General features: G+C 40.6%; 7 protein-coding genes across 9 annotated transcripts in view; 4 read left to right on the top strand and 3 right to left on the bottom strand.

The window, feature by feature from the left end:
• tox (thymocyte selection-associated high mobility group box) overlaps positions 1 to 2,757 on the top strand; it is a 54,883-nt gene extending 52,126 nt beyond the window's left edge. The window contains exons 10-11 of one of the 2 annotated variants that reach the window (XM_046052101.1): positions 526 to 686; positions 1,249 to 2,757. In XM_046052101.1, coding sequence (XP_045908057.1) covers positions 526 to 686; positions 1,249 to 1,285 — 198 coding nt within the window. In that variant the 3' untranslated portion in view covers positions 1,286 to 2,757. Of the gene's footprint in view, positions 1 to 525; positions 687 to 1,247 lie in introns of both variants that reach the window. The other variant, XM_046052102.1, reaches the window with a different exon arrangement.
• Positions 2,758 to 13,277: 10,520 nt separating this feature from the next.
• On the bottom strand, positions 13,278 to 22,613 carry cryz (crystallin, zeta (quinone reductase)). 2 transcript variants are annotated; one of them, XM_046052706.1, is made up of 8 exons: positions 22,254 to 22,607; positions 21,048 to 21,200; positions 20,129 to 20,292; positions 16,804 to 16,855; positions 16,396 to 16,545; positions 16,156 to 16,257; positions 15,500 to 15,595; positions 13,278 to 13,999 (listed from the first exon to the last, which is right to left on the bottom strand). In XM_046052706.1, the coding sequence occupies exons 1-8, from the start codon at positions 22,359 to 22,361 to the stop codon at positions 13,838 to 13,840; spliced, it is 987 nt and encodes a 328-aa protein (XP_045908662.1). In that variant the 5' UTR covers positions 22,362 to 22,607; the 3' UTR covers positions 13,278 to 13,837. The 2 variants fall into 2 exon arrangements, with proteins under 2 accessions (XP_045908662.1, XP_045908663.1); XM_046052707.1 differs by lacking the exon at positions 21,048 to 21,200 and having other exon boundaries at positions 22,254 to 22,613.
• A 764-nt stretch (positions 22,614 to 23,377) lies between these two features.
• On the top strand, positions 23,378 to 36,906 carry dars2 (aspartyl-tRNA synthetase 2, mitochondrial). Its single transcript, XM_046052842.1, has 17 exons — positions 23,378 to 23,817; positions 25,421 to 25,520; positions 26,033 to 26,099; positions 27,272 to 27,373; positions 28,461 to 28,556; positions 28,653 to 28,776; positions 30,152 to 30,198; positions 30,503 to 30,609; positions 31,428 to 31,497; positions 31,892 to 32,071; positions 33,214 to 33,321; positions 33,549 to 33,611; positions 34,592 to 34,744; positions 34,880 to 35,098; positions 35,191 to 35,301; positions 35,380 to 35,455; positions 35,617 to 36,906. Exons 1-17 carry the CDS (start codon positions 23,643 to 23,645, stop codon positions 35,805 to 35,807), a joined length of 1,989 nt encoding a protein of 662 aa, XP_045908798.1. The 5' UTR covers positions 23,378 to 23,642; the 3' UTR covers positions 35,808 to 36,906.
• Positions 36,907 to 38,455: 1,549 nt separating this feature from the next.
• On the top strand, positions 38,456 to 48,861 carry bpnt2 (3'(2'), 5'-bisphosphate nucleotidase 2). Its single transcript, XM_046052494.1, has 8 exons — positions 38,456 to 39,079; positions 39,883 to 39,955; positions 40,430 to 40,576; positions 42,417 to 42,576; positions 44,082 to 44,177; positions 44,479 to 44,640; positions 45,167 to 45,307; positions 46,400 to 48,861. Exons 1-8 carry the CDS (start codon positions 38,961 to 38,963, stop codon positions 46,540 to 46,542), a joined length of 1,041 nt encoding a protein of 346 aa, XP_045908450.1. The 5' UTR covers positions 38,456 to 38,960; the 3' UTR covers positions 46,543 to 48,861.
• A 2,247-nt stretch (positions 48,862 to 51,108) lies between these two features.
• Positions 51,109 to 53,681, bottom strand: ankrd45 (ankyrin repeat domain 45). The gene is made up of 5 exons (XM_046052397.1): positions 53,403 to 53,681; positions 51,942 to 52,109; positions 51,767 to 51,852; positions 51,521 to 51,659; positions 51,109 to 51,198 (listed from the first exon to the last, which is right to left on the bottom strand). Exons 1-5 carry the CDS (start codon positions 53,635 to 53,637, stop codon positions 51,161 to 51,163), a joined length of 666 nt encoding a protein of 221 aa, XP_045908353.1. The 5' UTR covers positions 53,638 to 53,681; the 3' UTR covers positions 51,109 to 51,160.
• Positions 53,682 to 56,263: 2,582 nt separating this feature from the next.
• LOC123972770 (methyltransferase-like protein 7A) lies at positions 56,264 to 58,212 on the top strand. Its single transcript, XM_046052424.1, has 2 exons — positions 56,264 to 56,837; positions 57,603 to 58,212. The coding sequence occupies exons 1-2, from the start codon at positions 56,340 to 56,342 to the stop codon at positions 57,834 to 57,836; spliced, it is 732 nt and encodes a 243-aa protein (XP_045908380.1). The 5' UTR covers positions 56,264 to 56,339; the 3' UTR covers positions 57,837 to 58,212.
• A 2,929-nt stretch (positions 58,213 to 61,141) lies between these two features.
• Positions 61,142 to 64,525, bottom strand: part of LOC123972736 (neuropilin and tolloid-like protein 1) — a 15,439-nt gene continuing 12,055 nt past the window's right edge. The window contains exon 10 of the mRNA XM_046052373.1: positions 61,142 to 61,673. Within this exon, the coding sequence (XP_045908329.1) occupies positions 61,142 to 61,673 (532 nt within the window). The remainder of the gene's footprint in view (positions 61,674 to 64,525) is intronic.

Below are 64,525 nucleotides of genomic sequence, written 5' to 3'. Positions count from 1 at the left end.
CACAGGTCTAAACCAAAGAGTTTAACAGACGTCTAGGTTTCCTTTACCTGCAAATCAGCTGCTCCAAAATATTCCAACCTCAACTTTGGAAAAAAAAACACTGAAAGGAAGCCACAGGTCTAAACCAAAGAGTTTAACAGACGTCTAGGTTTCCTTTACCTGCAAATCAGCTGCTCCAAAATATTCCAACCTCAACTTTGGAAAAAAAAAAACACTGAAAGGAAAAATGACGAACTTTGCTTCCAGCATCACAGATATTGAAAGGAAAAACGCATCTTTCTACTGCAGTAGCATTACTCATCTGTTTTGATCTCAATAAACTGTGTCACAGCAACTACAATATTATCAGTTTGGATTTCCACAGCTCATGTTAGCAGAGTAGACATCTGTATTACTGACCAGTCATCCTCTTTGTTTAATGTTTTCCTTTTCAGCGTGTGATCAGCTGCATACACAATAAATTAAAATAAAGAATTTTTTAACAAGACTTTAAATAAGACACTAACTTTTACATTTAAATTCCAGGGCTATCACTCCCCACTCCAGTCTGACTACCAGCCAATGGGAGGAGGCATGCTTAATGGTGGAGCAGTGATCTCATCATCAGTGGACTACCACCAGCTGGGTCGACACACACCGAACCACCACCCCTCTCTGGACTGGAGCACTGATTATCATGGCAACGGGTAGGTGTTGGGGTTCAACTCTTTCTTGTACAGGTGTACGGCAGGAAAACTGTGACATCACTGTTCGGTGTGGTTACAGGTTCAACCACATCCATCAGTGATGCTGGGTGAAACTGTCAACCAGAGAGGGTAGAAAAACACTTTTCAGCCTGCTCTTAAGTGACTCTTAAAAATAACATTTTGTCCATGTAGAACAGCCTCTGAAGCCCACGATATTTCTAATGATAAACAAACAAACATAAAAGTTACTAGGGTCTTGTTTAAATTGGCTCATCAGCATTTTATCTGATGTCTTTTTCCCTTAACAAAGCAATAAAGTCTTACGGGGTAAAATGGCTGTTGCCTAAAAACAAATTTTCACCCAGATTGCCCTTTCTGGCTCAAAATGTGTTATTAGAATTAGTAAAATAATATTCTGAGGCAGTCTACAGTACTCTGTAAGCTGCATCCATCTGTGGGAAACCTGAGTCCAAAGGGACTGATGTCATGCACAGTAAATACCGTTGTACCGGTTACTGCTCCCTCTTTATCCTCACTTTTTCTTTCTCCTCTCCTCCTGCAGAGGTCTTCAGAGAGACAAACATCTCTATCTGAGCTAATCTCAGGACAAAGTGACACCAAACGTCAACCAAGCCCTTCTACTGCCACACCATGAAACCTCCAGCCTCGTCTCCACATGAACCCAGGCCAGTCTAGTCCAACCTCAACCCACAGAGGACCACCTACACTTGAACCAAACTTGAGTTCAGCGCTTCAAACTAAAGCCCAAGCAGTAGAATAATGAGGCATTTCTGTGTATTATTACTACGGGGGCAGTGTTAAGACCAGGAAGAAGAAATACTTCCTTCCAGCTCCTGCATGTCCCTTGGCTGGTCTGACATATGTTGTTGGCTGTATTTTTTCTACTGCATATGTGACATGCTATGATTTGAATTGGAAACGTGTATACCAGTGAGGAGAGGTAGGGCAGGTCCTGTGCTGTGAACCATTAATGATACTGTAGGTGTATATACTCCAGACTCCCTCAGAATGGGACATTCTCTCTAAAAAGATCATATCTGATTCCTCATTTTGTATAATGATGGTGTTTACTGTCAGTTCCAAAAGGCTCTGAAGAGCAAGTGTAAATTGCTGTAACATAATTGTTTGAGCTGTTGATTTAAAAAGCCAAATTATTATTATTATTTTTGACCTTGTAGTTGCTGTATCTTTCTACTGCCAAAGTGAAGAGAACTCGGCAGACAAACGAAGGGTTTAAAACCAAATACTACACAAAATTTCCCTGCTGGTTCTTTAATTAAATGAATATAAGCCTTTGATTTGATGCAGTGTGGACCCAAGTCCCGATTGCTGTCTGTAGAGATCGTGGTTCTGAACAGAGTGACAGCTTTATTCAGCTAAAAACAAATACGAGAAAAAGGCGGAAAAAGCACCTGAGGCTGTTTGTTGCCTTCTTAACCAGGCGTTGACTAAATAATTGTGTACGATTAAAGAACTTTCATTGTTCTCTGTCAGGAAAGCTCAGATCTGCAGGGTAGAAATTCAATGTATTTTAGTCCTTGAAATAATGAAATGTCAAACAATTCTTTGTTGGAAAAAAAAAAAAAAAAGGAAACAGAAATAGTCCTTTGTAAGATGACAGCTCCTCCTCTTGGCATATGTCTGTTGATAATATTGATTTGGATCCAAACTGTGTGTGTGTGTGTGTGTGTGAAAGAGTGTGTGAAGTGTTAATGAGAAGGCAGAGTGGCTGGTCGGGCTGCATGGTCTCTTTTGTCATCTCGATTTCTCTGTGCTCAGAGGCTATTTAAGAAACTATAACTGTTGCTGGGTTGGCTGTGTTTTAATGTTGTTTTTTTGTAAATCAAATCAAGTTTTGTTTTAGTGTTAATGATGATGATGATGAGAGACACATCTCTCTCGCCCTGTATCTCTTTGTATTAATGTGTTTTTTGGCAGATGAAAGGACTCTGGGCAACAACAACCATGAAGGTTTTCTTATTTTTAGATTCTAATAATGTGTTTGAGAATAAAGTCAGCGCTGCATTGATGTGCAGTCATTACTCCAAAACCTGCCTCTTTTATGCTGTTTATTTCCGAACTGTTTGTGACAGTTGCTTTAATTAACTGTACATAATAACGTACACCTTTACCACCACAGAGACACAGTACACTTTGTGTTTGCATCCTGGCCTTTGCATTTATGCAAAGTAGCTACGCTGTAATCACAAAACAAAATATCTTTGAAGTCTCAGGAAATATGTATTTTTAACCTTTGTTAGCTTCGATTGGATCTTGTGAAAATGATTTAAACAGAAATTGTATTAGGTTCTAAACACTTTTTTTTTAGCCACACGAGCCATGTGGCTGTGCTAGAGATGGAAATGTCAGTTTGTTTGTCCACCAAATAAACTGACATTAATCTCCTCTGCAGGATGAACTGTATTAACTCTGGTGATCCTTTTGACTTTCGATCTTTTGCCCAAATCGTCCAATTCTTCTGTTTTTGCCCAGATATCTGTAACACTCAGCTGTACTTTACGTTTTGATGCTAAATAGCAAATATTAGCAAGATGGTGAACATGGTTAACGTTATAACTTTGAAACATATCAGTGTTGTCATTGTGAGCATGTTAACGTGCGGACATTAGCATTTCACCGAAAGCATTGCTGCTCCTGAGTGCAGCCTCACAGAGCCACGAGGATGCAGCGGACTCATAGTCTTGTTTTGATTACGACTCCTCATAAAGATGGCTAAATGTGGTCAAGCCCCAATTTGTGCCTCATGTATTAGCATTACATTCAAGTCATGCAATTAAGCATTTGTTAGCATTTGTTTGCTGAAAGATAATCAGTAAAAACACTTGCCGCTTCAAAGGTATTTCAAGATTCCTCAAAGATTCCTTCTGCTGTGCAGTAAAATATATTTTCCATATGTTTTCCAAGTTGTGACTCCAGTAAAAAAAATATAGGGCGGTGATGGACTGAATTATGTCCTTGTAATTTGTAAAAAAAAAAATATATATATATAAACGTGGTATTGTGTCTGAAAATATAAAATAATTGAAAGCATTATAGCTGCACTTGTCAATACATTTTATAATGCATACATTCTAATGCAATAGGGCCTGTTCAGATCCACAGAGTATAATCATGAGACTCTGCAGTCCCCTCCAGCTTTTTGAAAGCCCCTTAGCTTCTTTCAGCTCATTGTTTTGGTTTTACAGTCAACACATTTACTGTTTTAGTTCAGTCTCACCGCTCTCATCGTCCTCAGACGCAGCATCCAGCTGTTTTCTGTGAAAAGAACCGATAAACCCACTGTCCACTGGTGAAAATTGTGGAGCACAGCAGCTAAAAAGCCAGAAAAGGACAGTTGGTGGAGACCGAAACAAAGCCAAAAGGAGAGTAAATATTGGACTTACTGTACATTCACCAGATGACAAAAACATGACTCCAAATGCTGATGTTCTTCATGTCAGCTGGATGTGGAAATAGACAACTGTTGATAACATTTGATAACATGTTTAAAAAAGTCACAAGGTGGTTACATGTCAAACTTGATGTTGAGCTTGTTGTGGAAGCCTGCTTCCAAGTGGTCCAAAAGGTTGATTAATAATGGGCAATATAACCAACACAGCTTCTACATTTTGTTCCATGTCAAACACGCAGACATTGGAATGGAGTGATAATACACGAGAGGGACAAACTGAGGCTGCATTTGGATTTACTTTTGTGTAACAGTCCTCCCTCTTGATTGCTCTTGAAAATTAAGAGCCATTCTGACGCACTGATGTTGTGTTCATGGTTTAAACAACCTTGATGGTAACTGGTCTGATTGACACAAGCAGACATAATGATTAATAACTGATTCAGCTAATCTGGTGCACTAATATAGAGGCGTGACTTTGCCAGAGTTGAGAGGATACTAAGTATGTAGCCTATGCGGGGGTGAGTCGAAGCCCAGGGCCCACTAGGCATTTTTCTTTTGCATTTCACACACAGATGCCTGGGGACACAGCTACATTATTGCCAAAAGTACAACAATAAAAAAGGGTATTAGTAGTGTAGTCCAGGTGTCACTGCAGGCTGGTATCTATCAATCAGTCATATTGCCTAAGTCTTTATTTGTCTATGTGTTTTCTTAACAGCCTTGTGCTGATTATCACCACTGTCAGTACTGGAAACCTTAATCCTGAAGCACCGTTCAAGAAAACGTCACAAAAATGGGACATTTTCCTATTTTTCCTAGTTGACAGCTGTATTCATTTGACATTTTGATATTTAAAAAAAATGATACCAAATGTCAAAAACTGTTTTGATTCTGTTCTGTCAGCCTTTCTTGGTATAAGTCTTTTAGTAAAAGAATGTGTTTGTCCTGTACACACAGTCTCTATCAGACAGATTAGGTATTTGCTTTAATTACATTTTGTCTCTAGAAAGTGCCATTTCGATTCATCCATCAAAGCTTCCACTTCCAGTGAAGAACAGTCAGCCTTTGTGTCCGAAGGAACACACTGCCCTCCAATGGCAACAAGAGAACTGCACCTACTTCCTTTTTCACTTTAAAAGGTAGGTTGGTGAACCTGAACACAGCTTAAAGTTGTGTTTTAAGACAACCTTAAGTTGGAATATGGTGCGTTTTGCTGAAAAAATATTATAGGTCTATTATTTGAGAAAGCAATAGCTGTAATGAATAAATAAATCCTCATTACAGTGGAAATCAGTGACAAAAGCATAATAGAGGTCCTATAAAGTTGCGCTGATCAATATTTTTACATAAACAAATTGTCTCTATGTTACTTGGTCCAGTATTGAGTGAATGATCAGAGTACGTCCACTGAGGTGCTTGTTTTTGCCACTGACAGGCTCAGATTGTTATTACAGGTGACAACATGATGGAAAGGATCTATGCAGAGATAAACCCTTTTTTAAAAGATGCTTTTTGTTTAACTAGAAACAGTCGCTATGTCACCTTTGTCAAAACCACCAGACTCCCTTGATAAAATCAGTAGGTTTTTCTTGCAGAACACAGGAGTTGCTGGTCTGCCGCTGCCTCAGTCGGTTATTGTGAGACTTTGTTGATTCAGTTTGTTTGTGTTATTTTGGTGTTTCAAAGGGTAAAAAAAAACCAAAGACAAACAATAACACACACATACCAATCGAGACAGCGGTACCCCAGAGAGGTAAAATTGCAGTTTTTGTCAAGGGAGTCTGGTGGCTTTGTCGAGAGCAATACGGTAACTGTTTCTGGTTAAACAAAAGGTCAAGTGAACAGAAAAATTACTCCAAATGATTAATGATAATGTTGCTCCATGTCTGTTGGATAAGAAAAAATACTTTGTGTTCCATGACAAGGATAAACCGACCTTTAAAATACTACATACAGCACCTTAAAATAATAATGGGTTGGTCAGGGTAACAGCTCACACTGACTCAGGGTTCTGCACAGCAGAAGGGTTGAGGAAACACGTTAACACGCCCAGGTTTGTGTGTTAACCGAACTGTAGGCAGCATTTAGAGGTCAGCGGTGTGACCAGGGAAACCTAACACACTGCAAACAGTCGCCCTGGTGCCAAAACAGAAACCCAATACAGCAGTGACACATAGGAGCTTCTTCAACCTGCTACAAGCAGCACAGAGGTTACTGCTGTTTCAGCTTGTTTCCTGTTCAGGTTGATGTGCTGCCTTTCTCACTGAACTGTTTTGGTGATAAGTACTCATAGGTGTTGCAGCACTATATTGAATATATTGTTCTTTGTACTTTATATTGTGCCGTTAGTGTCCAAGAGCAGTCAAAATTTGAAATGAATGTACAAAGAATAATATTCCACTTTAGTCCAGTCTCTCCATGTACATCTTAAACCTAGGTGTTCTGGAGCTGGAAGGTCATAAAATTAATATATTTGCTTTACTGAGCAAACACCAGCTGCTGGTAAAGATCATGTGGCATTACTGAAAGCCCTAGCACAGCTACTAATGGACCTCAAGGTGAGATTTCTTTTGTCAGCTGTTCTTATAATGGTCACCAATTAGCTTTGAAACTCAGAAATAACAGCATTTCTTTTTTACTCAGGGTTTAATTACAAAAATAAAATTACATCATGTGTAAAATTATATTTTTTAGCAGTTCGTCACATCACATTAAGAATGTGTGAGGGCATCAATCTCAGCTACAGTACTTTCTGCATCTGATTTTTAAAAAATAATTACATTTTAAATGACAAATATGGTATGAGCAGCTAGCGTATTTTCCTCTCCAGTGCGGTGGGCGGTCGGCTGGACACCTTCTCGGGCAGTACCAGCCTCAGCTTCCTCCTTGGGGAGGATCCTCCTTCCTCTGACAGATACTCCTGCTGCAGCAGTGCAGCGGCTGCTTCACCTGTAGAGGAGACACTCTGTGTAGACATACTGGGCGCAGAGACACCTGATACAGTCACATCTGCTGCCTGCATGCTGCCTCCTGCTGCGAGCAATTCAGTTAGAGCCACACCGCCAGCTGACACATTGACTGTTGTCCCAGCAGGTACATGCCCCATCTCTGTTTGACTGTTATTGTTTGGAAGGTTATCCGCAGTGGTCATTGGTCCAGGAGCTTGAGGGGTCACCCCAAACAAACCATCCCCACTTGAAGGTCCTTGAGTTGGGAGAGTTAGGCTCTCGTTGGTCTGGGGTGCTTGAGATTCAGAGAGCAGCTGGAGTACGTCCCCAGTCTGCAGACCTGTTTCCTGGGCTGGATCAAACTTTGTTACAAGAGAAGAACTGCCAGGAGGCGGCTGACTCTGCAAGAGGGACTGCACAGGTGGGACAGTTGGGTTTGCTGCTAACATCGAGGCTAATCCTGCAAGCTGGGAAGTGTGAAGAGGAGAGGTATGTGTTGCACTTGCTTGTAAAGGGTTAGCATGTACAGCGTTAGCTAGAAGTGAGGTGGCTGGAGACGCGAGGCCTACCCCAGCTTGCCTGCTGAAGCTGTCTGGGGCACCACTTGGAGCCATGTTGGGCCCACTGATTGCAATTCTGGGAGCAACAGAATTAGCTGGATAGCCGGCGAACAGGGGATTAGATCCTTGGGCTGCAGCGCTGAGCAATAAATTCCCCCCCTGAAGAGAGAGGCTGCTGCCAGTCAGTTGTGAGCCCACTGAACCAAGCAGGGAGCGGTTGGTAGTGTGATTCCTGTCTGTGGTATAGAGGGATAAGGGATGCTGTGAGGAAAGATGAGCACTCCCCAGAACCAATCCAGCTCCCTGATACTGAATACTACCACCCTGCAAGATTTGTCCCTGTTCAGCGGCAATAGCAGAGGCAGATTGGTCAGCAGTATTGGTGGTATTGCCAGTTTGGGAGTTCTCTGAGTTTGTATTCTGGCCCTGGTCACCTTCTGTACTTCCCTGGCTGAGTTGCCCACTTTTGGAAGTTGTTTTTTTCTGCTTAGGGGACATTTTGCTTTTCTGTCCTCCTCCTCGGTCTTCTTCTTCCTTCTCATCCTCACCATCCTCGGTCAATCTTTTAGCGGTGGATTTCTTCATTTTCTCGCTGCTACCTTTTGTTTTCTTACCAGACTTCTCTTTCCCTTCCTTCTCTTCTCTTTCTTTTCCATCCTGCCTTTTATCTTTACCCTTCTTTGAGTTGCTTTTCTCTGAGTGGCCCTGCTCGGTTTTCTTCTTGGGATGGATTTTGCGTTTTCCTAGCGGGTTCAAGTTTAGTTTAACCTTCAGTAAGCGGCTTGACTGTGCTTTGTGTCTTCTTACTCTTCCTCTCTCCTTGTCTCTGTCGGTTCCCTCTTCCTCCTTGTGCTTCCCTCTTCCTCCCTCCTCACCTTGACTTTTGACTTGCTCTAGTGTCCTCGGGCTCGCCAGATCAAACGTTACGTTCCTTGTTTCTCTTCTCCGCTCTGCGTTCGTGAGTATGTCTAACTGATTGCGGTTAACATTCCTACCCCGGTCAATCTGTCTGTACTGAGAAGGGAAGCCATCGAACCGAGCAGAGTCTCCCATGTTGGTGTGAATCCTCACTTGTGTCATGTTCTGCTCTGGTGGTCTGTATGTCCTGTGGCAGCTCTCGCAGTGGAAAGTTTCATGTCCTCTGCTCTTACCTTCCATGTCTGTCCTCTCTCCCATCTTTCTGTTTGTCTCTGGTCTCTGCCTGAAGGTTTCTTTCCATGGATGAGAAGAAGCGTCGGTGTTGCTACGAGAAAGAAGCTCGTTGGGAATGTCTCTGCTCAACTTTCTCTGCTGAGTGCCAAGCCTCCACCTTTCTTCCTCTGCCATCATCCTCATTCTCTTCTTCTCTATTTCCTGCTCTGCTTCCATCCCTCCATTTATCCTCATGTTCCCTCTTATCGAGTTCAGCCCCATCCCTTTTTGTCTTTCCGTGCCACAGTCTGGGCACCTGAAATGGCTAAGGTTTTCAACAGCTCTGGAACTAAACGGGCCGCCATGACTATATGTCCTTGCATCCAACGCCACGGCTTCCCTGTCCCCAGACTGGCTGCTATTTGCCTGCAAGAAGAAGTCTCTCGTTTTTTCCCTAGCATCTAGGTGATTCGCAATTGTGCTGCTTCCCTCTTCCTCCTCCTTTTGTCTTTTACTTTCTCTCAGTTTCTTCCTCCGACACACTTGATAGTAGATAAACACTACCAGCAGGGTCAAGCCTACACCACCTGCAGCACAGCAGGACAGGTAAGATTTAAGACAGTGACGACTTTGCTGGTTATTCACAATCATCTTCACAAGTTTACATAAGGGTGTTTTGTGTAGTGTTTTTACAAAACAAATAAATTGATTAATTTATTTGTTTCAATGCCCTTATTTCAACCTGCTGGCTCACCATGGAATTGTTTTTTATTGGTTCAATGTGAAACAAGCAGTAACAACAAGACAAAACAGAAACTGTGATACAGTAACAGAGGTTACGAGCTGGATTTGTTTAGCTGTGTAGTTGCGTATATTACTGTAAGATATTACTATAATTAGATCATTAACAGTACATATGTATATATCAATGTTGTCAATGTAGTTAATGTCACAATGAAACACATAGATACTAATTAAGAGGTAAGACACGAGAGTCACAATCAGCTTTGTGTATTATTTTAAGTATCATTGGTATCAGTTTATCCTCAATGTGCAGTTGAAATTGTATTTCAAGGTATTTTAGCCTAGTGGTTCTCAAAAAGGGGTCTGGGGACCCCCAGGGGTCCTTGAGGGGGTTCCAGGGGGTCCCCAGGAAAAAGGAGAATAATTTCTTTTTATTATAATTCCATCTGTAAGTAACACAATGACAGAATTTATGACGAGTTGTTCATTAAGATTCATACATTTTCTGTAATTAAACATCCAAAAGCAAAAATCCTATGAGATGGGGGACTCTGGGATAAAATCGTATCAAATGGGGGTCTAATTCGTGTCAGTTTAGGGGTCCTTGATGTGAAAAAGTTTGAGAACCACTGTTTTAGCCAACTCAGGACTGCAACAGTGTGTTTTGTATGTAAGAGACTGCAGAGCTGTGCAGTTATAAAAAAATGTCTTCAGAAAAAAACATGCTTAAAATGCTATATATTCTCTTTTTCCTTTTTTCTGAATAATTATTAATAATAATGACATCATGGCACAGATAAACTCAACAGATCAAATCAAACTTCTGTCATTGTGTTGTGCATCATTCTCACCAATAAAGCAGATGACTGCAGTGATGGCCACATCTCGAACATACAGTTGAGGAGTCATGCTGCTTCTCGTCTCTGTCTGCACTGTGATGTTCTGATTGGACGGGACACAGTTGACGCACACCATCCTATGGCCATTATAGAGAGTCTGAGACGGAAGGGGGGTCAACAACAAAAAGTATGTCAGCGTCTGTGTTCCTGTGTTGGTTTTGGAGTTTTACGACTGCTAGTGGAGGTAAATTTGTGTTGCAGCCTGAAGTTTAACACCATGGCTGGTTGATTTGCTCAGGCCCGTGCAATGTTTTTTGTAATTAATCAAACTACCACAAAGTAATTCCCACACAAACACCGTTGTGCCTTTCAGGCCCCTGAGGTGTCTGGTGCCCCAGGTCCACGTTGCCTGGTTGAGTCCAGTCTTGGTTTACATTTCATGTCTGACCTGAGAAACCCTTGTCAGTTGTGTCAGTTAAGGAACTACTGCTGTTTCAGACACGTCACATTTTTCTATTAGGTAGAAGATTTAAACATTTTTGTTTTTTCCTCCCATATTTTTAGTCTTGCGCAAAATCAAAAATTATTCCCTCAATTCAAGTTGTATGATCCCCAGCATCACCTAAATATCTTCTCCCTCCGACCTGCGAGCTTGTGACGAGACTGATATGATATTTGTACATAAAGACGAGTCGAAGAGGATGACGTGGAAATTTTATGTTTTCTCCGCTGTTTACTTTCCAAGCAAGAGACGTCATTACTTTGGGTCGTAAATCTATTCCATTACAGATGAATAAGGTCATTAAGGTGGGACGATACCTTAACAGTCAGGGAAATCTTATCAAGAAGCAATTTGTTTTGGCAAATATTTACTCCCCAAACATTTTTTCCAAAACCTATTTCTCACTATGAGCACTCTTCCTGATTGCAGGTGACTTTAGTTGTACTTTGGATCCGGTGAGGGAGAACAGCTCGGGAGTTCAGTCTCCTCCTCAAAGTAGGGGAATAATACTCCACCTCATGAAAGAAATGATCCAGATAGATACTAATAAAGCTTTTATGCACACAACTCAATGACAATGATTTAATCAACATGCAAGCTATGTGTTTTCAGCAATAGCAGAGTCCATAGCATTGCAACAATTTCCTGGACCGGACCTAACAAAATCTTTGTAAAAACCCAACAAACTAACAAACAAATGATGAATTCGCTGAGCTAAGATGAAAATAAAATGCACATTTCACACTGGAATCTAAAAATATATGCAGTTTATTCTGAGAAAAAAAGAAAAGTCCGCCATTTTTTAACAGAAAGAAACTTGACAGTCATGTGATGTGGAAGCAGGCCAATAGAAAACAATAATCCAAAAACGTGGGCATCTCACAATTTTAGATCGTTTTAGAGCCTTTATTGTGAGACTAATATTTTTTGTGGCTGTGGACCAAAGTAGCTATTCCACATGTTGATGTAAGTCTGGGTTGACCAGTCACTATAGCTGTCCCCCCTTATCAAAAATATAAATGGTAACGGTAACGGACTATTTGAGGAGGACATATTCTCCAAGATATATGACCTTCTGGTAGGTGAGTCATCCGTAATGAGGCCAGAGGCATGGCAACATCTAAAATGACTGCAGTATAAATGGCTCATGCTAATGTATAAAAGCTCAGTAAATACAATAGTGCTATACCTGATATGTTTAAAGTGTTAAAAGGAAACAAGTACACCTTTCCAGTCTTTGACAGTGTAATCAAATATCAAATAAAGGTCTGGGAAGCAGTATGAATGATCCATTCACATCTCTCTGGACCCAAAGATTTTCTTATATCCAGCTAATCATAACATTAGGAGACAAAAAACAAGTATGGTTAAATAGATTCTTAAATTATCTACAACTCTGCTCTTTAAAAAAAATACCTTTTTTTTGAGGTGGGGTTGAATTTGTTTACGGGAGGAGGATGTCGAGGTTAAATCTTTGGTTGTTGTACCGGAGATTTTGTCCAGGGAGTCCTGTCATCTTGTGCGTACGTGTACATATATGTGTGTTAAGTTGATTTTTAAATCAATAGACCAAAAGATAGACCAATAGAGAAGCAAATATACCCACAGGTGATTAACATTCGCCACAATAAACCCAATAAACCTAAAGAAAGCACTAAACTTGTGGAACCATTTATTCTTCGATGTCACAGATTTGCTTTGTGCTTTCTGTCTGGCTTTAGTTTCTGAACATCCATCCACGTCTTCCTAAACAAATAAATACATGATTATGGTGCAAGATCATTTAAAAACGCCATTACATAGTGCTTACCTGCTGGACAGAACTCAAAGGTCCACCCCAGCTGATGACATGGTACACTCCACTCATATATGAATCCATAAGAATGATATGTAGCTCTGTGGTTGGAGCTTCGAGTTTAAGTCCACCATCGTTCTCTGGTTGCTCCAGGTACTGTAGATGTGTGTGTCTAGCTTAAGTTACCTGGCCCTCTCTGGAGCATGCTCAGTAGAGCCGGCTGTCACCTGAGAGGCACAGATGTCATGTCCGACAGAAATGAGCCTTTAACTTCAGGCTTTCACCTTAATTCCTTTTTCCTAAATGTCAATATTATTTAACAAAACATAACTCCCCCCTCCCAAAAAAAATTATGAATCTGTTTTATTTTCATTCAGAGTTTACAGTTGATGCATTCTTTTTGTCATTTATTTTGCTTTCTTTAGATTCCTGAGCACAGATCACAATTGAGGATTTTGGTCTGACCTCTATGATCTCTAGTGAGTAAATGAGGATAATATTAGAATTACTTGCTCAAAGGCATGATCGTATTTGTAATTGCTAATCATCTGCAACATTAACAGTGAGTGTAAAACATGCAATATTACAATTTAATTCAGGAATATCATTTCATTTAATTAATGACCAAACTCTCACTCCTCAACTCGTGTGCTTTTATTTGTCACTTTCACACAGCCTGAAAAGTATTTTGGCACCTTTGTGATTAATTAGACGCGCCGTACAGCAGGAAATCATGCAGGGTCTATTATTTAATCATTACAGTGCATTACATATTCACAGCCCGCTCAACCTACTTTAAGCACCAACCCACAGCTTAACTTAGGGAGACTCAAGGAGCTGCTATGACAAACATTGCAAAGGTCATGTAACCGACAAAGGCATCAAAAATACTTTGCTGTTGTAGCCTAGCCTAGCATGTAAAAAGCCAAGTAATCAGGCCAAGCGTAATCAGTGAGAACACAACAGTTTCTGTTATTTACACATTATTCCTTGTTAGTAAGATTTAGTAAAAACAAAATACAGTTGTAGTCAAAGTCAATGCCTCTTGTGTAATCTTCATTAATTATTAACAATATGGTTTAAGTTTACCAAGTTTTCATAAACTTGTTTGCTTTCTGTAGCTGCTCCTCAAAAGTCTCCCCTTTATGAATATCCCCAACCCTACTTGGCAACCTTTGGCCTGTGATATGACCAAGTCATCACATGGTCAGGACCATCTTCCCAGCAGCCCCGGGAGACTCAATGATGTCATGGTGCGCCTGGGCCACCTTGTCGAGAGGATGCTGGGTACCAACGGCTGGATGCAGCCAACCAGCTTCCATCCCTGCATAGAGCAACGCTGCACACTCCTTCTTCTCCTCCTGAAAGAGGAGGAGGGAGGGAAGAGATGTACACATTTATTACATACAACATTAATTTGAACAAACTATAAAAATGTATTTTGGATTTGCTTTATTGTTGTTTATGCTATTCTGTGATCATTGTAAGTATTAGCACGGTCTAACTTTAGCCAACTGAGAGTCACGTGAGGTGATCTAATTTTTTTCAATAATATAAAAAATGTTCAATAAATGATCAATGAATGTTTGATTTTTTTCACTCAAATCATACACGAATTAGGATAAAAAAATTTTATTGAGATGTTTATATTGTTGAGGAAAAAAGACTGCAAAAAGCTTTCACTTAATTTACTAATGCATATTTGTTAACAAAGATTTCATCATAATTGTTTTGAAGGTTCTACCTCATATTTGTGAAGTGATCCACTGTTTGGCCTCAAGATTTGACCATAAAGAAGTGTTTAAACCACAATTAACCACCGGGTTTCTACAACTTTCTCTCAGGAGCAGAAATCAGCCTTTAAATTCGAAAGAAATAACGATTTGATACTTATCGTGATAATTATCGATATCGAAAGATATGAAACTTTTTATCGTGATAACATTCTTGCCATATCGTCCAGCCCTATCTCAGCTGCATACAGATATATCGTTCACACATGTGCTGCATCATCATCCAAAGTGTGTGTAGGCTTTGAAACCCAGAAAAAAGTGTATGTGTTAGGGCTAAACAATTACTTGTTTGTGAATCGGAATTGCAATTTGAAACGCAATTAGTTGATCGTGAAGACGGCGATTAAAAATTTAGGTTAATTATACATCTGACCGGTTTTAAACAGTCATGCAGTTACATATTAATACCGTTGTCATACTTGTTTGACAGGCTCGCCAATCACAATCAGCCCCTGTTATGGTCCTACTCACCAATCCGAGCGAGCACAGGGCGTGTACAGTTTACAACCAACGACAAAGTGTTTCAGCAGCAGAGCGTTAGCCTACGACACACTGTTGACATGTTGTTCATTTGTCCTTTCTTGGGCTTCTACACCGATAACAGCTCTCTCTGAGACAGTTTTGTTCCGCTCTCTGCACGATTTCATATCTCACATGGAGCATTTCAGAATAAGAGCATTTTGCCTGCCTGATTTTGCTAACTTGTTTACATTTTGTTGATTTGTTCAGTTGTCCAAAATTTTTGTGCTTCTACCACAGTTAACAAGGCTACGTAGTTAAAGTGTTTCTGTTTTGTCTGTTTTAACTGCGTTTATTGTTGATATACGATTGGGAGTCTGCACAGGTTGTTTTATTTTGAAAATCGTGTCACATCACAGTTTTGAAGGTGTCTCATGTTGTAATGCTCCATGACTGTTTTATCTAATACACAGTAAATACTGAACTTTAGCTAAACTTAAAAAAAATAAAATAAAAGCGAATCGCAATATCTGGCAGAAAAATCGTAATTAGATGTTTTTCCCAAATTGTTCTGCAGCCCTAGTATGTGAACATGTCACTGTTTTGTACCGGCGTAGCAAAGAAAAGAGCCACTCCCATGATGCTGCTCTCTTTAGCCATGGTGTCTCTGGGGTTGATCTCTATGGGGCCTCTGGAGCCGACAATCTAAAAAGAAAGAGAAAGAAGGATGTATGAGGAGTATATAGAAATGGACTACTGTAACTACTAACTAACTACTGTATAAAACTATGAGCTAACAATGCAAGAGACAAAGTGCTCTACTATTACTCCAGAAGGTACTACAGCCCATCTGTGATGCTGGGATGTGCTATAGAGCTTTAGCAAACTTCACAAAACAAAGGCTAAGTCAATATTTTACTTTGTGTCGTGTATGAAATCTGTGATGCAGTTTATATTGTACCTATCTAAATGGAATTGAACATGTTCCTTACACTCCTGTGTATTATTTTAATTCTCATTCACTGTTACCTGTCAACCAATCACGGCAGACCTGAAGAGTAATTCATTAAACATGATGTCATTAATAGCAACGGGGTCAATCCTGCCCTCGCGTAGAGTGCTCTCAGTTCCTTAGGAAAGGTGTCACTCAGCAGCTTTGTGAATAACTCTCAGGAGGAAACTAGTAATTGGAAACTTTTAGGAGTCTGTTAGGGGTAAAATAAGATCCTTTGTGAGTACGCCCCCTGGACTGTACTCCTACTGACCGCAACACGTCCTCCATAGGCTAACATCTGGAGGTCTTTACTGAGGTTGACATTTGACAGCATCTCCACTATCACATCTATGCCTCTGCCCTCTGTGGCTTCCTGGAACAGACAAACATACAGTATACACACACATTAACAGTCCATATCCTGAGACAACTTAAACATAAACCTTTTCTATAGAAATACAAAACAAGGAATAAAGGTTATTTAATGTGTGGGGTGTGTGTGTGTGCATACCATGATTTTGTCTGTGTAGCTCTCTTCTCTGTGGTTGAAGGCCAGGTGAGCTCCGTTATTGAGAGCCAGCTTCATTCCCTCTGGTGTCCCTGCTGTCCCCAGCACCTTGAGGCCCAGAGCGCGAGACAGCTGGCACGCTGCAACACCAACCTAAGCACACACGGTGCAAAATTAACTTTTCTGTCCACCAGCCAAATGAGTAGTGAATGTTCAAAGTGTACCACCCACTCAATAGATTACCATTTGGTTTTTTTTGGCTGGGGAGTTAAGTAACTCTAACAGTCATTTGCATATTTTTCCAGCATTTGGCTGGTGCTAATTTTTTGCCCTGCATACACACACACACACACACACACACACACACGCAATATAATTAGAAAAAAAGAAATAAAGACAAAAAATGCGCACCCCTCCACTGGCTCCATGGATGAGGACCGTCTCTCCTGCCTTGGCATGAGCTCTGCAACCCACATCAGTTAAAGCACACGTTAGTCACAGTCGTCTATGATTAAATGGCTTGCTTAAGGGTCCAGTGTGTAATATTTAGGAGGATCTATTGACAGAAATACAATATAAGATCCATAACTATGTTTTCAGTGGTGTATAAAGACCTTACATAATGAACTGTTATGTTTTTATGACCTTAGAATGAGACATTTCGATCTACATACGTGGAAGTCGCAATGTTGCCGCCATGTTTCTACAGTAGCCAAAATGGACAAACTGCTCTACAGAGCGCATTCTGTCACTACGTTGAATACGTACGAAGAAGAAGGACAAAGACGAAGTAGTAGTCATCTGGTTTGTTAGATTTGGACAAATTGAGGACCACACAAATTATTTAGCACAAAAGCCGACAGAGCGTGTTGGCCACCGTAGCATCTCCTATGCGCTTCAAAAGGGAGAGGTGAGCGGTGAGTGAGTCGTTGGTTGCAATTTGAAATCCTCACCACTAGATGCCACTAAAACTTACACACTGAACCTTTAAAGGGCAAGTATGGTGTTGTTCTATATTTTCCTTACTGTAAACAAATCCCATGAAAAGGTTAAAACCACGCACTGTATATAAAGATGGACCCTGCGTCTCCACTACCTCCCACTGTATTTTTATTTTTTCAACCTTAATTTAAGACCCATTGAGATACAATCTCTTTTTCTGGCCAAGAAAGGCAGCAGGACAGCAAGTCTGACAGTACAAACATAAAACGGGACCATAATTTACTAAATGAACATCATGTTGTGTTGAAGAAGACTTGAAACTAGCATCTGAGACCATAAACTCATTAGAAAAGTGTTTACTGAGGTAATTATTCAGCTGAGAAGTAGCCTCATTTCACCATTATTTTATTTGCAACCAGAAGAGTGGACCCATGCTCGCCGTTCGATAGGTATGCAGGTTTAAGAGACTTCCACGTTCGCATCAGTTTGCTGACCGGAAATTTCCCGCTTGGTCCGTTCCAAGAAGTTCCAGGTAGCTGTAGGAGGTTTTAAGAGCAGCAGCCTGCTGGACCAGGTATGATGACTACTGACCACAAAGCTGAGGAGGCTATTAATGTCATATATACTGCCAATATATCCCAGATATGGGTGCTGCCATCTTGCACAGGGGATGTCATTGAGAGTCAGAGTCCATGCAACAGGGATCGGGGTTGGAGCTGTGGTATCGAGATCCGACTGACTTCATTGCGAGCAGGGCTCAGTTGTCAGTCAAGATGTCACCAGAGCAATAAGAACTACGTAAAATGACAGAGACCATTTTTGGGAAAAATTTATTTGACATGTACTTTGATTCTTTTGTTTGGCCCATGTCTTCTCTGCTAAGACAAGGATTATACTTTCCCTGTCCGCGAGTATGCGAGGGTCCGCATGACGAAAATATCGTCATCAGAGGGGGTACGCGTAGGGTCTGCGCTGCGACTAGCAATACCAGTGCGACAACCGATCTACTGCGCATGTGTGGAACGTGTCCGCCAGCTGACTGCAGAAGGTAGTATAAACAGAATTAATTCTGCATATGTCCGTGTTTGCGTGCGCTCCCCAGTATAATCGAGGCCAATCGAACTATACTGCAGTCAACCACCAGGGGGCGACTGAGATGATTTTGGCTTTATACACCGTCCATGATTGAAACCAACAATACCTTAGTGTGTCTCTAAATGCCTTTCTGACTTCCTCACTCAGCCTCAAGACCTTAGAACAGAAGTCTTTAAAAAGGGTCCATAAATATATAATGTCATTTCATTCTTTTAAAAGGCTCAGTCATTTCAACAGCTGAAATGGTGCATTTGTTGGGGACTGTTTTCAGTAGTGATTTATACACCTTTGATGTTCTGAAGTGGACAGCAGGAGCAATTACAGCAACCAATAACACTTTCAAGTAGGGCTGGACGATATGGCCAGAAATGTTATCACGATAAAAAGTTTCACATCTTTCTATAGCGATAATTATGACGATGAGTATCAAATTGTTATTTCTTTAAGATTTTCACTCCTGAGTGAAAGTTGAAGAAACCTGATGGTTAATTAGGGTTTAAACTCTTCTTTATGATCAACACTTGAGACCAAACGGTGGATCGCTTCACAAATCTGAGACAGAACATTCAAAACAATTGTGATAAAATCTTAACAAATATGCACGAGTAAAAGCTTTTTTCAGTCCTTTTTCCTCAACAAAAGAAACATCTTAATAAAAAAATTAAGTCCTAATTCATGTATGATTCAATTGAATAAAATCAAACATTTATTGAATATTTACTGAACATTTGTTATATTGTTAGTGAAAAAAATTATATTGCGATAATTATTGTTATTGTTTTATTGTCCAGTCCTACTTTCAACATACATATTGGCATCTTCGTACTGGTTTTAAAACTGAACCTATACTTTAATGTACAGTAGCTTAACACTGACAGTGATGAAGGAACACACAGTGTGAAGGTACATTAACGCTTCTGTGAAAACTTTGATTTGTGCTAAATTTTTCATCTGAGCTTTTGAAAAGTTGTTTTTCAGAGCCGGCAGTTCTTAGTTGCCTTTTGTGATCCTGTAAACAGAATTTTGAATGTTAAAGATATAAAGAAAAAATTTGTGCAAACAGAAAAACATGTAGTTGAAGACTCACTCTGAGAATTAGCGAATAAAACATGCGCACACACATTACAGCGAAAGTAAAGGTACACAGTAAGTCTGAAAAGGTGATCTGAAAGAACAGATTCAGACCTGTGACACCTTATCCGCCAGCATGATGGTTCTTAAATAAAGTTAATTAGACCAAAACCTTCTCGCTCCGTTGTCACATAAGGGCACATTGTCAGGACCTGTTGGCGTCAGTTTGTAACGCACAGGGAAGCCTCTTAGCATCATAGTTCAACTCACTGGGGGAAGCCCTGTTGAGTCATTTATGAACGCTAAAAGCAGGTCTTGGAATATAACAGAAACGTCGGAGCAAGGAGGTGGTTGGGGTGGACGGGTGGGCCAGAAACAGGACCAGGAGAATGGTGTGAAACAAAAAGTCAACATTGATTATTTTTAGTGGCATGACATAGGTTATACAAGCTATGTAGGTTAGGTAACTTATGTAACCACTTGTTTTATTTTGAAAGTCTGACCAGATCTCCAAAAACAATGCTAAAGGGAACCCAAGGCATTAAAAAGCGACGCTAAGTGTACATATGTGACGAGTTGGGAGTAGGGGGAATGTGTTGACCAAACAGCTGCAGTGGCGTGGTCTTACTTGTGAAGCAGAGCTCTGTAGGCAGTGAAGTAAGGGATCCCTATGGCTGCACCCTGGGCGAAGTCTAAAGCATCGGGCAGTTTGTGTACACAGTCGTCAGCTGCTACAGTGTACTCTGCATAACCTCCAGACTCTGTGGCTGTGGTGAACACACGATCCCCTGCCTAGAAAGCACACACACATAATTATTTACACATGGAAAGGATTTACTGCACTAGCATGACAGCAGCCTCGCAGAGATGCAGATTGTCCTCTCATTAAACAAGTTAACACTGTTGGCCAGTATAGCAGCACAAACCGCAGGACAACCAGTTCTACATGTTCTCCTAGGCTTATTTCTTATAGTTCAGAGGTTTTTCAAGCTACGCGACATGCCTGTATCACGAGATACATTTGTTTAGCATCAGTGGGACTTTGATTTGTCAGAAGTGACGTCATTCAGCTGCATCACCCTCTACAGTATAACAATATATATTTAACGCTAGATTAGATCTGCTGTCATTTAGGAGAAATGATGCTGACTGAGGAAATTTAGGTCTCCAAACTAACTTTTTCACCACCTTCCCAAAACTCACAAGGGGGAGCGCTAACATCGTTCCACAGCAGCTCACTGACGAGGCTACATTTTTTGTTTATCGGCCGCGTAAGTTTGGACAAATGCCGATTAGTCGGTCTATCACTAGTCGGCTCTAGAACATACAATAACAATGTATTTCTATAACATTAGGAGTTAAAGAGTTACATTTACAATTAACACAGGCAGAGGGAAACGTCAATCCAAAATCCAAAATGAATTTTTGCTGTGCTTTAGAAGAAACTGTCCAGGATGCCATTTGGTCGTATAAGCAGAACTAAATGAATCCACAATGTATTCATTTTGTATTACTGTGCATGCCATGCCAGAGTTTTTCACTCCGACCTTTACTGCAGTGACTCCCTCTCCAACAGTTTCCACCACTCCAGCTACGTCTGTGCCTGGTGTGTATGGCAGGGTGGGCTTACGGGCGTACGTTCCAGCCCTGATGTAAGTTTCCACAGGGTTCACTCCACAGGCATGCACACGAATTAACACCTACAGCAGAGACATCATGGAAGTCAGAGCAAACAGTTGGAAAACCATAATGTAATACATTTTAGACAGATACGCATATATGCAAGGTTTGATTTTATTACTGCTCAGGGAAAGAAGTTGTCTCCTGTTATAAATATCACCTTTCTTTTAAACCCCAGGCTGATAATCTTCTGAAGAAGCTGAGACCGAAGCTTTTATTCCACAAACAAGTCCTCTGGTTCTTTATTTTGGGGATCTGTTGTACATCAATGCATCTGTACACTGTTTGTACATGTTAGATACTGCATATCACAGTTGACTGAGATGTGTTTCAAACTGTTAAAACCTCACTCATCATTGTACGCTTTAATCCAGGCTGGTTGGCCATCTCTGACCTTTCATAGACTCAGTCATGTCACGTCATTTAAAAAGTCATTCTTCTGGGTGAACTCACAAGATGTGGTCTTGTTGTCCGTTTTTGGTGTACGGACAGACCTGGAAAGAGAATTTGTCTCTCTGCCAGATTTTAAAGCTCTTAAAAGTTCAACTGTCAGTGAATTGTTTGGTCCTTCATGACAAGTTACTGTACATAGGTATTTTAATTTTGTTTAATTATCAACACGTAAATGTATGCCTTATAGGTTTTCTTGTGGCTGTTGTCCTCTGCAGCCTTGAATGTGCTGCAGTCATGGTCAGGTCTCCCTTGTAAAAGAGATAGCTGATCTCAATGGGTCTTTTCTTTATCTCAAAAAATATATATAAATATAAAAGATTGCAAACTACAACATACTATATGTTCACCCAGTTTAACTGCAATTACTCAATGGCAGCCTATGTATATATATAAATGATAATATCTTACTCTACATATATTACTTTTTCATGGCTTTAATGTCAATTTATTGGGCTGTGCGCCCTAAGAAACTTTAACATTACTAACTGTAACAACAGAGGTGAATCAGCACTGTCTAAATGTGACCCGGCAGTTCTGCACAAACCAAGCTTAGCTGTAACGTTAGGCCTGTGTGTGCACACATAAAGACCTGTGACAGATGTCGGTGCAGTCTGTCTCACCTGTCTGAGTCCAGGCTGCGGGACAGTCACATCTGAGCAGAGTCTGAGGACTGACGGAGCCCCGAACTCACTCACTCTGACGGCTCTCATCAGCCTGCAGGCCGACATTGCTGCACACTGCTGTGGTTTGTGGGGACGACGGGTTCAGGGACTCAACAGACAGGCCTCCCACTCTTTAGAACTTCTGAACCAGAGAGCCACGAAAGTGCAGTGCTGCTGCTGCTGCTGCTGCTATAGACCGGTTATAAGTGCATTAGCGCCATCATCTGGACCGGAGTGTAGGATATATCTAATCCAGTTTAAAGTTATCCAAACAACAGCAGTGTGGTTTATCCAGCCAGGTTTCTCTTCTCGTGCTGCAGAAAACCACGTGGCTCTGTGCAGAAGTGTCAGGATGTGTGAATCGCTGCAGGATCCTTTTAAGAAACTCTCAAAAGACAAATTATTTCAGAAACTCAGAGGGTCAAACTCAAAGCAGGAGGCAATTGTAGTCCCTAGAATGGGATGAGCTCCTACTATAATTTCCTAAAATGCAAGCAGTTCCTTCTTTTGTAAAACGCCGGTGACCCTCAGTTTGCAACAAGTTTTCTTTTATGATACCAGAAGGAAAAAGACGTATTTTTTTTTGTACAGTTGGTATTATTATTGGGAAAAAACTCCAAACCACACTTTGGACACTTTCTCCAAGAACTGCATCAATATAGCACCACAATTAAAAACATGAAGAACAAGAAGCCAATCAAGACTAACTGTGTGTTGGACAAATTTCTTTTGGACAGATGATATATTAATTTTAATCCACGTTACCCTTTTTATTTATTTTACTATGTCCTTCCTTTGATATTATTTAAGTGATATATCTTCTTGTACAGCAACCCCTGATTGTTTTGTGTTTTAATGTCAATAAATGTCTCCGAGCTCAAGCTATAAAGCTTTAATGCATTCAACTACTATTTCTTGTCTGATGTTTTTGTTTTTCACATATTCGAAATAAACACTTTAGAAATAAATTACACAGTAAATGTGCGCCTCAACAGCTGACTGACTGACTCCGATCGATTATGTTGCGGATGGATTACATTGGTCTAAAGATAACATGACGACACATCCGCTTACGGATCGCCGTCTCCTACACGTGTGTTGCGGATGAGCGTTGTTCCGATAAGGCAACATCCACAGCAGCAAAGAGGACCAGAGGAGGTCTGAGCCGGTCTGTAAAGTCCGGGTCTCGGTGCCAGCACCCTGGTGCACCCTGGTGATGGTGTCAGGACATCAGGAAACTCTCTCTCATCCAAACAGGAAGACATAACGTTACTGTCTCCGTTTCTGACTTTGACTGCCTTAAATAAGCTGAAAGCTGCTCCCTGTCTCACTGGGTGTTGACAGAAAATGGCAACAAGGAGCAGATACCTGCTGCAGAGAGTGTGCAGTGGACTCAGAGCTCACACTGTCCGCTATCAGAGCTCCACTTTGACCTCAAGTCAAGGACGCCTGCTGTGGAAACCTCCACATAGACATCTGAGCTGCTCATCCAGACTCTACAAGTCGGATTCTCCCACCACAGGTACTCTGACAGTGGTACACTGATCATGTGACTGATTGATTAGGTTGTGGTATTGCATTTGCACAGTGACTCCCAGTACATCCCAGGATGTGCACAAGCAAAATGAAGAGGCGATTTTCTTGTTAGTTAGCCCAGAAACTCATATAGAGAATGGATTATTCATTTGTTTTTGCTTTTTCAAACGCCCTCAAATGTCTTGTTTTGTCCTCCAACCCAAAGATATTCAGTTTACTGTCATATAGGAGAAAAGAAACTATTTACATTTAAGCAGTTGAAATCAGAGATATTTTACTGTTTTTTGTCTTAAAAAATACTCAAATTATTTATTATTAATAAATATGCCGATTAATTTAATAGTTTACAATTAATTGATTAATTGTTGCAGCTCTAGTGCATTGCATGAACAGTAAATATACATGAGGTATCAGCTGACAGGAGGGAAACGGCTCACTAGGGCTGCAACTAGTAATTACTTTCACTGTCGATTTTTTTCTTGATTGATCGATTAGTTGTTTGGTCTATAAAATGTCAGAAAATGGGGAAAAAGTTGAAGCCAAAGATGAAAGGTCCCCCCCACACACACACAACCTAAATATATTTAATTTACTGTAATAGAGGAGTAAAGAAACCAGAAAATAATTACATTTAACAAGCTGGAATTAGAGAATTTTTCAGTTTTGTCGTTAAATAATTACTCAAACGGATTAATCAAGTACCAAAACAGTTGCCAAAACAGCCATCCATCCAGCGTCAACCGCTTATCCTGCATACAGGGTCGCGGGGGGCTGGAGCCAATCCCAGCTGACATTGGGCGAAAGGCGGGGGACACCCTGGACAGGTCGCCAGTCCATCGCAGGGCCCCAAAACAGTTGCCGATTGGTTTAATAGTTCAAAACTAATGGATTAATTGATTAATCGTTGCAGCTCTAATTACAACTGTATTAATCTGCCGGAAAATTGATTATTACACTTATAAGCTCTTTATGTCTTGATTAAAATCAGTAAAAGCTTGTTAACACTCACGATGGGTCACTATTCCACTAAAATTAATAACAGACCTTTTTCACAGCATTTTGTCATTCCATGGCAGGAAAAGCACATGTTTTAAGTGGAGAGCAGCCGTCATTTATTTTAATAAATACCTCTGTGCAATGCCAAAAGTCTACCGTGGAACTAAACTATGACCAAAATTTTTGTGTATGATGGAGGTTAACTAGGGATGTCTGATATAGTTGAAACCATTATGACAGGTTCAAGTCAAGGTTCATGTTTTTTTCATTTGTAATTCTACTACACAGGGCAGCTCAATGAAATGTAAATGCTTATATACATTTATTTTACAAAGGTAGTGGTAGCGTGCTGGGCGATATGGCCAAAAACGTGATCATGATAAAATAAATAACTATATATAATAATTATATTTTGATATATATTGAGATATAACAAATGCAAATTGTGCTCCATTGAAAACTCAAATGTGTTACACAAAACTAACTTACTGGTAATTTACAGCTCACTCATTTGCATAATGGACATTTGTAGAAGATAACATCACATGATCGGTTATCTTCCAGCCAGAATCTTAACTCTGTTCCTTCTCCAGGTCCCAGCAGTCTGTCATTCCGGAGCCACACCTGTGGAGAACTGAGATCGGATCATGTGGGAGAGAAAGTCACTCTGTGTGGCTGGGTCCAATACCTCAGGTATTATTCTGTTACACTTAACAAATGAGTATTAAATTTGAAATTAAATGTTGCCCTGCCCCCGGTGGGAAGTCGGAGGACCACCAAAGGGATTACAATGAATCCTGGGAGGCAACATGAATGTCTGCGCAAAATCTCATCGAGATCCTTCCAATAGTTTTTGAGATATTTCAGTTTGGATCCAAAGTGGTGGCCCAGCTGACAGACTTTTTCTTCTTTGCTATCCCTTGAGCTGCACCTAGCATCAACTCAGTCAGTAAAGCCTCATATGAAAATGATCAGGATTCTGATGTTTCCTTTGACGGAGCGCTCACTCACCACTGTCACTGTTAAATTTTAATTCTTGATATTTCTTTTATTTCCTTCTCCATACCTAACTCCACAATTTGATATTTGACTTGATATTTGTTTTTGAGTAGTTGGTAGTTTTGCTTTAAAGGTGAAGATTAAATTGTATTTTAACCATAGACTGTATATAAAAAGATTTTAACCATGTTTTCTGCCTCCAACAGGCAAGACCTGTTCGTCATCCTGCGAGATTTCAGCGGCTTGACACAAGTTCTAATTCCTCAGGAAGAAGTAAGGATGAAAATAACACAAATATAATTTCTGTTATTACTATGACACAAAATAATAAAGTTATTAATAATAATGTAAAACGATTTCCAGCACAGAGAACAGGAGTTGACCAAAGTCAATAAACAGGAAAATAAGAATGTTAACGTCTGTATTTTTCAACCTGGACCTTATTGTCCCACGTTTTTGTTTCTATGTGACTAACTTGGATGACATTTTACTCTAACAGTCACTATTTCTCTTTCATCAAAGCCACCAGACTCCATCGATAAAAACAGTAATTTTACTTCACAGACCACAGGATTTGGTGGTCAACCGCTGCCTCAGTCGGATAGTTTGTGTTATTGCAGAGGTTGGCAAATAAGTCTGGCTCCCTTGTTAAACAAATTGAACAAAAGGACACTTTTGCACATGCTTACAATAAAGCATGTGCTGCAGTGATCCACATTCATAAACCTATGGACTTTCATTTCCCTGAGAAAATTCAGGGGAATCCGATCACACATTAACCGACGGCTTTTTCTGAGGTGTGTCAGTCAGGCTAGAGACTCTTTTGAAAGTCCTTCAGAACTCTTCAAAGTAAAAGCTCTTAATAAACTCAACATGAAGCATTGCTGCAAAAGACGTCCTCACCCTTTTATTTTGTAGGCAAAATCACTTAAGAGGAAGTGATTATCTGAGTAACTGTCATGACTGAGATCTATTCTGGCCCGCGGGCCACCTATTGCGGACCACTGTGTTATTGTTACAGTTACAATAACACAAACTAGCCCCCCAGGCAGCGGTAGACCAGAGAGGTAAAATTACTGTGAAGAAGAGCGATATAGTGACAGTTTCAGGTTAAACAAAAAGGATCTTACTCTTTTAAAAAAAGCTTAATCTGTCGGGATCCTTTCGATAATGTTGTCAGATACTTGTGATGATGCCTGCAGCACTTCACAGGGCGCAATTTCCCTCAAGGATTATGTTGCAGCCCTGTTTCACCGCTGCTGACTTCAGCGCACTCGCTCAGTACTGGACCAACTTAACAAACGGTTGTCCCAGTTAGATAGACACAATAACATGGGGAAAAAAGGTTGAAAAACACAGACGTTACCCTTCAAGGCTTCGCCCCAGTCCTATTTGTTCAGAGTTGGGTTTTACTTGACTTTAACCAATACTTTTTCTATTTTAAGTCTGCGAGTAATTTGAAAGCAGTCCTGTGTGACCTCACAGCAGAGTCTGTCATCAAGGTTGCAGGAACAGTCAGACGACGCCCGGCGGGACAAGAGAACAAGGTTTGTGTTTGCCTGTGTGTAACTCAGATCATGACGATCAAAGTCACTGATGAAGTCCAGACATGTTTTCACTCTTCAGCTCTTATTGGAGAAGAAGGTCAGGATGATGTCTTACACAGCATTGTTTATTGAAGCCAGCCAGGGAGAATGGCAGCAGCAGTACAGAGTGATTGATTGCCCCTCTGCAGAGAGAAGACTTTCAAGCTAAGATGTGTTAAAAAGGCCTGATTGGACTGAGTTAGTGGGGTTTTTTTGTGAGCAGAGCCAACCAGGACCAAGCCTAGTGTGATATGATTCCCACTTTTGAACCTGCCTATAAATAAGAGGCAATTCTGAAGATGCTTTTTGATAACACTTGATTGATCCCTAGGAGGAAATAGTACACATCTGTAATCATATCAAGGATCTAATTAGGGCTCCACGATTTGGAGAAAAAGTCATATTGCGATTATTGTGGACAATATTGCATTGTATTGGAACAAATAGTACTATAGGTCTACTTGCTTGATTATCAAGGAAAATGCACAAAATACAGACATTTTGAAATGTGTTTTTGAACAAAGTTAAACGATAAACAATATTTATATCAATAACTAGTAAAACAGAACCAAGGGAGCGTTTTGCTCTACTGAGGAGGCAGCTAGAAGGAGCAAATATTGGCACACTGGCATCCTGGCTCTGGATGGATAAATCTACCTCTGTCCACTGCAGAGACTCTATCCACAACCTGGAGGAGGAACTAGTGTACATGACTATTAATATAATATTATGTGGCGCTGGCTCATCCTGCCTGGGGTCAGAATATCTGAAGTTTCTTCTTATTTAATAATATTTAAAAAGGAAGGCTGTCGGGTTAGAGTTAGTCGTTCAATCCCAGGCTCCTCCTGCCCACGTGTTGAAGTGTGCTTGGGCAAGACACTGAACCCTAAATTACTCCTGATGGTCAGGCCAGCACTCTGCATGGTAGCTCGTTGCCGTGTGTGTGTGAATGGGTGATTCAGAGGCAAAATTATAAAGCGCTTTGGTTATAAGTGGCTTTATAAGTGGAACCATTTATTTAGAGTGCTCCATCTTTTCGTTCTAACAGGAGATGCCGACAGGAGAAATAGAGATCCTGGCTGAGAGTGTGGAGGTTTTCAATGAGTGCCGGAAGTTGCCTTTTGAAATCAAAGACTTTGTCAAAGTAAGTAGTATATAAGTATTTTACAAATCCTCAAGCAGGTAAAATAATTGTTAATAATCATGAATGATTGTGCTTTATTTTTTTTTGATTGTACAGAAATCTGAGTCTTTGCGGATGCAGTATCGCTACCTGGACCTGAGGTCCTCTCAGATGCAGAAAAACCTCCGGCTGAGATCACAGCTGGTGATGAAGATGAGAGAGTACCTCTGTAATGTGCACGGTATGAAGATCAAGATTAATTTTCTCCATTAAGTTAATCTTTTCCAGAACAGTGGTTGCCCATCCATCACACACAGACACAGTGGCTCTTCTGAGCATACTTCCTTTGAGTCTCCACTTAGTTAAGTAGAATAATAGTACTCAGAGGAAACCCATGCACACTACAGAAAAACTTCAACTTCAGCTTTACTTGTAGGGCAATTGATTTTGCAGTAAGACATGGATGACAGACAAATACAAGACAAGATAAAATACATAAAATACTGAATGTTGCGTACTCCTGGGGAACAACAGTGTATTTAAAGAAACAAAGTGCTAAAGTGCTCGCAAGTATAAAATGCTAAATTTCAGCACATCAACTACACATTCATGACAACAATCTTAAACACAACGTCCATATGTAAGTAGGCCTAAAATTTAACAGCCGTATGTAAAAACATAGCCAACAATGTTAATCATAAATAAAAAATCGACATTGTTTGACAAGGTCAGCAGCATCGTGAAACATACACACCATCACAAACAACATCGTCGTCGTCGTCGTCGTCTCCATCAGTAACTACAGTATCACTAGAAAATGAGTTACCTTTACATTACATTTATTAATTTAGCTGACGCTTTTCTAATATAATGATGATCTTTATTTATAGAGCGCTTTTAATAAAACAAGCTACAAAGTCGCTTAACAAGTGCAAAGGTAATAAAACACAGAAAAACAAATGCATGATGAAAGCAAGAAATCACTTAAGAGACTAAAACACACGTTTAAAGTAAATATAAAGAATATATAAAATAAAATAAGATCGGGAAAGGCTCTCCTATAAAAATATGTTTTAAGAAGGGACTTAAAAGAGTTCACTGACTCAGCTCGGACAGGCTGTTCCAGAGCCTCGGGGCCCCGACTGTAAATGCTGTATCCCCTTTAGTTTTCAGTCGAGACAGCAGACCTCTGCCCGAGGATCTCAAGGTACGTGTCGGTGCCTATGGGACTAAAAGGTCAGAGATATAACAGGGCGAGAGGCCGTGAAGAGCTTTAAAAGTGATCAATAAAATTTTAAAGTCATTTTAAAGCTGGTAAAAGCATGATTGCACAATCTCTGTGGTGTGCTACTCAAAACTTAAATTTCTTGTTGTACCAGACACCTTTTATCCAAAGCGACTTACAATTGCTATACATGTCAGAGGTCGCACGCTTCTGGAGCAACGATGGGCTAAGTGTCTTGCTCAGGGACACAATGGTGGGAATCAAACCTGGGTCACTCACACAAAAGGCATGTGTCTTCTCCATTGCACCTACCTTAAAAAGTACAGAAACCATTTGTAGAATCCAAGTTCTCTTTGCTGAAGCATGACTAAACAGTTTTTCTCATTTGTAGGTTTTGTTGATGTGGAAACTCCTACCTTGTTTAAAAGAACGCCAGGGGTAAGAAGGTCCTGGATTTTCTAAGGAATACAGCTACGTAGAATAAAATGTCGCTTTAACGGTTCTTCACCAAACAAAGAATTTGTCTCCAGTTTGCTGTATTATTATAAACTTGAGAAAAAGATAATGTCTCTAAATTTTATGGTCTGGACCAAATTTAGTTTCTCTTTTAATGTGTTACTCACTTTGTAAGAATGGGTCTCAATTTGGAACAAAAACTCCCAAATGCTGACACAACTGTATAATAGTTAACACAGATAAACACACATGACGCCCAGACATTGTTCATTCTTTCGTGTTTCAGGGAGCCAAAGAGTTTGTGGTTCCATCCAGAGAGCCGGGCCGGTTTTACTCTCTCCCTCAGAGTCCACAGCAGTTTAAACAGCTCCTAATGGTGGCTGGGATAGACAGGTGGGTACGGGCTTGAGCAGTAGTTTGACGTTTGCACTGTTATAGTTATATGTTTGCTTTTCTTTTTTGTTTTGTTGTTTCTCTTGACCTCAAGTGAGACTGTGTAACATTTGCTGATAAGGTTATATCATAAAGTCAAGTGCTATAATACATATACTGTTTCTATTTAAAATCTGCTAATCTCAGCTACCTTAGGCTACTGGTCCTACCAGACCAAGAAAGGCTGTAGAGGAAAAACCTGTACTGACTTTATATTTGTAAGAGGAACGATGTAATATTTATTCTTTTATAAGTCGCATAGTGTCAACAAATACGTAATACTAAAGTGTAGAAATACATGCGAGTCTTGCATTCAGGACATTACCAAAGTACTATCAGTGTAATTTACTTACTTTATCAAAAGTAAAAGTATTCGTATCACCCCGAATCGTCCCTTTCTGAGTGTTGTCTATGTTTATATTAGATTATAGGGCTGCAACTAACAATTATTTTATTTATCGATTTAATCTGTCCTTTTGCATTTAATCATTCAACTATTAAAATGTCACAAAACTGTGAAAAACGGCAATCATAATGTGAGATTACGTCTTCAAATGACTTGCTTTATCTTACCAACAGTACAAAACACAAAGATATGTAGTTTCACAGTGAAATAAAACAGAGTAGTTGGAGCCACAAGTTTGTCTAGAAGACTTAAATGATTTTTTGATTATCAAAAGTGTTGACAGTTTTCTGTTGGAGCTGGTCGAGGTTTTGAACGACTTCAGCATTTAATGGCCAGCAGTTTTAGTCTTTGTCCTTTGTCGCCACTGAGGCAGGTACTTCCAGATGGCCCGGTGCTACCGAGATGAAGGCTCCAAACCAGATCGACAGCCTGAGTTCACCCAGGTAAGAAGGGTGGACGGGAAAACTTTTACTTTTCTTACCACGCAGGTTTTATGTTGCCACGGCACTCTGCTCTCAAAGACCAGTGTCCAGTATGATCAGCTGAAATATTCAAATCTTTCTGACAGGAGAGTTAGGTACACATTTGTAGTACTTAGATAATTCTATCTGTCCTCCACTTTGCAGGATTTCACCCTCCACCTCACTCATCACATTTCAATTCATTAGTTAGCATGTGATGGGGTGAAAAGTACAGAAATGTAGCTCACTCATAGTTTCTTGTTGCTTTGGTCTATGTGCCGAATTTCATATAATTTCCCTTCATTCTTGGTCCCGGTGTTGACTTGGAGCTCACTATGTGTTCTCTGATTGGTTATTCTCTCGTTATCTCTCCCAGGTAGACATAGAAATGTCTTTTGTGGACCAGGCAGGGATCATGTCCCTGGTGGAGGGTTTGTTACAGTACTCCTGGCCAGCAGAGAAAGGACCCATTAAGGTTCCTCTCCCAGCCATGACATATGAAGAGGCCATGAGGGAGTACGGCGTAGACAAGCCTGATACCAGGTTCACTATGAAGGTGGGTGATTGTGGGTTGTTTGAGTTGGGTTTTTTTTCCAGGGGCCTGTCTCGCAAAGCAAGTTCAACTTTGAGTCTGGCTCTCTTTGGGTTACCTGGCTTCACTGAGTAACGGTGGTGATCCTGGATAACCAGTATCATGACGCTGGATATCAACTGGCTCTGTTAACTCTGGGTTTTCCAATTTTCACTAGCAGTTATTTCAGCTGTATCTGTTTGTCTTCTGACCTATAAATATATCTATTGCTCTTTATTACTGGTCACTTTATTATAAAGTCTAGTACTCTAAAGTACTTTTGTCCCTGTCAAGATCCTGTTGGAACTAGAGCTCAATTTTTCCAGTGAGCGGACTGGTCAGTGGTTGGACTGTTGGCAGGTTTTGATCTGATCCTTTGAAGTTAAAGTTGACCTGTGGCATTTTCTTCTAAACAAAAAAGTAATTTTACCTTCAGTTTTTTTAACCGAAATGCATTGTGTCTGTCCTTGAGGTCCAACACGTGTTAAGTCAGTTTTGGTCGCCTTTAAACATTTTCAAAGCCGATTTTATCATTTTAAATCCGGCATAGTATACAGGCATGTTTCCTCTTCCATAGGTTAGGGTTAATTGCATTGCATTGCATCTTGTCTCGGCATGTTACAGCCACTTGTAGGTCAGTGGAATAGTGTGCTTCACAGCAGATTTCACCGATCTACCCTGGTTAAAAGTGAGCCAGCTTCGTGATACTGAAACCTGAGTCAAACCCAAAGATAGCTGGCTAACCCACTGATGTCACTTTATGATACAGGCCCCTGGTTTAGTGGTTTGATATAGACACGATTTTTTTCTCTTCTGAAAACCTTATAAACCAAACGTTTATGATGCAAGTGTAATTGTGCACCTGCCCCTTTGCTGCCTTTATCCATTCATGTCTCAGAAAAGGAGACCACTTGTCAGTCATCTATTGCACAGCCCACTTGAAACTACGCCGGTCCTGAACATGGCGGTTGATCCTTGCCAGACCATAATGAGCGTGGGCTGTGTTTGGCTGTTGACTAAAAACTAAAAATCAGGAAATGCTCTTCTGGGTATTATGTTCAGGAAGGTGTGAATATTGTGTTTTTAGCTGAATCCCTGTCTTTGGTCTTATCTGTCTGTCTGTCCAGCTGATCGACCTCAGTCAGGTTTTCCTATCCACGGAAATTGAATTCCTCAGATCAGCTCTCAGCCAACCAGGAGGCTCTGTTCAGGCCATCTGCGTCCCCAGTGGAGCGGTAAGAAACAAACCATTTCCTGTTGAAAGAAGAACACTGTACACACATTGTGAAGTACAACTCAATAATAACAAAAACAAAACAAAAACAAAAAACTGTTACATTTCAAACAAAACCACGTGTGATAAGAAACAGGTTTGCTGATATCAGTGTTTTGTGGTCCGTGCCTTTTCTCACCCTCAGCTGTCTGTCTCAAATTACGTGTTGTGTCTTGTGTTTGACTATAGAAAATTTTTACTGGGAAAGATTTGGAAGAACTGAAGCAAACAGCTAAGGCTCAGTTTTGCCAGGTAGGTTTGCGTGTCCTCCTTTTTCTCTTTCCTTACTTTCACAACTCGTACTGTCTTGTGATTTTGTTGTGAAATATTTGTGAAGTCACCATTTCATGTTGGACAAATGAGGATAAAATTAAAAGAGAATCACATGGCTCATTACTATGTGTAAAGTTTGTGTTTCTGAGTAAAAAAATGCAATCCACTGTAGTAGCCTGTAAAGCCTTAAAGTGTGGATTCAAATATTACTGAATACTGAATAAGCCATCAAAGTTACAAAACATCTTAAGGTATTATTTATTTATAGTTTAACACCAAAAAAACTCATGTTCATCTGCTTCCTAAGGAATGTGTGGATGTGGTTTTATTACATTAAACCCCAAAATGATCACATTTCATGGGAAACTATTGTGCTTTTAATTTCCTGACTGCAGAGCACATAAAATTTAGTTTTTAGGTTTCTGTAAAGCGTTGTGAAGCTCAATGTGTGCGGCTCCGGGAGCCACCATCTTGGAAGTTCCTGACTGTGTAGTTCCTCAGTGTAGCTAAAGGGGGGCCAAATGAAGCCTGGTGGCTGCGGCTAGCCACCTGAGAGACGACCCACCCGTAATTTAAAATAACTTTGTTTTTATTTTAATTAGCTATAGAGACCAGGCTTAAGTTGGGCATCTTAACATGGGGGACTTTGGGGATTCACTCGCTTTTTTAACCAGCTTCAAGTGTCCATTTGCTGAACTCCAGTGTTTGGCACTTCTGCATTGGCTTTATTTTTTTTAGCCCCGGAGGTTGACGCTTGCATAATTAGCAATTCAGTTCAATTCATAACAGAAGTTATCTCATTGCACTTTCCGTAGAGCAGTTCTAGACCGTACTCTTTGTAATATTACACAACATTTGCCACCATGAGCATAATTATTGAACACCTGGAAACGCTGTAACCCACCAGTCATCAGATTCTGGTTCAAATTTAAAAGTCTTTTTCTTTGTTTTGTCCCAAGGAGCTCAGCGTGGTGCTGGTCAAAGCAGACGGGACGTTGAAGTCTCCCCTGAAGAAGCTGCTGTCTGTCTCGGCCACAGATGAGCTACTGCAGAGGACTGGAGCCAAACCTGGAGACCAGCTGCTGGTGGCAGCCGGTTCCCTCCACACCGTGGTAAGAGACTCACTGACATCAAACTGATAAAGGGAAAAGTTATACAATACGGCGAGGAAAGAGAAAACTGAACATGACGTGGATTTATGTTGATTCCTCTTCTCTCTCTCAATACTACCCTCGCTCTGCTCTCAGCGCCCTTTGCTGGGTTATCTTCGCCTGCGGTGCGCAGAGCTCCTAGAGACTCGTGGCGTTTCAGTCCGTGACCCTTCAGCCTTCCACTTCCTGTGGGTTGTGGACTTCCCTCTCTTCTTGCCCAAAGAAGAGGAACCAGAGCAGCTGGAGTCAGCCCATCATCCGTTTACTGCTCCACTGCCAGAGGACACACAGCTACTCTACACAGAGCCACGCAAGGTACCTTAGTGTCTTTTTTATTCCTGTTTGTAAATAATCATACGTCGAGTGGGACGCATCGAGCCTTATGGGTTGTATTCTGTCATTCCCAGGTACGTGGTCAGCACTATGACCTGGTGTTGAATGGCTGTGAAATTGGTGGAGGCTCCATCCGCATCCACAAAGCCTCGGAACAGCTTCATGTCCTGAAGAATATCCTCAAGGTCAGTTATAATATATTTTGCCAGTGTTCAGCCTACCTTTTGGAATTGGGTTTAATCAATTGTTTTGGACTGCGGCAGGAGGATCCCAGTCTACTGTCTCACCTGCTGGAGGCGCTGGACTCAGGAGCACCACCGCATGGAGGGATTGCTCTGGGTAAGGTTAACATTCTTAAGGTTAACAACCGCCGTCACTACGATTGAATATGTGACTGCTAATATGTTATAATATTTTATAAAACTACAAAAATGCAATATTTATGAGCTAAAATGTGAAAATGGTTTTATATTAAGCTGCCTTCTTCCATGCTTTTTTAGGTTTGGACCGGTTGGTCTCCATCATGGTCGGGGCTCCTAGCATCCGCGATGTCATTGCCTTCCCCAAGTCATTCCGGGGTCACGACCTCATGAGCTGTGCCCCTGACTTGGTATCTGAGGAGGAGCTGAAGTCTTACCACATCTCTGTCAAATGGCCAACACAGCGAGGAGGAGGAGAAGAGGTGAAGTAAGGAGATAAAGAAGGAAGAGACATCCGAGGAGGTGGTGCTGCCTTCCCAGAGCTCTGTAACCCACGCAACAGAGGAAGGAAGCGCGAGGACGGGGAGACAGCGGTGTAACAGGTGTAAAGACAGAGGTCTGTGACGATGTCTGCCAGCTGGCTGGCAGATATGAGGAGGAGGTGATGTTGTGGCTGCATCTCAATATTTTGAAATGGAAGAGAAAAGGCAACGTGCCAACAGCCACAGCGTTTGCAGAAGGAAATCTGAAACAAAGAAGAAATGCTTACTACTGAAAGCGAACGACACTTGAGGCTTGACTGATATGTTGGTTTGTGGAAAGTGAACCTCTGTTAAGATAGGGTTTTCTTCCAGACCAATGCCTCATATAATCATTCTTTAAATATTATTTCAGAGTGTGTTCCACCTCCAGAAGAAAAAAACTCTGGAGAAATCTGTAATTTGTTGGGATGCAAGGCAAGTTTAAGCACACTGCAGGTTACTGTCACAAATACAACCAACAGGAGATTTATTATTCTCAGGAATTTGTAGATGGCAAAAACTGAGCTGCAAGAGAGCAAATATTGGACTTTGTTTGCCAGATGGCGAAAACATGACTCCGAATGAATGATAATGTTGCTCAGTAATTACTGGATGTATAAATATGGGCCTAACAAGTTTGCCTTATAAACCTAAAACGTGATGATGCATCAATTTTGTGTTCATAACTTGTTTCCGCTGCCCCAAGAGGCCACAAAGTTATTGCAGGTTTAAGACATTAAAGTGTGTGTTTGACTTAACATCCATGTTATCACCGTGTTCATCCCCGTCTGTTCCACTCTGCTGGACTCGCTCCATCCTCCTCTCTCTGCCCCCACTGTGGGTACCTCCGCTGGCAGAGTGCATCTGGAGGTTCAGTACCAGGATCCGTTCAGAAGCTAACTGCGCAGTCAGCTGCTGCCTTAATAAATCAGGTGCAATACTTGCAGATTGTGATTAAAACTCAATGAAAACTGCAATGCACATTTGCACAATGCGATTTTTCTTAGGGAATATGTCCCTCCGTTTCAACAGCACAACATGTCACACAATAAATAGTAATCGCAATATTCCTCGGTGAACTGCTTGTATTATTTTGCAAGACGCTGGAATTAGAAATTAAGAGTCCTTATTGCAGCAGGGAAGAAGCTGATGGCTGCTGCTGCATCAGCAGATGTTTTTTTAGGTATTTAATTAAAGGAAACTTTAAAAAAAATAATAATTAAAGGAAACTAACTCACTATTGGAAAGCAAAAAAATGTTTTTTGAAAGTATTGATAACAAAACTGATGATGCTGTAACTGCCTTGAAGGGCGAGGGAAATGACTTGGCGTACAGGAAACATGTCATTTTGAAATAACGGCTATCACATGAACTCATCTCTTATAGATATCTGATATATGAACTAGCCAACATTGTGCTCTAGAAAACAAGCTTTCAACAATATATGATTCAATATGGACAGTTACATGAAAGAATGCTAACAAAGATTAAATTTATGCAATCTGGAGTTAACTGACTTTGTATAAAATAGACAGATACAATGTTTAGAAATTTTTTTATTTTATGAAATATGGTAATAAAAGCAAAATAATGTGAAATTGATGGCAGATTGAAGCAAAATCCTCATTTTGGACTGTGGTGTCTTGTCTAAACACATCTGAGGAAAACAATTGGAAGGATTTTTTCAACAAATATGCATGAGTAAAATAAAGTAAAATCTTTTTTTAGTCCCTTTTCCTCAACAAAATGATTGAATATAAAAAGGAAGTGCAAATCATTCGTGATTCAAATGAATTAATTCAAACATTTATTGAACATTTGTTATGTTGTTATTGAGGGAAACTTATATCGCAAAAAATTATCATAATTGTTGCATGGAACAAAATTAGGAGTCAGTGGCATAAGGATAATAAAGGAAGACATTTATACCAGATTACCAGCAGAAAGTGGGGGAGGAAAAGTCAGGAGAGAACAGTGTCTGATTAGCAGAATTACACTGGGTCGCTCACTTTGTGTTGACAAGTGGGCTCAGATTAGGAGCATGATTTGACACTTTTGTCACGAGACCTGACGATGCTCAAAAACAAGATGAGAAGATTTTTAACACTCTTTTCTATAAATATGAAATGCTGAAACATATGAGTAGTGGGTCTGGGGGTCCTCCCCCAGAAGATTTTGAGCATTAAACACTTAATTTCCTGCATTCTGGAGACATTTTCTGCTCCAATTGACAGTGGAAATGCCTTCATTTATGAAAAAGAATTGAAGAATTCAGCTGGCAGGTGACAATGCATTATGTAAAAATATAAATCTAAAATGCAGTAATCAGCCGCTTGTTACTTCTTTGGACAATGAACATTTGTTTCTTACATTTTTTTTTAATTGCCATGCATGTATTCTTATTGTGCAAATTAACTTTTTCATTTTTTAGTTGACTTGTCTTGGTGCAAGATATTTTTCAATACACTTTTAACAAATGCTTTCACACAAATAAACACATCTTAACTTGTTTTTTTTTTTGTTTTTTTTAACAACAAGCCGGACTGAGCACAAGATTTTAAGGGGTATTTAACCGGGATGCAGTAGGTGGCGGTAACGCTCCGTCTGGCTGCGAGTTACAGAAGAAGAAGAAGATAACCCGGAAGAGAAGTGAGCATCCTGTGACCTCCGCGCTGGGCACGTAACACCAGGGAGGAGAAAAATGACTGAACAGAGATGTGATTGTTCCGTGTTGCCTTCGACACCAGTGAACTCTTCTTGGCTCGCTTCAGAGAGTTAACAGCGAGAATAAGGAGCGGGGCCGAGCTGTCCAGCCAGCGGAATGTCGTCACAAACAGAACCGACGGTCGGTTAACGTTAACGTTACCCGGTGAATTCCTGCGCACAGACGTCGGACGGTGCTCATCGGATGCCTAACCAGCCCTAGTGTGTCTGATCTTTTCGACGGCTACATGACAGTGTTTATCTATAAAAAGTGAACTCCAGGTGTGAAGCGGAAGGTTTCTGCGGCGCTGACAGCCACGTCAACTCACGTTATATATCTCTTTAGTGCGTTATAGTGTGCGCACGTGTGTTTTCAATATAAAACAACAACAACAACTTGTAGGGTATTTTTGCTCGACAATGGCTCCGATGGGGATCCGGCTGTCCCCGCTCGGTGTGGCGGTGTTCTGCCTTCTTGGACTGGGAGTCATCTACCACCTGTATGCAGGAGTCATCTCCACCCGCTTTGCTGCTTTCAGGTCAGACTCATTTCCACGCACGATGTAAGGTGACATTATCTCACTTAGGGCAGGGCGATATGGCCAAAAATGTCCCCGTGATAAACTTGCGTTGCGCCGTCAACACGCCGTGTAATGTGTTTCTCAAAACCAAGAATGCGCAACAGCCCCAGCACAGAGGCCGCGTGCAGAGCTCTAATATATATATATATAACAGCCAGGCTTTATCACCAAAAACTTAGAAGGGATTTTGTCAAGGTATATTGTTGCTTAAATAAGAATTATATAATATAAAAGCAAATAAAAAAATAAGTATTAAAGCGATGTATTAATTCTAATGGCAGTAAAAAAAAGTACCTTTTGTACTTTTTCTCCATGAGGTTGTACATTATATCAATTTAATTTCTAAATCCAACAACAAAAAGGCTGTGAAAACATATGGTCCTTTTAATATCTTTATGTAATATAGACTACACTGGCAAAGTTTGTGTCTTCTTATATATTTGTATACTGTTGAATACTTCTTAATGTCCCATGGACACTTTATTTTGTTGAGGAAAAGGGACTAAAATAGATTTTATCACATTTGTTTTGAATGTTCTACCTCAGATTTGTGAAGTGATCCACTGTTTGGCATCAAGTGTTTGTTCTGACAATAAAGAAACCACAATTAACCATCTGGTTTCTTCAACTTTCACTCAAAAATCTGTCTTTAAACTTAAAAGAAATAATGATTTGATGTTCGGTGTGAAGAAAGGTAAAGCCCCCCCGTCAGTGCTCATTTGAGACTAACAGATTCGTGTCCTGTCCCTTCGTCTCTGCAGACAGAGGGGGAAAGTGGATCTGCGGGACCTGCTGGCGGTCTCTGTGGAGGCCGCAGTGCTCGGTGGCAAAGAGGTAAAAGCGTTGTTTGTTTGTTGAGTAGGCTGTCATAATTCAGACATTTAACTAAAAACTATTAGAAAGTAATTCACTGTTTAAAAGCTTGTAATAGCTCGCTGAGTCAGTTGTTTGTTTGATCAGGGTTTTGAATTGGAGATAATAAATGATCTGACACAAAATCAGCCCTGGCACACATAACCAACACCATGCTGGTAATGACCAAATAAAGCTGTTCCATCTCATTTCAGTTCATACAGATTTCAAACTGTTTATTTTGACTATTGCATAAAGAGTTTAATGATTAATAGTTAATGTTCAGAGAGGAGCAGTAGACCTGCGTCTGGGCAATGAAATCAAGGGTGTGCTTGTTTGGTAGAGTGAAATGCTTCCTTCTATTTGTTTGGAGCATGTGGCCAGGAATTACACATTGTACCTCACACATTGTGCATCAGCACGTTGGATGTGATTTGTTTTTTTTTCCTTCCGCAGGTGAAGACGGTGCGTGATGAAAATGGCCTGAAGGAGAAGTCGAAGGGCAAGACCAGGGAGGGAGCCAACGAGCTTCTGACTATGGGCGACCTGCAGTCTCACAGGAAGATGTTTAACCTCATTAGCAACACCTTCCCCGAAATCAAGGTGAGTACGAACACTGTTTGCAGCATGAACTATCTCATTTATGACCATGTCCACTAATCTAAGTCAGAAAAAATCACAAACTAGTGTTACGACCCCCTGTTGGTCTAGGGGTGTTGGGGCCATAAACATATAGGCACAACTGGTAGATCTTAACAAGGTAACGTTTATTGGTAACAGAAGAGATGTAGACAGGTAACAAAAAAAACAAAAGGAGGGTGGACGAGGGTGCTGCGAAAATAACAAACCAAGTTAAAATAAAAATGGTCCTCAAAAGGAGGCCTGTACCTATGTATCGTTTTAAACAGGGTTGATTCTTACTACAAAAGAACACAAAGAGCACAGCACCCACTCCACCTGGTGAAAACTAACACAATAGTGAACAGAACAATAAGTGAACTTCTCCACTGCACCCAAATGTGGAGCTAACATACAAAGGTATGCAAATGTTTACCTAAACACAATGTACAGCTAATAGGCAAGGAAGGTGGATAGTTCCACTACACACAAAGTACAACAGACAGGCTATGCGGTCAATACCAGCGGCACAGAAGTCAACAGGCGGTGACAAGCTGCCTGGAGCAACAGGTGGACTCTCCTTATGAGCCGGAGGTAATTAACGTGGTGACGAGCCATTGGTTGAGTGGAAAACAGAGGGAACCAATGGGCGGTACAGATGTCAGCACCCCAGAAACCAGGAAGTAGGCGGGTCTTCATTCCCCAGGGACACAGCCTACTGGGTAGAGGTGAGACAGGGAAAAGGGGAAACACAAGGGTGACAGCGACAGCCGTGACACTAGAAACTATCTTGACCTAACAACAAAGCTAGAACCAAGGCTTTAATGTGATGTTAGAGGTGGACCTGCTGCGTTACCGGATTTCACTGTTAACCGCACTTTAAAGCGTCACAGTTAATTAATCGTAAAGCCTCCTCTACACCGAGTGTTTCTGTTGCACGAAACGAAACTGCTGCAACTTGCACAAAACGAAAACAAAGTTACACGAGCGTAAAGTGCCGTGATTATCAGAGACATGGAGGCTACTACTGCTCCCTGGCTAAACTAGGAAGAGGCTGGTCAGAGGGACCAGAGCCCGGCGAGCTCGCGCACACACCGCTGCCAAAGTAGTAGTTAAACTTTTGCGCTGAACCCAGCTTCCACGCACTGCAAATTGCTTCTTTTTTGAAATCAAGACCTTCCTAATCGTACCAACAAAATCTTTCAAAATCGTTGCATCCCTGCTCATATTTCCTGTACTTGCTTCACTTACATTTCAGTCAGACTGGAAAGACTGGAAAGCCTAGTCTTGAGATGCCTTCACATTGTCGGATTGATCTTAATTCAGGTCACAGGTGCAGTAAGGCTCATGTACAGGTCACATTCGGGGTCATTCTGACTTTCCAGCCATAGTTCTGTGCCTCAGCTGGCTGATTGGGAAACACGATAGTTCAGGCACCAGACTCGCAGATACCAGTGTACTTCGGGGATTCTCACAGAATAGATTGCATATACATTACAGTATTAGATTTCAAAGTGACGTAGGTAACGGATTTAGGCCAGGTAAAGATGATCTCGTAAAGAGAAACACATAGACGTTACAGGATAGCACAGGGATTAATGTAGTGGACCAGGACGTATCCAGCAGATTGGTTTTTGTGTCGCATTGTGTCTGTACTTTTATCATTCTCCCTGGCGGAGCTCAATAAACAATGTTGTTTGTCATCGAGAGTCTCCCGAGAGACACCTAGCTCACATTATTTTCATAACAAATACAGTGTAAAGCTTAGAATAAGTCAATGGCACAGGACTACACGTGATATTTCTGTCTGCTTTTTTGTTTTCAGGTGAACAGCGAGGAAAATGACAACGTGTTAGATAAGGCTGCGACGTGGAGCCGGCAGATTCCAGCTGACGTACTAGACAAGATAGAGGGGGGCAAGGACGTTCCCTCTGGGAGCATCACTGTGTGGATCGATCCTCTAGATGCGACACAGGAATATACAGGTGTGCACGTTACTGACGTTATATCATTCATTCATTTTCTTGTTCATTTTAGGAGACAGATTGGACAATAATAAGTCCACCTGTAGGGGAGGTACAGTATCTCACACAGGTGAGTACACCCCTCACATTTGTGTAAATGTTGGATTATATCTTTTCATGTGACAACGCTGAAGAAATTGCACTTTGCTGCAATGTAAAGTAGTGAGTGTGCAGCTTGTGTAACAGTGTAAATTTGCTGTCCCGTCAAAATAACACATCACACAGCCATTAATGTCTAAACCACTGGCAACAAAAGTGAGTATACCCCTAAGTGAAAATGTCCAAATTGCGCCCAAAGTGTCAATATTTTGTGTGGCCACCGTTATTTCCCAGCACTGCCTTAAGCCTCTTGGGCATGGAGTTCACCAGAGCTTCACAGGTTGCCATTGAAGTCCTCTTCCTGATTTGATATAATCAAATATTTACAACAATCTGTGGGGTGTACTCACTTTTGTTAGATACTGTACATCTTTTGCTGCTCCTCCTAAATGGCAAGCAGTTAAGTTAAAGTGAAAAATTGGGCTTTGATTTGCCCTCACAGGCCAAGATCCTTGGACTTGGAGTACATTGTAAAATGTCCAGTTTAAAATGAGCTTAAATAGATATGTAAGGTTTGGTAGCCAAACCTGTTTTAGGTATGTTTTTTTTTGTTGTTTTTTTTTTACTGTTGACAGATCATGCATTGTTCTTTGCAGCAACACCCTTGTAACATTCATCCTGTTTATCTCATACATCCGGGAGCTGCCCAGTAGAGCTGCTGTTTGCTCTGTGAGGAAGTACATGCACACTAAGCCAGTTTGTAAACTCATACGGTCGCTCAGTGTTTCAGTGTGTATGGAGTAAAGGGAGCTTTTGCAAAACAGCAACCTGAGCTATCTGCACATTTGGCTGACTAAAGTAACATAACTATAAATTTTAAATATGCTCCGCACCTTCCTTGGAATTCTCTTCTCCGCACACTCAGACACACAAAACACAGAACTCGTCTTTTTTTCCCCGTATTTTCTCCACAACCGAAACCAACATCTGCACTCTGTGTGGTCACTGCTGCTTTACGTGGTCCGTGCTTGTAAAATTTCCACTGCGACTTGTAACGTCATAGGCTACCAAGTTTTTAACCGAGTAAAGTCTGTGCGAGGTAACACATGCATATAAGACGACCGCTACCAACTAAAAATAAAGTATCAACAAAAATAAAGGTCAACCTGTTGTAGCTGCTGTACAAAAGAGATCTTGATCTCTGCTCGTGGTGGCCTGACTCCATACTGGAGTATCTACATACACGCTTTCTCACCCATCTGTACTGCTAGTTCAAAGATTTCAAACCCAGAGTTCAATTTCAATGTAATTACAGCACAAAAGGTTTATGTTGGCCTATAAAATTATGTCATTATTGTTATGCTTTTATGCATGTAATCTTCCTGTGGCCCAGTAGTAAATCTCCCTAACCCTTTCTCTCTCCACAGAGAATCTGGTGAAGTATGTGACTACAATGGTATGTGTGGCTGTAAATGGTAAACCAGTCATTGGGGTCATACACCAGCCGTTCACTGGGTTCACTGGTAAGTGTGTGTGTGCTTCCATAACTCCACATTTTGAACTTTACATGGTTAGATTTGGATTGTGGCTTAAAAAATATGCCTGTTTGAGAGAGAAAAATTATATTTATGTCACAAAAATGTTTGTTATTCAGTCAGTCCATGAGCCCTTTGTAGAAATGATCACATGTCCTTCCACATTGCCCTTTAGGGAAAGAAACTGTAAAATCAGCTTTCCTGAGCTTTAAAGGTTAAGATGTTGGTCTTCCTTTGTGTCTCTCTCTCTCTCTCTCTCTCTCTCGCTCCCCTGTCACCTCTCCTCCAGCTTGGGCATTTGTAGGTCAGGGGTCAAATATGCGTCCCCGGTCGTCCTACAGTGTCAGCCCTCCAAAGGTGATTGTATCACGTTCCCACTCTGGAAAAGTTCGAAGTTTTATCCAGGAGGCTTTTGGAAACAGCACAGAAATCATTCAAGCAGGTGGAGCGGGTGAGTGAAGAATGAAGTCTTAATACTATTACTCAGTAGTAACGATTCATTTCTTCTCTTTGTTTTTCTTTTTTAGTCCTAAAAGACAGTTTTAGAGATGGTAAAGTGTGAGATAAGACCTTTCAGAGCTAAATCGGTGGACTTGAGTCTGAGTTTGAAATGGGATTCTCCCACAACAGTAACATCTGCTTCACCCCTTTTTATTTTTACTTTCCCATTTTAGCCATTATCTATTATTTATTTATTCCAAATTTTCCTCCATTAGCTAAATGTTGCATTCAAATTAGATGCACTAGTTCCATGTCTTTGATATTGTGCATTCCTGATCACTGGTATACAACTAGATGGAACTAAGGTATAATTCAAGTTTACACACACACACACACACACACACACACACACACACACACACACACACACACACTGATGAACTCCTGTAAAGCTGATCTCCTCTTTAGTAGAAACAAAGCCAGCTGCAGCATTCTCAGACTAACCATTGACCGTGGTTTCCATCTCTCTCTATCAGGATATAAGGTCCTGTCGCTTTTGGAGATGCCTTCACTTCAAAGTGAAACGGGATCAATAGACCAGGCAGATGTTTACGTCCATGTCACCCGTATTAAGAAATGGGACATCTGCGCTGGTGCGGCAATACTGAATGCACTGGGTAATGTAACAACTAATATATTCCATTCTTTGGTTTTCTGTTTATTTATTTAACAAAACTCCCTTTTGGTAGGCACACTTTGTTTACTGGACTACATTTCAGTATGTTGAGCCCCTTCAAGGCCCCAGAATGTTTTTCTAAAACATTAGATATTCATGACTAAATAAACAGCAATCAAAGTTAGAACATTCTTAGGTATTGTTTATTAATAGTTAAACATTAACACTCTACTCCGCTTCATCGGGACCTTGTAGGTGTGGTTTGATTTAAATGTCAGTGGACTGGCAACATAAGCAAATAACCTCACAATAGAGGGTGACAGGGGATTGAATTTGCACTCCTATCCCATCCCACTCCCACAAAAATGCTCCTGTCCCAATCCCATGACCAGTGTTGGGCAAGTTACTCAGGAGTTGTAAACAGTTACTTTTTACTTATTACTCCTTTAAAAAAGTAATAATAGTACTTTATTTATTACAGTGTATTTTAAAGTAACTAGTTATGTTACTATATTACTTTCACAACCCTCGCTGCCCGCCCCATCCTAAAAAATGACAGAAAACCTGTTCAGCAGCTCATTTCAGAATTGAATAAGATAAGATATTACTTTATTAATCCACTTTACTGGAATAATAATTAAGCTTAGGAGTCAAAAATCAGCCAAATTGACTGGCAAGCATTGACTAGAATGGCCAGGATTAGCGCAGCCTGTATGTCAGTCTTAACCGTCATCAGATTGTGATTCAAATGTTCCACTGTACGTAACATGAGGTTTTACAGAAGAACACAAATACAGAAATATCGCATGGAATAACCAAAAGGGTTCAGACTTTGGCAGAAAATAGTGTGTTCATGTAGGAACCCATCTCTCATTGTCCTTTATGTATTCTGCTAAATGCATTGATGTTTCCTAGATACATAAGGTATCTTGCACTGCCCATAGAGAGAGATGCTAAAATACAGCAGGATGTGAATTATATTTCAAAAGAGATTAAACACTAAGCCGTATTTTATGCGTTTTAAAAGTTATCATCTCTGAAATGAATTTTTGATGGGTGCACTGTACCGATGATGTAATCACCATGATTGTAGGAGGCCACATGACAACCCTAAAGGGAGAGGACATCGACTACAGTGAAGAACCAGTCAACGCAGGAGGACTGGTGGCCAGTGTTGGTGTGGACCACAAGGCCTTACTAGAGAGACTACCAACCCTGGATCTTGAAAAGGTCTGAGAGGCACAAACACAGAGCCATTGGTAGTCTGGTCAGGTTGTGTGGGCAACATGTGACATCACCGTGGGACACCAAACATCTGCCAATCGGACGGATTGGAGTCACTGTCGCCGGCATGAGCAGGACTGTGGAACCAACATGGCTGCCACTGGAAAGCGCAGTGGCTGACACAATGGCTCTGAACACACACTACCGTACATGCATACACACTTGCAGCTAGGAGAATCGGTACATCATGCATATACATACAAACACATGCTCACAATGAACACCGGACACCTGCTGCCCTCACCCTTCACCGTCAGAGGACAACGGGACGACTCTAATGTGAAAATTTAAATCACTATCTTTGCTCACTATCTGTAATTATTCAAGGCTGGATAGAAACTCACCCTGAATGGAAACATTGAGCCTCAGCGACCTAAACATCCAGTGTAATATGGGGTTACTCGCCACTGAGTTGCATTTCATCAACAAACCCTGTGTTCACCAGCATCATTCTGTCACAACAATTCACTTCACACTGACTTAAAATGATCTACTTCTTCAAAGTTGTTATCTGACGTGGATTAGAGACGGAGCATTTCCACTTTGAATGGACAGTGAATACATGGCATGCCACTTTACATTTCCATTCGTTGGCCTTGCTCACACTGTAGATGCAGGTCTCTTAAACTCTTACTCCGGACCCGTGGTAAATTTTAAAGAGCCTGGGCCTTAATGTAGTTGCACAGATTTGATCTTTGCTTCAAGTTAAGAAAACCTCATTCAGATAAAAAAAAAAAAAGCATAAAAACCTTCCACCCTCGTACTTCCCCCACTTTTTCACCAGAGAGAAAATGCAAAATCTTTCATGTGACCTGCTAAGATTGTCTAAATTAGTCTGGACTTTTCATCAGTTAGACTTTCATCAAGTCGTTGCAAGGCCCAGAAAGGCATCAGACCTACTCAGATTTACTAAGTTACAAATATTGCAGAAAATAATGTTTCATCACCATTAAATCTAGATTAAATGCTCAAATGGAAAAATTGGGGGAAGATTGAAGGACAAGTTTCTCTGTTTTTCATTTTTTATTGTGTCTCTTTTGTGTGAGACAGATACACAAACATAGCACAATATGATAACAAGAAGAGAAGCAGCATAGTTGAAGAGATGCTGCACGGCTGGCAGTGAGTACTAGGATGGATGACGAACAAGTGTTTCATGAACCTGAGCAGAGGCCTAATCAATCAGAAGAACATAAAACGTGTGTGGGTGTACATTTGCTTGGAGTTGTCTCTTTTTTTCTTTTTTTTTTTTGTCTTTATCTTCAGCATCTTTCACAGTCTGATCCCCCCCACATATCATCATCGTCAACACCTCTCCGGTACAGACAGCGTTGGTCGGCTGTTGCATTTCTCAGCGAATTAAGAGCAGGTCCTGTGGAACCAGACTAAAGACTGGATTGCCGCGTGGTCTCACCTCTACTGAGAGCGAGGTACAAAAACAAGCCTGATCCAATATGTACAGTCTCAATCAATGACTTTAAAACTGACTACTCTGGGTTACAGAAGAAAGTCATTTGTGTTTCCTTAGTGTTCTGTCGCCAAGAATTAAATGGAAGTTTAAAAAAACTAGAACATGGGAAAATGTCATGTTGAAGACTGTGTCTAACATTGACGCTTAGCAGAGCTGGACTGGGACATTCTTTCCTCCTGGTTTCCAAATAATTCCTGGCTCTGTATAATGTACTGTGCACTATCCAGACCTGGAAAGTTCAGTGATGCAGAAGGACACCCTGGTACTAGTTTGAGACTGTGTTTACATACATATGTACTTGCATGGTTCTGTATTTTAATTAACTTTTGGTCCTCTTAACACTTTTCACCCTTCTGAAAATGTCGCTGGCTCAGTTGACCTCTGCCAGACTACTATAGATCCTTCTGTACCATCAGTCTGCCAGATGTGTATACAACTTGCTCTGCCACAGACTGCAGCTCATGAGGAGACATCAGTTAGAGGTTGGGCCTTCATGTGCTAAATTTCATTTTTATGGTTGGAGTGCCTTTTGATCTGCGCAGAACAACATTGTCCAAGGATGGCGTGTTTGCCACAGCGTTCAGGATGAGTTCTGTATATGTTGCTTTGGTAGCAATGGTTAATACGCAGGTATAATTCCACAAAAGCTAAATGGCTTTACAGTGACGTGGAAATTGCATGTGTACTAATACTGTAGGCTACATTCCCTTCTAATTGGATTGTGCTCCTTGTGTCCTGTGTGAAAGAAACAGTTAAGTGAGTTTGAGCAAGAGATGATTATTAAAGTGGGACTCCACCAATTTCACACATCAAATCATTTCCCAGTCTTGGGGAGGGCTACTGCATGTGTAGGGGGGAAAAACATGTAATAAAGTAAGTTTAATTAGTGTCTCCAGAGGGAGCTGTGTGAAGTCTGATTAATGTCCTCAAGTGATGTCATTTGAGTCATCAGTGGGTCTGAAGACTACACGCTTGACAAGGACTTAACTCTGGAGGTGTGAGCTCACCAATTTCACATGACATTAAAACCGCGCGGGAGCAAGCGCAGCTGCAGTCACTGAGTCCAGTGAAGGCAGTTTCTTTTCTCCGACTGCACAAAGTTGGAACCACCTTTTGTCGTTCTAAGCTCACAGTAAGCTCGCGCAGGTACATTGTGTCTGATTTGACTGCAAGTTTTTTTAAGCCTCCCTGCAGCTGATGCTTGACTATCAAGCGCAGTCATCTCAAACACACCTGATATCTCTGGTTCTCCTGCATCAATTTATATCATTTTCCTTTTGTTTGCTGAGATCCTTTTTAAATCGGTGGAGTACTCCTAATATATAAACCACAGACTAAGGTCAGATTGTATAAGGGGGGCACCGTGTGTTCTGCCTGTTGTTTTAAAAGTGTAATATGTTCATTAGGCCTCAAGCCTTCAGCAGCACAGTGGACCCAGCATGGCTGCCACTGAAATTTACCTGATCCTGTCAGCTGCTGTATCTACAGAGGCTTGTGTTCTTGGTAAGTGGTGATACAGTAACCAGTCACCTACAGCAAAAGCAAAAAAATAGCTTTTTATCATCACAAAGTGTGAAGTGTTCTGTGACTTTACAGGATCTTCCCAAATCCAGTTCTAGCAGCTGTCAAGTTAAGATATGACTTGGTCCAGGACTCGTGTTAACTAAACTGACATGTTGTTGGAATTTGAAAAACCTAAAAGTTGTATTGTCCAATTTCTTCCCATCTTAAGTTTATGCTGCATGGTAATTTAAAAAAAAAAACCTCATTACATCCCTGACCTTGTGAGTAGGCTTCACTCATTTTCAGTTCAGCCTGGGGATTCTCATTTATTTCATATATTGCAAAACATAACAGGAAATGAATTGCAGTAATTTGAGGTGGAAGTTAAGCAAACACTTAAGTATACTTTTAAAGTTTTTGATCCTGCGTCAGCTGTGTCTTCTCTTGCTCTCTCTGTATGTGTGGGGAGTTAATGAAACTGTAATGGCTCAAATTACATAGAGATAAAAACCAGTTGGTGGTTCAACTGACCGTGCTATCTGCCTCTAACCACTGATACATGGCAGCAAGGACAGGCAATATTCCCTTCACTTTGCAAGTGAAATTGCAGCAGGCAGTAAATACAAACCTAAACCTGAATATTTTCATTTGGCCAAATTGAGAGGCTGTAGATAATGATGCGAGAGTGAACGTTATGCTATAGGTTATCGTGCCATGTACCACACTGTTATATGTTTTGCTGACCGTGTCTGTCAGTTGATCTAATAACCAGGTTGTTGTGCAGCTCCTCTGAGTCTCTTTCATCCTCCTTTGAATTTCTATGTGCATGATGGGATGGGCAACGTCTCATTTGGTTGTAGCAGGCAGTTAAGGTGACTTTGCAGGGTACATTTTAAAAGCAACCCCAACCCAAGTGTTTCCAAATTCAGGATGCACAACAACAACACATGACAGAAACAGTAGAAAATGTCTTCAAACTTCACTCTGTTTAAAGACCATTGAAAAGAGGTGTCTTTAACAAGGACTTGAAAGTGTCAGCAGTCCGAGCAGTTCTTATAAGAACAGGTAACCTATTCCAAAGATGAGGAGCAGCCACTGAAAAGGCTTGGTCACCTTTTATATTTTTTTAACCTGGATCTGGTGACATCAAGGAGCATCTGATTGGATGACCTCAGTGCTTTGACAGGAGTGTGAACATGTAAAAGTTCTGAGAAATAAGAAGGCGCCAACTCATTTAAAATCTTAAAAACGAGTAATAAAATCTTAAAATCTATCCTAAAGTGCACAGGAAGCCAGTGAACAAAGCTAAAACTGGAGTTAGGTACTCAGGCTTTTTAGTTCCAGTTAGAAGTCGAGCCGCTGCACTCTGGACTAACTATAATTAGTCCATAGTGCATATAGTAGTCATCTCTTCATTGCTTATATTTAAGCAATGAAGAGATGACTACATTTTTGTTTAATTTTAGTTATTCAGATCCAAACATGGACTTATTGTATAACAGTTTTACATATTAGCAGATAATTATACACAGAAAATCCTTTTATGTTTTTCAGACATTTATTGGAAAGCTGACATTGCACAGATTTGCTTCTGCTTTAGACCTTTCCTGCTGGCTTAACAGGCCCTTCAGCTGCTGCAAACAGAAATAAGACATTCGTAACAAAACATGATCATCAAAACATGCAATTATGCACTTAATAATAAACCATACTGGAAGAAGGAATAAAGGATCTGTAATATGTTTGTGAATGCCCATTGACAGTTTGCTGCAGTAGTAAACATTCACAGCTGTCTCCTTTCAGCAGAAACTACAGCTTCTGTTGCAAATAAATACAAAATAAACACATTCTGGTTGAGAAGTAACACGTTTGGAAAGCACAAAATCAGTCCACAGTAGATTTGTTTGTGTTCCCATTCCTGTAATCCCACTGCTGCACAATAATATGAATACTTACACTGAGCTGACAGCTTGTTGAGAATAGGCTGAAGAGTGTCCTCTATGTCTTTCTTTTGGGCTACGAAATCTGAGACTGATGAGTTTTTGACACTCTGAATCCAGTCTGACTTGGCGGAGCAGGCGCGCGTACAGATGTTCTGTGCAGAAATGTACAGAAGAAACGGGAGAGACGCACTTGAAGCATGTAGTGAAGCTGGATTATATTCTTTGCAGATGCTATCGTAGCGTGACTGAGAAAACTTACCTTTTCCTCCTTTGAGAGTTTCCTCTCTGGGTCAGAGATGAGGTCTTTAGCAAAGGCGACGTATGATATCAAGTCCTGTTTAGCGTCTGCTCAGAGATGAACACACATACAGGTTGATGAACAGTGATACATCAGAGGTTAACGAAGACAACGCCACACCATCAGCTACACACACCTGCCAGGACGAGACAGTCAGCACAGTCTGTCTTAGAGTACCTCTTTGCCAGGTCTACAGGCCTCTCCCCTCTGAAGGTCTTGGCCTGTATATCAGCTCCCAATTCAAGCAGAGTCCTCACTGTCTCCAGGTGGCCCCAACAAGCAGCAAGGTGCAGCGAGGAATACCCTGGGAACAAAGAGTAAACTAAGGTCATTTGGATTTATTAGTCTACTAGTAGATAGATAATAGTGTCCGCTTTCACACTTAATTTCTTCAAGGTTTTGTAATTATTTAGTATTTAGTGAATTCCAGCCAGTGGAAGTATTAAGATTAAGAACACCACACTGTAAAAAGAATCTGTAACAAGAATTAAAAATGTTACTTAAGTAAATGTATGTAAATATAAGCAGGAAAATGTATTTCAAGTATCAAAAGGAAAAGTACTCAATGCAGATAAAAGGTTACCCATGACTGCTATATTAGATTATTATTCCTCGTGCATCTATGTAAAAGCAGGACTTTTCTGCTGTAGTTGTGGAGGTGGAGCTCATCTTGAATTTTTTTGTATTAGACTGCAATTACTAATTTTTTTCATTATGAATTCATCTGCTGATTATTTTCTCCACAAATTGATTGATTGTTTGTATAATGAGAATGTGAGAAATTCCCTCACAATTAAGAATTAACCCAGAGTGATGCCTTCATAATGCTTTGTTAACTCCCACAAACAATCCAAACCTCAACATTATTAACATACATTCAAATTATTAAAAGGAAAACCAGCAAATCTTCACATGTGTGAAGCTGGAACCATTAAATGTTTTTACATTTAAAATAAAATAAATGAATAATAAAAAAGGATCAAAATAGTTGGCAATTAATTTTCTGTCAACCCAATAATCGTATTAGCTGTAGGCTACTTGTATAAAATAGTTAAAAGGTAGTTTAATTTATAACAAAAAATCTTCTTTTATAAACTCTCTTCATATGTTTTTGTGTGTAAAAAGTTTAATTTGTAAAGTAATTAGATAAATAGTGAAGGTAAAAGTACAATATTTCCCTGTGGATGTGGTGGAGTAGAAGTAATAATAATAATAATGATAATAATAATAATCTTTATTTGTAGAGCACTTTTCAAAAACAAGTTGCAAGTGCTTTAACAAGTGTAAAGACAATAATACAAAAACAATACAAGATAAAAGCATGAAAACATTGAAAAGACTAAAATACAGATAAATATAAAGTAGAAAGTGGCATGAAAAAAAAAATACAGGTAAGTTACTGTGGACTGTAGGCTAACTAACAAATTTGAGGTTGTTAGTTAGCCTACAGTCCACCACTTATTCCAACATATATTTAGGCTGCTGTACGCCATTTCTTTCCCTTTATTTCCCCACTTTTAACTTAATTATGCTCCTCAAAACATTTGGTTCATGTAAGCCTACCCACTTGCTCAACAAACCAGTGTGCTGTACTCACCCCTGACAGTCTGCTCGTCCACGCGGGCTCCGTGTGCGACCAGTTCTCGTACCACGTCGCTCCTCCCCAACATGCAGGCGGTCAACATGGCGTTCCTCCCGACCTCGTCCCTAATGCCGAACAAATCATCTCCCTGCGAGTCCTCCGTGTCACCGTCGCGTTTAAAATGCTCCCGAATGGTTTCCAAGTCCCCAGACACCACACATGTAAAGATTTCTTTCTGTACCGAAGTCATTTTTCGTTGTTGCACGCACTCCTTCCAGCGCAGACAGGTGTGTACTGTTTCCATGGTTACAACGTCACCTGCTGAGCCGGTGTTGTGCCGAGTTCTGCCTGTCTGCCTGAGAATTGCATGCACCTCGCGAGTGATAAAGCAAATCTCGGCAGGCTGCAAAATGTGTTCTGCAGGATTATGCATCCACCTCTTTAGGTCCTTTTCAGACACTTTGCTGTGCTCATTGATCAAACGCGGTTATCCCCACATATATTTACTGAATCTCAAGGAATGGTACTTCTTCTAAGTTTATTAAAATATTAAAGACTCTAAACGTTCATAAAATATATACTTCGAATCATTTATCACCATTGATGAATCCCACAAAGAATGGTATGGCGTTTAAAAGCAGTATTTGGAGGTGCATGCAATTCAGGTGACCCGGAAGGAAGAGTAAACATTTTTAAATAAAAGCCAAGCTTGTAGAACGGTCAGACCTGTAACATTATGCAGCACTAACGTTATACCAGGGTGACGTTAGATAAATAAATAAATCAATAAACATGGACCGAGAGAAATGCGTTAGCAACAGTAGGATTACATGCACTATAATATTGTGCAGTTATTCATGAAAACAGCAAGAGTCACGTTTTTTGAGCGCATTGTTTGGTGCAGTACAGTTGGTAGGCTAATATAGGTTAACCTAAGAAATTATTGTGCGTGCAGAGTTGTTACTGTCAGCACTATATTTTTAATATTAAAGTCATATAGTCATAATGAACAAAGCTGTTCCCCCTTTCTACCAGCAGGTGGCAGTATTTCAATGAAGGCCTGTACTGTGTCTTTATTAAACGTTTTGAATCCAGATTACTGATATACATGGATTTATTGTTGGTCATTTCATTTGTTTTTGTGATATTTATTTTTTATTTGCAGCTTAGTTATCATCTTCATCATTCACCTTCAGCCCAGAGTTAAACCTGCATGCCCTTCTGTTCTAACCTGGTTAACACTGCTGTCAGCTTCTCAGCAGCTCTGACAACAAACTCACACTAGAAATGTCCTAATGTAGGCCATCTGGACAAAAGAAGGATTTACCAGTGCGCTATGTACTGTGTGAATCTTTCTTTTCCATACACATTCCAGTGTGTATAACATATAACACTCCCATTGTGTCATGCAAGTGAAGAGAATCCATACAAGTCTTTCCATACAACATTTATTCAACATATATTGCACATACATGCTTTCAAAGGCAACATTATAACAACATTTACAGTAGGTTTTAGTCTTCACTCACCCACTATGCTTGTAAATCATTTAAGGGCATATGGGAGTGAAAGAGTTGACATCATCCTTACCCACTAAAAAAGTGCCACAATTACAAGGCGTGGTTACCATAAATCATGATGTAAATATCTGAAAGTGACCCTGCACAGACTCACATCCTCCAAGTATTGGTGAAAATCTGTGAGGTGTTTAGATGAGTACCAGGGAGACAAACTAAATGACTCAACTTCGCTTTTATTTTACTATATATAGGTACGAACAGAGTAAGCTCTGCCTTTCCTTTTTTACTCAATGGTCACCAGGTTTCACATATAAGTAGGCCTAATAATAATAGTATAACTAATTTGGAGGCTGCATGAACAGGCTGCATTAAAAATATTTAATCTTACTTAATCTGAGTAACATAATACTTTATATTTCACTGACAAATTAAATGTCTCAAAATTGCAAAAATAGAAAAGTATACAACTCCACAGATTTGTTTAGGAAAAGTTTTGTTTTGACCTTTTTATATACAGTCTATGGTTTTGACACAGAAGAGACAGCAGTAGATTGTTGAAGTTGAGAGATTTAAACAGTTATAGTGCCATAGAAAGAGGAGCTGGAAGGCAGGTGAAGTTCTGCAAATCCTTCAAACTCAGTGATTAGCTTCCTCAGGTAGCAGTGCAGCCTTCTCTTTGATATAAACACAAGTCAAAAGGTCAGAAACTTGCTGCCTGTTGGCGTCACAGAAGGTGGTAGAGTGACCTGTGCTGGTTGAGCTCCCACATAGCAAGAAGGCCTATAAATATGTTACGAAACTAAAATATGAATGAAATAATAGAAACTTAAATAAATAGGCTAACTGCTGTCCTAAGCTACATATAACATTAGTTAACTTGTCTTAATCTGAAGTTACAGGTCACAAATGGCCTGGCTGTTAGGGAGCACTAATTTGGCAGAGTTATTATTATATTAGTTTTTATTTTTATTTCAGTTAACTAAAGTGTTTTTTTTTCACACCCAGTGTTAGTTTAGTTTTACTAAAAAAAAGTTATTTTAGTTTTATTAAAAACGTCATTTTATTTTGCTTGCTAATCACACAGTAGATGGGCTACTTTTATTTTGAAGGTTTTATAATAGATCAGACCACGTGGCTTCCGTTTATGATCTATAACGAAAAACGAATTGACTGAAGTTCACAGACCCTCTTTATTATTTATTCAAAAACGAATAACGATAAAATGAACCGTAAAAAAACCGGAAAATTCGTTTTTTGATTCTGACACCAAAAACGGTTATTTGGGTTTTCGTTTTGAAACAAAAAACAGATAAAAGGTATTTTAGTTTTTGAATTACAAACGAATTACGGATTATCCACAGATACCCGGACCGTACGTGGACCCGGTCGCCACGCAGGTCAGGGGTATTTTATATAGTCACGGTCAGCAAAAATGAGTTTTCTGATGCGACTTTGTAGTTTGGTCGTCAGTGCGTTATGTTTGCCCCTTCATCTGATGGAAGCGGTAGGCCTGTATCAAATATACAAACGTTTCTTACCATTTTGTGTATACCGCACTTCTGTAATGTACAACAAAAAAATGCACGACAGGAAAAAGGAGCTGTTTCGCAGCCTCACGGAGTTCAACAAGCCTGGCAGCGGGCGGCTGACAATTTTGGAGATTGGCTGCGGCACCGGCACAAATTTTCAGTTTTATCCGCCTGGCAGCAAGGTGATCTGCACTGACCCGAACCCCCACTTTCAGAAATATCTGAAGAAGAGCATGGGCGAGAATGACCACCTCACGTATGACAGATTTGTGGGGGCGTCGGGGGAGGACATGGGGTCAGTGCCGGACGAGTCGGTAGACGCTGTTGTCTGCACCCTGGTGCTCTGCTCTGTCAACAACATACCGCAAACTCTGCGAGAGGCCCACCGCATACTCAGACCAGTAAGTCATCTGTGGCTCCCGAAAAACCATTGGGTCAAAATAGGTATATTCCCAGTAGGCTGCAGCCATAGCCTGTATTTGATTAAGGCTCTACTGTTCAAATAATTGCTGCGCTGCGGTTCAACTTCTGGATTAATGATCCACCAGTGGAAACAATTCCCTAAACAAACAACAAGCAAATAAGTGTGTTTTTTTGGTATTGGGTGATATATTTCATTTTGTATGTTTTTATGTGGGCGATAGAATTTACTGAGATAATGAAATAAAATTGAAAATGCTAAATAAACCTTGTGTGCTTGTGTAGGCTAGAGAGGCGTCTGCTGTGTAGTACACATGTTGATGTAAAACATGCAAAGCAGAGAAATGATCTCCCGCAGATGCACCACCCAAAGTACTAATTATTTCATCTTTAGGTTGTTGCCACTGGATTCCTCATTGACTTTTTTTAATAATCATTCACTGCTGCTACCTTTGTCCTGAGATGATGCCAGTGTGTTTTCATAATTCATTTTGATGTGCCAATCAGTATTCTCAGACTTTCACTCCATAATATCAACTTGCATCTGATATTCAACTTGCACGTTTTTGTACGTGACAGTTTCTACCAGTAGACCTCAAAGTAGGCCACACACAACAAGTAGGCTATGGGAACCCCTTTCTGCAAGAGATGTAAATAAACAACATGTATTATTATTGTATGGATACATTTATTTCCATTTGCATACTATGTTATGCTGCTACACATAACCAATCTTTGCTTTGCAGGGAGGAGCCTTCTTCTTCATCGAGCATGTTATGGCTGACCCCTCCACCTGGGCCTACTTCTTCCAGCATGTTCTCCAGCCTGCGTGGTACTACTTGGGCGATGGGTGCATGCTCACCCGGGAAACGTGGAAGCATCTGGAGGCGGCTGGATTCTCTGAACTCAAACTGAGACATGTTGAAGCGCCGCTCATCTTCTTGATCAAACCACACATCATAGGTTACGCTGTGAAATGAAATTCTGTATGGTTAGCTTCATAGCAGCGAGCTTGCCTCATGACTATAGGGTGTGAATATGCCAAGTACTAAATGCCTGTCCTCTCCCATGTGACATGATCAATCACCAGTGACTTTGATACTAATTTTATTTTTGTATCGAAAACTAATCCTAATTTTGAATTTTTCACTTAAGTAAAAAAATAAATAAAAAAAATCTCCAAGTAGCTTGTTGATACATCAATCAATATAATGCTACCATAGGAAATTTCAGTGTTTATCTGCTTGGTACTTTTGGATTTTTTGGGTACCTTTTATGCCATGATAGTTGTGTCACAAAGTACTTATTTTTGCTGTGATTAAGCTGATTGTGTTTGTGATTAAAGAGTTAATCCTGTTGCACGGTTTGTTTGTTTATTTTCCTATTGAGATGACTGAGTTGTTCTGACTTGTGTTTATATGTGTCTGTGCAGGGTTTGAGGACTGATGATAGTAGCAACGCTGGTCCCAGTCACCTACCATCATTCAAATAAGTGCTGGACTGTCAGGACAAAGCAGAACACCACTCCTTCCTCCAGCACAGTAAAAGAGCCCTGTTGTCACTTTCGGAGATTTACAGATTTTAGATTTATTTATGATTTATGGTAACAACGCCTTGTAATTGTGGCTCTGCTTTTGTGCATAAGGATGATGTCAACTTATGTCTTTTTATACACATTTATATCATATACAGTAGGCTATAGTATGAACAACAGTACAGTGAAGCAGGGCTCTGCAGTGCAACTCTTTCACTCCCATATGCCCTTAAATGATTTACAAGCATAGTGGGTGAGTGAAGACTAAAACCTACTGTAAATGTTGTTATAATGTTAATGTTATATTATACTAATAGGCATTTATACTAGTTCCTCCTCCAGGTTGTGGTAGAGCCTTTGCAGTGGACAGATGTAGATTTGTAGAGGGCCACCAGGATGCCCTGACACCGCACACTGGTGCGCTGCCACCTAAACGCAAGTCCCACACATAAAACACCACACAATAAGGCTAAGTTGAAGGCACACCACCTGTAACAGAGTCTCATAAAAAGAATCCACATTTAATACCAGGACACAAAAATCAGCAGTTGATCAGGCAGGCAAAACAGCAGTGGCTATAACCCTCAACTAATGCAGTAAATCATCCACCCAGGTCTGACTCCACCTCATTCAAAGACCTGACTTTTAAGGCAACTCAGAGTATCAACCTCTAGCAAAGCAGGCCATGCAGTCTACAGGGTCTTGGCGACAGGTGGCTTAAAAGGCCTGTAATAAAAACAATTTAAAAAGTGTTCACAAAAGCTAAAACAGTTATGCATCAGCCTTTAGGCATACCTTCCTAACTTGCTCCCTAGCCACACTGCAACACAATGCATAAAGAAAGATCCTGAGTGCTCCCTGAATATCAACTCTTCCTAAAGAGGCACTTGTCTCCAGTTGTGTGCCCGCTAATGGAAAGGCAGAGGGTGGAGCTTCCAATGCACAAAATAAGAATACAAAATGAGACTTTTAAATGCTTTAGAAGCAGTTCTTTTCTTTTAAAGTTGAAAGCCTCATGTAATAGGTTACATGTGAGATGTTGTCTGTAAAGAGGGTGCAGCTGATTGGTACTAAAGGTGGGTGACCCGGGTAAAGTGGACAGATTGGAGCTGTGTACAGTTCACCCATGTATTTCAATATCCTTATGCACAAAAGCCGAGCCACAATTACAAGGTGTGGTTTACCATATTTTGTGATCTAAAAATCCGACAGGGACAACAGGGCCCTTTTCTGGTGCTTGAGGAAGGAGTGGTGTTCTGCTTTGTCCTAACAGTCCAGCACTTACTCGGAGAGAGTGTGGTGATAGTGACTGGGACCAGTCTTGCTACTGTCATCAGTCCTCAAACCCCGCACAGGCTCACAATGAAGACTGGACCCTGATCCTTCTCACAAGAGGCGTTACAATAACTATCACATTAGAAAGTAAACTCAGTTGCGCGTGTTTTTATTCCCCTGCAGCAAAGTCGCAGACATCAGCCCAAGGATCGGTATGTGATGTCACGTCACACAGAAGCGCTTCTGCCGGCTGCACATCCAGGTCCGTGTGTGGCGGTGGTGTCACTTACTGATCCTTCAGAAAAGCTTGGGAAAATGACTATGAAATAACTGCCGAATCAGAAGCTAACTTTTGTGTTGTTCCACTACTGAAACACTGACTGACAGGGAACAGACTGCACAACAAGTTAAACAAAATGAAAAGTATGTACAAATAAATACAAACACACACACACACACACACACACACACACACTAGATGACAATGCCATGGTGCCATGCAGAGTAAAGGAAAAAGAAGATATTTAATGGAATAAATAAATAGAGACAGACACATAATCAACAGAAATCAATCTGCCAGAAAAAAAGCGGGGCAATCCAAATTTAAAAACTGATCTGGCAAATAAACATCAATAAATACTCCAGAACAAAAACTAACAATTAAGTCATATATCCATTTACACAACATAAAAAATGTTGTTTAAGCCCACAGGGTATCTGCAAAACTGTATTTTGCATGAAGCATGTTTCTGTGTGCTGATTTCACCTGTGTAACTAATATGTTTCCTAATATTGTTGAATGTCTTTTCCTATTTGTTCTGGACCAGTGTTCACCAGGAAAAAATCTTTTTTTGTTGGAGGAAAAGGAAAAGCCTAACAATAGTGACACTTGGCTTGCTTTGGTGTTGCAGTACACATAGGGATCACTACAATGCACAAACTATTCATTCATAAAATAATCTCAAATATGATGCAGTCATAAATATATTCTATCCCAGAGTTCAAACATTAAGAATTTAATTATCTCAGTATCTGTGGATATAAATCCTTCTTCGATCCATTCCTGTCAAATCTTGACAGTGTCCCTGTGACTACCGTACAGTGTCATATTCCCATATGTTTTTATTTATTGTAAATGTAAATATTTGTTTATATCTTCTTTGTGTGTGTAGCATGATTTGGCTACAACTTGCAATTCACTGTGCAACCCTGTGTTGTAAAATCACAAATACGTGACTTGGATTCCTTCATGTGTTTCACAATCTCTAGTCCACTCTATTCCTGTTGTTTACACATTGTTTGTACTGTAAATCTTCTGTTTAGTGAGGAGTATAAGACCAAGAAACACTAACAAGAGATCAGCATTCATTTGTACAAATTAAATAGAAATATAATTTATAAATGAGTTTAAAAGTCAAGAGAAAAGAATTGAGGTGATCTGTTTTTACCATTTTCTTATTTCAGTGTTGCTTTATGTTAGAAGTCATTAGACAGTGTACGGTGGACAGTGTGGTCCAGCCCTGGCATGCCATGGTGGATCTGATGGTGGTGCATATGATGCTGGCTGGTGGTGGGACCATCATTCATCATCATATCATCCTCCTCCTCCGCCCTGTACCCCCCTGCCGCGTCCTGAGAATAGCTATGCTTCATCACGAGGATGCTCCTTCGACTTGCTGGTGTAGTGTGGTGGGAGAGGCGTGGAGACTGCTGGCTCACCATCACTGGTGGCAACGCTGGCGGCGCAAGAACCCCCCCGTCTGCTGCAATGGTAGCATCCCTCATGCTCAGATTGCTGCGGCTACCATGGATGCTGCCATGCAAGCTCTCCTGACCGCAGTGGTGGTCGCGGATGCATTTGGAGGAGCAGCGGAGCTTGTGGAACTTCTCGAAGTCCTCAGCCAGGGCGGCGTCAGTCAGGTCACCGGATGGGGTGCGTCGCAGAGTGCAGAGCTCATAGTGAGGAGGCTCAAAACCAGGATGGAGGAGGGCAGGGTCAAAGTCATCTCTGTGGGTAAGTAAAGGGAGGAAGAGACACACAAAAACATCAACACACAGAATAAAGATACAGTAAATGTTCAGAAAAGCCCCCCAAAGCTCATAGTATTGCTCAAAGTGATTTTAAACCTTAACCAACCAGACACTGAGAAATATGTACATATCCTCTCAGTGTAAATACATTCACGTAAAGTATTTATTGTGCATTTTTATGAATGTGCAATTTGAGCCTGCATGCCTGTAATTCGTGCACTTATTCACTTTTTCACAAAACAAATGAGAATTTCCCTGTGCACTGGAATTATTCCAGTTTTCTAACTTTTTTTACTGACATTTAAATATGGGAATCCTGATTAGGGTTGGAGTTAAACAGCCAAAAATCTGCTTGTCGAAACAATATGTTTTCCAACCCCTTTACAATCATTGTTTGTCATTGCTCTGTGAAATTCTTCTGACTCAAAATTGTGCTTTATAATGGCATTAATTCTACTCAATCATTTACCCAATGTCAACTAAATTAATTTGGCCTTTACAGTGTTTATCAGAACTTTTTCGCTGACAACTGTGGCCTACTGCAGATGGAAAGGAGGTTGATGAGAAAACTAAAACAAAGAGGCTAAAAGAGGCTCTTACAAACTACACTAAACAAAATTACACTGAACAAAATTATAAACGCAACACTTTTGTTTTTGCCCCCATTCATCATGAGCTGAACTCAAAGATCTAAGACTTTCTCTATGTACTCAAAAGGCCTATTTCTCTCAAATATTGTTCACAAATCTGTAAAAATCTGTGTTAGTGAGCACTTCTCCTTTGCAGAGATAATCCATCACACTCACAGTTGTGGCACATTTTCGAGTGGCCTTTTATTGTGGCCAGCCTAAGGCACACCTGTGAGGTGGATGGATTATCTTGGCAAAGGAAAAGTTCTCACTAACACAGATTTTGACAGATTTGTGAATAATATTCGAGAGAAATAGGCCTTTTGTGTACATAGAGAAAGTCTTAGAACTTTGAGTTCAGCTCATGAATGGGGGCAAAAACAAAAGTATTGCGTTTATAATTTTGTTCAGTATAGTTGGTTTGTCACTACAAGCGACTTTCACATTACACGTGATCCTCGATTAGTGCGGCATGTAATTCACCCAACTGTCTTGAGTACCTTGCCAAAAATGTTTAATTTTGAAATGAGAAAATGTTTGCGAATTTTATCATGTTATGGTTCGTTTGTTTTTCCCTTTTGTCTCCCTCACCTGCGGATGATGTATTTCTTGCGAGGCTGTTTGATCTGGATGATGACAGAGATGATGAGCAGGATGATAACCAGGCCACAGGTTACACCAATGATAGTGAGGTTAGTGTGATCCAGCGTGTCCAGGATACTGGCTTTCCTCTTCTCTAGTTAGGGAGATAACATGGCAAAGAATGAGTCTATGTTCATCCACAGCCAATAAATGGCTTCTCAGCCTTTGTGTCAGGGTACCTTTGCAGTGATTCTCGTCCCATGGGTAAACACAGTTCTGGATACCGTTGCAGACTAGGGTGTTGTTGATGCACATGTTGCTATGGCAAAAGAAAGTGTCTCCTTCACACGGAGCTGAAAAAACAAAACAAAAAAGGGAGTCATGCAGCTGGTGTACCCAGTAGACTGAAAACAACCACATTTCAAACAGTGACAACCCAGACTTAAAGGGTTAAGGCTTAAATAGTCTAATTTCTGTTTACCTCACTGTCATTGTTAATATTACCACCAGATGGGCCAAAGTAATAACTTTTCTAATGAGTGTGAATTTACAGCAGCATTGATTTATGTATTAAGGGCAACAATTTGAACAAGAAAAGTAGTATCACTTAACATATTATGGAGAACATGTTGCCAAGTTTGCATATCCAGCAGAAACAGAGCAACATGAGCATTCACTTGGGAGTCATTTTGATATCTGCCCACCTAACGAATGGGAAGTCCAAGAGTCACTATGCATTTAGCTCTGCTTTGGTCATGTCCAGAGGGAAATAATAAATAATGACTCTTTAGCTGCTAAATGCTCCTCTATGTTCACCAGCTTGTTGTTACCTCTGTCATTTGGTGCTGCTCAGGTGACGTAGGCTACACACTGCAGGCCTTAATGCTCATTTCCTATTTAAGCAGCATGTACGTAACCCAGAAGAGAGCTCGTGGTCCGGTGGATTTCAGGTGTAAGAAAGGGAATTTGTGGGGGGCGATGATGGCGAGGTAGAGGAGGACGAGAGCCACATGTTTAATAATAGCTTTTTGTGGAGCTTTTTCCTTCACCGCCGCGCTGTCTTCAGCAGAAATGTGACAACAGCTGCTCTAGAGTGACATCAAAGTTGCATCAATTCCGACCTGAGTGGCGCGAGTCAGGTCGCATTTAAAAAGATCCAATCTGTATCGGATTTGGACCACATGTGGAAGTGGCCCAATTCCGAACTGGAAAAGATCAGATTCCATGTGACTTGGCCTGTTCACACTGGCATAAAAAGATCAAATCTGAGTCACATATGGGCAAAAAAATCGGATTTGGGTCATATTGGTCTGCAGTCTGAACGTAGCCTTAGAGGTCCTACAACCTCCAAATACGACTCATCTGAGCGTATCCTAAAATAGCGCCCCTACCGGTGGCATTTGTACATGTCTTCCAAAACGGCAATTTCTAACTGTTTCCTGACCGGACCTACATTTTGAATAATCACTTGACCGACGCCACATGACATAAACACACAGTGACACAATGGTTAGAGTAATGGTCATAGTTATCCAACGAAGGTTAAAGTCAAGGGCAACTGGACTTGGTTGAAGATACTGGAAGACGTTTCTTCCCTCATCCAAAGGACTTCTTCAGT

The sequence above is a fragment of the Micropterus dolomieu genome, linkage group LG06 (genome assembly GCF_021292245.1).
Source record: "Micropterus dolomieu isolate WLL.071019.BEF.003 ecotype Adirondacks linkage group LG06, ASM2129224v1, whole genome shotgun sequence".
Classification (NCBI taxonomy): domain Eukaryota; kingdom Metazoa; phylum Chordata; class Actinopteri; order Centrarchiformes; family Centrarchidae; genus Micropterus; species Micropterus dolomieu.
The sequence above is the reverse complement of the archived record's forward strand: the minus strand, read 5'-3'. Positions and strand labels throughout refer to the sequence as shown.

Bases quoted from the DNA above. Each gene is read 5' to 3' on its own strand.
- bpnt2 (XM_046052494.1), top strand. From the start codon at position 38,961: ATGGCTCCGATGGGGATCCGGCTGTCCCCGCTCGGTGTGGCGGTGTTC. The intron at 42,577-44,081 runs GTGTGCACGTTA...CTCTCTCCACAG, and splicing joins TGCGACACAGGAATATACAG to AGAATCTGGTGAAGTATGTG. The intron at 44,641-45,166 runs GTGAGTGAAGAA...TCTCTCTATCAG, and splicing joins CATTCAAGCAGGTGGAGCGG to GATATAAGGTCCTGTCGCTT.
- ankrd45 (XM_046052397.1), bottom strand. From the start codon at position 53,637: ATGACTTCGGTACAGAAAGAAATCTTTACATGTGTGGTGTCTGGGGAC. The intron at 52,110-53,402 runs GTGAGTACAGCA...CTTTGTTCCCAG, and splicing joins GGACGAGCAGACTGTCAGGG to GGTATTCCTCGCTGCACCTT. The intron at 51,853-51,941 runs GTGTGTGTAGCT...ATCTCTGAGCAG, and splicing joins TGACTGTCTCGTCCTGGCAG to ACGCTAAACAGGACTTGATA.
- LOC123972770 (XM_046052424.1), top strand. From the start codon at position 56,340: ATGAGTTTTCTGATGCGACTTTGTAGTTTGGTCGTCAGTGCGTTATGT. The intron at 56,838-57,602 runs GTAAGTCATCTG...TTTGCTTTGCAG, and splicing joins CCCACCGCATACTCAGACCA to GGAGGAGCCTTCTTCTTCAT.
- cryz (XM_046052706.1), bottom strand. From the start codon at position 22,361: ATGTCGGCCTGCAGGCTGATGAGAGCCGTCAGAGTGAGTGAGTTCGGG. The intron at 16,856-20,128 runs GTAAGACCACGC...TGTGGGTTGCAG, and splicing joins TACAGAGCTCTGCTTCACAA to AGCTCATGCCAAGGCAGGAG. The intron at 16,546-16,803 runs GTGCGCATTTTT...GTGTGTGCTTAG, and splicing joins TCCATGGAGCCAGTGGAGGG to GTTGGTGTTGCAGCGTGCCA.
- dars2 (XM_046052842.1), top strand. From the start codon at position 23,643: ATGGCAACAAGGAGCAGATACCTGCTGCAGAGAGTGTGCAGTGGACTC. The intron at 28,777-30,151 runs GTATGAAGATCA...TCTCATTTGTAG, and splicing joins GTACCTCTGTAATGTGCACG to GTTTTGTTGATGTGGAAACT. The intron at 32,072-33,213 runs GTGGGTGATTGT...CTGTCTGTCCAG, and splicing joins ATACCAGGTTCACTATGAAG to CTGATCGACCTCAGTCAGGT.